The sequence below is a fragment of the Vicia villosa genome, linkage group LG6 (assembly GCF_029867415.1).
Source record: "Vicia villosa cultivar HV-30 ecotype Madison, WI linkage group LG6, Vvil1.0, whole genome shotgun sequence".
NCBI lineage: Eukaryota > Viridiplantae > Streptophyta > Magnoliopsida > Fabales > Fabaceae > Vicia > Vicia villosa.
Genome location: NC_081185.1, coordinates 83445790 through 83508111, shown reverse-complemented (window position 1 = coordinate 83508111; position 62322 = coordinate 83445790). Strand labels below are relative to the sequence as shown.

The following is a 62322-nucleotide window of genomic DNA, read 5'->3' as shown; positions in this document are numbered from 1 at the left end:
TAAAGCCCCTCGGTAATGGATTTGCGACCCCCTGTTTTGCTAGGGAAGCTGTCCCCTCGCAAATTGTGAATTTGTGAGGGGTTTTTTCCCTTAGTGAGGGGATTAACCCCTGGCAAACTGGAGGATTTCTTGTAGTGGGTATAATTGTGGAACCGACCAGCCGGTCCTTTGTAGTCACGGGACCTGTCTTCTTTTTTCTTTTCTCCTCCTCGAGGAGATGTCGAGGGGTCTTGAGATCTAGAGGACTTCGCGCTCTCTTGGTATCGAGAGTCTCGGACAGTGTTGGTCGCCTCCTTTTCCTTATATTGAATTTAAGTATGGGCCTTGAGGAGGAGGGCGTCCAGGGTTGCGGGATTCTCGATGCCAACTGCTTTGCCGAAGTCATTGCGAGGGCGCAGATTGCGTTCGTGGAGGTACTTCTTCATGTCGTCGATCGTAGAAACCTTGACTGCTTCCTTGTTGAACCTCTCGATGTATGCTCGTAGAGATTCATCCTTCCCCTGTATGATTGCTTCTAGCGATACCTCCGAATTCGAGTGACGAAGAGAAGTCGTGAAGTCTCTAGTGAAAGTTTTCCCCAACTGTCTCCAAGATGTGATGGATCATTCGGGAAGACTCTTGTACCAGACCATGGCCCCTTCCTCAAAGTGGTGGGGAATAGCCAGCACTTGATGTATCCCATGACGCCACGATAATCGAGCAGTGCGTCGATGTTTTCGATATGTTCGTTATGGTCGGTGGTACCGTCGTACGTGCCCAAAGGGGGAGGCTTCTTCAGCCTCTTGGGTAATCGGGTTGCCATGATGTCTAGGGATAACAAGCCTTAGGGCTCGTCGTCGTTGCTGGAACTGGGAGATTAGGTTGCTATGATGTCTAGGGACAACGGGCCTTAGGGCTCGTCGTCGTTGCTGGAACTGGGATAGCGGACAGGAGATGCGTGATGTCTACAATCTGGGCGGGGAGACGGGCTTCTTGATGATCTTTTGGAGGGTTTGCTGAGTCTCTACTCGTGGATTTTCTTTAGTTGGGGCTTCTTGCTCCCCTCAGTTTGATTCTGGCGAGGAGAGTTGCGAACACGCTTCTTCGCAGTTGGGGCTTCTTGCTCCCCTCAGTTTGAACGGCGCTCCCTGGGTCGTGGAGAGGGACTCCGGGAATGTCTTCGGTGTCTCAGTTTTGGGTTGGATCGTGGATCTGGGCCCAAAATGCGTGACTGTCAGAATTCTAGGAGTATATTTAGGAACTCTAGGAATCTGCTCGAAACTAGGCGTTGGTCTGGCAAAGATGTACTTTTGGGCGGTAGAGGTGCCCAGCGAGCAGAGGGGTACTTGTCCCCGACGGGAGAGTAGAGCGGATATCTTGCTGCTGGCACGGATGGAGGTCTGGCTGGGGACAACGATGTCGCATTCTAGTGGTTAAACGTTACTTGTTGCTCGTGTGTGGGGAGGCTGAAGCGTTTGTTTTTTTCGCATTGAAGTGGATAAAACATCGTTCGTTTATGGAAAGAGTATAGATATACAAAATAAAATTAAATCTCATTATAATTGTGAAAGAAATATAATTGTAGGAACAAAATATTGCATATTATCAATATTACTGTAATTTTGTATCCTTTTTCTGTTAAAAATATTTTTCTTTTACATTATTTTGCCTTAGTTTGTCACAATTAGTGAAAATAGGAAAGGTGGTGACCCATGGTGATGGGTCAGTGTCAAGTAGGGAAATTTCGCTGTGGTCCATGCATATATTGACTCGTAAAAGCTATATTGAGAACATCTAGAGAAAGAATTCAAGAAACTCACATGGTCATATTAAAGACTCCATCATGTTTAATAATCCTCGCTTCAATAAATATTCACTCATTGGTCAAAGAAAAGGGAGCAATATAAATACTTAGATGCAATTTTATAGATATGGTTTAAATTATTTTCTAATGAAAATATAACAAATGTATAATTTTCTCTTACACATATTTAACTTTCTCTTATTTTTACGTTTTAAATAATATTAGAGTACATTTATCATATTTTCATTGTCAAATAGCATAAACCACAATTAAAGAATTATAGGTAATTTTTCTCCATATACATACTCTCTCATCTCTTAAATATAAATAAAAGATCAAAATATATTTATTTCAATTTTAAATAAAATACATTTGAACTTTTTATTTATTTAAAATTAAGACAATATATTAAAAAAAGTTATAAAAAACAAAATAATTTACTCACGAAACGTTAATATCAAAATGACCTTCCTCATAGATCTAAGAACTTAAAATGAGAGCTTAATCCAAACAACATTAATAATATTAATAATGATGCAACATGATGAAGATAAAATATTTTGGTTGTGAAACTCAAAATCAGATTCAAACCCTTTTTTAAAAAAAATCTTAACATCAATATTAAATTCTAAAATTATATTATATTTTAGCTCAATATAAAATTATATATTTAGTTCAATTTTAAATTAAATATATTTTTTATTTTTTATTTATATTTAAAGTTGAGAAAATATATTTAAAAAGTCATAAAAAAAACAAAATAATTTACTCACATTTGATGTTCTGCACAGATCTCACAGCCTAAATTAATGGGGTTGGATTCCCTACCTTTGTTTTCTCCCACTTAAATAATTTATTTTATTCATTGATTCATATTCATTTTACACTAAAGGAATCAAAAAGTCCCAACTAGCAAAGGTAGTCAATCTTATCCCTAGGATGAGAGTATAATCCAAACAATAAGGATGTAAGATGATGAAGATAAAAATATTTCAGTTGAAAAATTCAAAATCCATTTTAAAAAGATTTTTCTTTACCCACCTCCCTATGGGGGTCACCCCCAGCGAAAACCCCATTTTATCCTGCTTCGGAAATGCATTTCCGAAATTTTTTTTTTCTAAATTTTTCCAGACTTCAGAAGTGCATTTTTGAAAAAATCCCAAAAATTGGAATTTTGACTAATTCGGAGATGCATCTCCGAAACAACAAAAAAAATCTAAAAAAATCCTAAAAATTAATTTTTAGGATATTAATTAATTCACATATCATAAATTTGATATAATTTATGAGTAATGAATAATAATAATTATATATTTTGATATAATTTATGAGTTATGAATAATAGCTATTATATATTTCTATCCTGATTTATATTTTAAAATTTAAAATAATTTTAATTAAAAAATTAAAATAATTTCACTTACAAAATAGGTTATAATTTTTTATTTATATATTTATAATAATTGTTATATATTTATAAAAAAAATGAGTGTTTTAATTTATATATTTATATAATAATTATAATAATTATTATAGATTTATAAAAATTATTATATATTTATATATTTATATAATAATTATTATATATTAATTATAAATATATTTATATATTTATATAATAATTATAAAAATTAAAAAAATGATGTTTTAATTTATAATAATTATTATATATTTATATATTTATATATTAATTATTATATATTTATATATTTATATATTAATTATTATATATTTATATATTATATATTTATATAAGTTAAAAATTATTTTTAACTTTAAAATTGTTTAGGAAATTTTGATTCACCTTGATTTTATTGATTAACCTTCATTTTATTGATTCACCTTGATTTTATACCTATTAATTTTAATTTTTTAATAATTATTGAATTCTTTCGGAAGTGTATATCCGAAACATTCCAAGACCAATTTGGTCTTGTAATATTTCGGATATGCATCTCCGAAGACACCCCCTCCCAAAAAAAGATGTTTTCGGAAATGCATCTCCGAAAACCCAAAAAAGGGGTGTTTTCGGAAATGCATCTCCGAAAACACCTTTTTTTCGTGTTTTCGGAAGTGCATTTCCGAAATAAGACAAATTTTGAAAAAAAAAGCGTTTCGGAAATGCATTTCCGAAGTAAGGGTATTTTGGGTTTTTCACCGGAGGTGATCTAGAAAAGAGGGAGGTAGGGAAAGAAATTTCCTTTAATATTCTTGTATAATTTTGGACAATATCGCGTAATTTTTAAAAAGAAATTACTTAGTATGCTATTCAAACGACGATTCGGATCAAAGTTTTTCGGTAAGGGGCTGTTTTGATTATATTAACAAAGTCCACGTTCTTTTCGGTCAAACAAATAAGTATGATAAAGCTCTTGTTTCGATTTGGAAAATGCATGTTTCTCACAAAATAAAAGTTTTTGGTTGGAGGTGTTTTATCAATAGGTTTTAAACTAGAGATTTACTTGCTACTCGAGGTATTTTTAACCAATCTAGTGATATCAGGTGTGTTCTTTGTAGAGGGGTTCTCGAATCATCGATTGACTCTCTATTATTGTGTCATATTTCTGGATTGGTGTGGAAGGAGATTGCCGAGTGGATTGATTTTGTGAATTTTGAGGTGGATAGTTTTTTGAGGTGGTGCATGTTTTGCAAGTCCAAAAAAGTTAAAAAAGGAATAGAAGGTTGTGTTTGGTTGGCAACTTCTTGAAGCTTATGGATCTCTAGAAATGGTATGGTTTTTAGGGAGAAAGATTATAACGTTTTGGATGTTGTTTGGAGTATCAAGACCTTACTTTGGAGATGGTCTTACATATGAAATATTACACATTTCAACTGTAACTTTTATAATTTTAGAAAGAAAAAAAAAACCCTCTGTTTTGTCTTTCTTAAATTGCAATAGGGGTGTAATCATTCTTTTCCAAATTTTGTCTCGTCTTTTTCGTAATTGGGTGGGATAATTTTGTTCTCTCTTTATTGAATCTCGCTTACAAACAAAAAAAGAAACATCCCAACCATTTAATATGTTTTCTTGATAAGCCAACAAAAATAACTAGACACGAGAACAATTTCCTCTTCATCTTAGATTAAACAAAAATAAATTTTTAATTTTATTTTATAAAAGAATTTGATTATAAATATCAACAATTTATTTTAAACATTTGTCAAATATTAAACCCTGAATTTGCAGGTTTCACCCTTTTAATTCAACTAACATTACCAGTTGAAATATGTCATCCAAAAAAAATTCTAAATTATTCAATCTAGACCTCTTTTTTTCATCTCAAATCCAAAAATTAATCAACCAAAATTTAGAAATTCATCGACTAGAAACTGTTTTATTTTGTTACAATTAAATTAGTAACTTATGTCGGCAAGCATAACTATAACTTTACATAGTAATAGAAATCTATACAATAACAAAAAAAGAAGGGATTACTATCACTTTGTCTCAGTGAATGTGTGGTGGAAAATGGGCACTATATACATGATTTTTGTCTATAAATTACAACATGTAAGAATGAACAAATGCAACACAACCCAATATAACACCAACCTACTAGCTACTATTTTCTATTCATTCAAGCATTATGGCTTATGCTAAGCTCTCTCTTTTGCCTCTCTTCCTGATCACCACATTAGGTATGTCTTTTATCTTAACTTTTTTTCTACATTCTATTAGTTATTGCTTTTCACATAGTTTGATTCACTGGTATTGAGAAAATTATCTTTGAAAACATCATTTGCAGTAATAATATTTCCGACGAAGAAGGTCCAAGCAGATTGTGACAAGCTTTGTAGTTTTCAAGAGTCGGAATGTGGTGATGGTTGTTTATGTTTAATCGGGATTGATTATTGCTTAAGCATATCATTAGTTATGAAGATGGTGAAGAAACATCCTAAATTATGTGAGTCTCATGCAGACTGCACAAGAAAAGGAAGTGGGAGCTTCTGTGCTTATTATCCAAATTCGGATATTAAATATGGCGTGTGTTTTGATTCTAGCTCTCATGCAGAAGCCTCATTCAAGAATGCTCTTAGCTCTGAATTCTCAAACTTGTTGAAGATGCCCTCAGAAGTTTCCACTTAATATGTACATCAAAAACCATCCATGCATGCATGCATGCATGATCTCTCTATCTACTTAAATAAAATTGTTTCATATGTCTTTGTTTCCAATTATGTTTGGATTTCTTAGACATTTTGATTTCAAAAATAATATATGCATGTGTGTAGAGTATGTACTTCTATGTCATTAGTTTATAAGTAATGCATAATTAAACTGTGATATTTATTTGTGTATTGGTTGGTGACTGTGTTTATCTTTCTCCTTTCATTTGTCAATTTTTAAATTAAACTACTAATTAAATCATATAGTTTTTAATAAGTTGAAGACTTTAATTTTTTTTTAATTAATAATAAATTTAAGTGTAGTACTTAAATTTAGTAAAAAGAATAACGTTAGATGATCAAGAACAAATACAATAAAGAAGATGGGAAAAAATAATAATAATAAACTACTAATTTTTTTAAAAGGAAATTTCTTAATAGAGAGTATATTTATAAAAAAAAAAAAAAAAACGCGCCCTAAGTCAAAGGGGGAAAAATTCTAGAAATACATCTTTGTATACATTAATACGAAGATTTATCTCCAGACACTATTTTTTCTGGTGAATTCTTATCTACCCAACTCAAAAAGTTGGGTAAGGTTACATCCTTTGTAAAATACTTTGAAAACAACCAACATTTGTAGTATTTTAATAAATAATTAAATGTGTTAAATTAGATGAAATTATGTGATTGGTTGGAGGTACACTACCCAACTTTTTATGATGGGTAGAGAAGTTGTCCCCATTTTTTCTAAAACGCACTAGAATCCCTTCTTCTTCCTCACTTCTAAAAAAACAACTTTAAACCACTAATTTTCTCAAATTTTTTTAAATCACATTGTAACACGGTGGGAGAACTGACTTTTTTGAAATGTCGCGGTAAGCAAGAGTCGCCACCGACTTTTATTTTATCCAATTAGGAAAGGCAAAAAGAACAGGAAAGACCTTTGAAAGATTTTGAGTTCGGGGGGTAAGTTATACAAAGGGAAGGTTTAAAGCACCCTTTGTATCCATGGTTATCCATGGGCTCTTAATTGCTTAGCTCACTTTTGAATTGTTTGAAATGTTTGAAGTGTCGTGTGTGTTTAGAAAAGATTTTTTGAATAAGGACTTTAGCTTGTAAATAAGCGTAGCCTTTTGGAAATCGTTTTGAAAAGAAGGTGTGAAAAGTAATTTGAATTTTAGAGCAAGCAATTAGTAGCAACTACCCTAAGTTTGTCTTTTTTGTTCTTTAAGTCCTTCGGGCGAAAGGGTCTATCCATACCATGAGAGGACAGGAAGTCTTTCAATTGGATGTGCGGGTCATCGAAGGGTCATCGAGAATATTCGTTCGCCACAAGACTGTCCCTACCATAAAGAGGGCAGGTAGTCTCGGGGAAGGACATAATAGTCATTAAGGCAACAGTAAGGATACCTTAGCAATCGAAGGGACTATCACCATTTAATCGAGGGACGAGATCATATTTATCGTAGGCAACTCGAAGGGACTATGATCTTTTATCGGAGGGACATGGTGATTTTGAATCAAGGCAGCAAGCTAAGGTATCCATATATTCGAAGGGACTTGACTATTTTATCGAGAGGGCAGCATAAGAGTGGTTACCTTAAAGGTGGGTGTGTGCAGCAATCACGTGGTTCGAATTCAGTTATGTTATCTTGATTTAGGTGAGCTATCGTTCAGTTAATTAGTCTTGTCACTCCCTATATTACTAACTACGCAGTTAATATATTGACAGAAAATAAATTGCGGAAATTAAATCCTACGCTATTACAGAGCTTCGGGATTAGGGGGTACATAACCAAAAATTGGGGGATGCGAAAAATAAAGTGCGAGAAAATAAAATCCTAATTACTATTACATCACAAAGATTGCAACCTATACACCTTCTAGAATTTAAATAACAGAAATTAAATAATATAAATTGCAGAATTTAAATGACAGAGATTAAAATAACAATTAAAACACGGATGCGACAATCATAGAGTGGAGATGAGAAGAAGAATCGCGAGAATTGAGTTGAGAAATCAAGTGAGGATAATCTTAATTTTACTAAATTAATTACTAAATAGAAATTGAATGAATTAACACCTAATCACTAAATTAAAATTAAATAGTTAATTAATTAAAGAATAAAAATGCTAATCTTAATTAAAATTATTAATCTAAAATTTAATTTTAAATTATTTATCTAAAACCTAATTTATAAAAAAAAGTATGTTATTTGTTAAAGAAAAGGAAAAAAGAAAAAAAACAGATTTAAGAAAAGGAAAAAGAAAAAAGAAAGAAAAGAGATTTCTAAAAATAAAATAAATAATAAAAGAAAATAAATGAAGAACCTGGCGCTATTATCTGGTGTGGCTGGACCTTGAAGGTCCATGGTGAGGAAGCATATCCTGGGCGTTTGATTTGTTGGTCGCTGGATCCAGTGGATGAGATTTGAGGGTGTACGATGGGCGTGCCTGCTCAGGAGTGTATTGGATCCTTGAAAAATAATTCACAAAATATCTGAAAGAAGCTGGGATCGAACCGGCCCACTCTTGGTGACACACTACTTGCATTTGCCAACTCCACTGCATATCTATTCATCTATTCAATAATAATACACATGTTTAATTAATATATGTGAAAAAACAATAAACCCAAAAATTCAAAAGACAAGTCAACGTGGGCCCCCCTGGGTATGTGCTGCAACCAATCACGTGTGGAGAGAGGATCCTGAAGAATTGACCGCCCAATGGAATGGGGCCACGCGCGTGGAGAGAGGAAGCGTTTGCTGACTGGCGAACCACAATTCAACACGTATGGGTCAACTGGTCAACACCACTGTTTGTCTTCTTCCTCGATTCTCCTGCGGAAATACCTGCAAAAATTGCCATGGATTTACCTGCGGATTTTTCCGCAGGTTCTTCTTCTTCAACCTTAACTATTTAAAACCTGCAAAAGACATAACGAAAACCAACAAAAACCACCCAGATCCCTTATTCGATATATTTTGAATCCATTAATGATGTCTTTTTGGGCTGATACGGCTTGGGAGCAAGAGAACGAAAAGCTCCATTCGTGGAGCCCTAGCCATGGAAACTCTTGATTCACACGTGAAAGCTCCAAACGAATGACTCAAATCCCTTCTAAAACATGCCAGCAACTTAAACACACAGCTATCTTGAATCGAAACATTGTATTATGCAATATAGGAAAATTAAAACACATATGAATATGAAGAACATGTGGTGTGCGTTTTAAGCATCATGGGACTTAGTTAGTGATTCATTCCTACCTTCTATTACCTTATGAACGGAAGGAGAGGATTGATTTGCCCTGGAACTCTCTTAAACTCTGCAATACGATTCTTCACTTTTCTTTAACATTTTGTATGCTTGAACCCTAGCTCTCCCTCTCCTAATTTTTTCGTCCCCTTATGCCTTGAATAATGTGAGTATATATAGAGAATGATTTCAGGGTTACAAGTTTGGAGAGAATCAAATAAAATCATGTGTTTTGATGGTGAGAAATTTGATTGAAATTTAATTGAAATTTTGCTATTTTTGGGTCCAATCTTGTTCAATAAATCTCCCACGAATTTATACTGATTTATTATGATTTTGAGACTCAATATTAGATGCCAAAATAATCTCCTCCATCCCTTTAATATTTCTCATCATTTTATTAGATTTAATTTGAATTTTAAATGAATAAAATCAAATATAAATGAAATAAAATCATGAAATAAATTTTATATGACCAATGGGCCTCTCTCAAGCTCAAAATCACGTGGAAATTCCAAGTCATAAGGCCCAATCCTCAAAAATATGAAATAAGCAACTTAGGGTTTCAAGTCTTTCTCAAAAATCGACCAACTTGTACCAAGCGTATCTCTCTCAATTTTTGTCATATGACCAAGTTCTAGGACTTTTTGAAAAGCTCAAGATGTCCCCTACAAGCCACTTTGGAAGTTTTTTTTCATTTGAAGATTTTATCTTCAAGATATGGCTCCTGGAAGAAAACAACTTTTTGCAAGTTTCTAGAAGGACCTGTAATGTTTTGGCTCATATCTCTTATGCGGATACATTTCTTGACCTTGGGCCCAACATCAAAGTTGTAAAGAATAAAATTTCCTTGAGAATAAGCTTTGGTTGAGGAATTTCTAAGAAAGTATGAGAGAGATACGATCAGTCAAAGTTGGTTTGACTTTTACTTAGAAACCCTAATTTAGCAACTTGTCCTTTTGTGAATTTTTGAACTTTTCTTGATGAATCATGATCAACCTTTGATCAAATGATGAATATTACTTCAAAATAAGGATGTTGACAAAAAATCAGGAGTTTTGACTGTGATTTGACCATAGTTGACTTTTAGGTCAAACTGGTCGACTGTTGACTTTCTGAGCTTTTGACTGAGTAATCTTATGATTCAGAGCTTGAAAATTGGCATGAGGACACTATGAGTAAAAGTTAATTTTCCTTTGAGAAAAGCAAAACCCTAGTCCAGAGGCACTTGTTTAGGAGATAGGTAGCTTTGAGCAATTGGAGATCTTTGAGCATTTGAAAGTCAGATGTACTTGAAATATGAAGGGAAAATTTTGGGATATGACACACATTCTCTCAATAATTCAAGCAACTTCAAAGCTTTTTTCATCAACACCAACATAGTAACAGAAGTCCCGAGGCCGAAAAAACTTTACTTTGACTTATTTCGACTTTGTTGTGTACTCTGAATTTATTACTTAGTCATTTTTTGCATATCGGTTGTATTATCTAATTCATCATAGTATACATTTACTATATCGTCAATTTCATCTGAGCATCACTAAAACAAACTTAAAATTTACTTTTTGGTGTGGTTACAGATATGCATATCTCTAGATTCTATCTAGTGTGTATTGGGAGATGCATCTCCGAAATAAATTTGGAAAAATATACTGGTTGTATATATTGGTTTTAATGTTTTGGGTGAAGAAAAATGTGTGTTCAGAGATGTATCTTTGGAATCCAAAGAGCATTTTTAAAATTTTATAGGGTGTTTTTCCATCACATAAGACTTATTGGAAGAACTCTAGTTCTTCGAGCTCTTTGGTTTATGCTAGCCACACCCTCTTCAACCTCGACTATGTCTGAAATGTCAGCAACTGCGTCGACTTCAACCTCACTGATTTCTTTGTCGATACCATAACTCATAAAAGGCTTGTTAATTGCATTACCAGAATTCCAATACCAGAATGAGTTTTCATCAATCACAATGTCTCAACTCATCACAATATTCTCATTAATAGAATTGAATATCATGTATTTTTCATAGGTTCATTTTTGTCATCAAACTTCCTTTTTCTCGCATGCTTATAACAAATATATCAAAACACCTTCAGATGACTCACTAATGGTCGTTTGTCACTCAATACTTCTTCAGGAACTTTATTGTTCAATTTCTTGGTAAGACACTTGTTCAGAATATAGAAGCTGTGGTGACTGCTCCACCCCATACAGATTTTGCCAATTCTTCTACTTCAGCATGTATCTCGTCATATCCAATATGATCCTATTTTTTCTTTCTGCTATTTCATTATATTGAGGCGTATGAGGAAAAGTCACCTCATAATCAATATTATGTTTTGTATAAAATTCTTCAAACATCTTTAATGCATATTCGCCACCTCTTCATGTTCGAAAACTTTAATCTTGCATTTAAATATATTTATTTTTACTGTATTATCGTAGAACTGTGTTGGCAAGCTTTTCCTTACGGTAGAAGAAATGATCTTATCCACAAAATCCAACTGACACAATTAATTTTTTGAAGCATATACATTAATTTGTAAATGTGTATGTGGCACAACATAGAAGATTATAAATCTTTTTCTTATATGTCTATAAATTATTACATGCAATAATGAACTAATTCAGCACAACACCAACCAAAATTTAAAACATGACAGTGCTATGAATCCAAAGAAGATAATTTAGCAATTGAATGTGTGGTGGAAAATGTGGCACAACACACAGAATTTATCTATAAATTAATATATGTAAGAACAAACAACACAACACCAACCTAGCTAGCTAGCTTTCTAATCATTCAAGCATTATGGCTTATGCTAAGCTCTCTCTTTTGTCCCTTTATTTGTTATCCACATTATGTATGTTTCCAATCAAGAAGGTAGAAGCAGGTGTTTGTGAAGGATTGTCTTGTGGCAGTGGCATCTTTGAGAGAACATGTAGTGGCACTTGTGCATGTATACCTCTGAGCTTTCCCATTATTGCTTGCCTAAATATACCAATGGTTAGGAAGATGGTGGAAGAACGCCCTAACATTTGTGAGTCTCATGCAGACTGCACAAGAAAGGGAAGTGGGAGTTTCTGCGTTTCTATCCAAATTCAGATATTAAATATGGTTCGTGTTTTGATTCTAACTCTCATGCACAAGCCTCATTCAAGAATGCTCTTGGCTATGAGTTCTCAAAATTGTTGAAAATGCCCTCAGCATTTTCCACTTAATATGTGCAACAAAAACCATCCATGCATGATGTGTCTACTTAAATAAAGTTGCTTCATATTTCTTTATTCCAACTATATGCTTGTATTTCTTAGTCACTAAGATTTTAGAAATAATATCTATGTCCATGTATGTGGATATGTACTGTTGATATCTATATCTCTTACTTTGAAAGTAATGGAATCTAATAACTCTATGTATGTTTTTATAAATCCTTCAACAAGTATTGGAGTATGGGAACAAAAGAATACTTATTTAAGTTCTCTCCTAACTATATTATATCCTTTTTGGTTTTTTGAATATGAATAGAATGGGACACTGCTAAAAATACATCAAGAAAGCTTTTAAAACAATCATTATTGAAAAACTAGGATAAAATTTAAAAAGTTAAAAAAAAAAAGTTAATTTTGTTTATATCGACATATTCTTCATAAAGTTAATATTAGAAAAACAAAGTAAATAAAAAATATTAATGTTCAAAATTCGTTTCAAACAAAACAAGACAGATAAATAAATTGTTTATTAAATTAGTTAATATTGGACAGTTGAATCGCTATTTTCAAGGAAGTCTTGGGTCATTTAATCACCTTAACTTTCTTTTTGCCCGAGGAACGTCTTATCTCACATTTTTCATGTAAGGGTTAGGAAAGACTACAAGGCAAGACGATACATTCCTTTGGATCACCTTGTATCGTCGCTTTTTCTAGGACGGTCCAAAAACATCGTCTTAGGCAATGTCTTTTATAAATATAAGACTACATTGTCTCTCGGACATCAAACCTATAATAAAAGACGAAATGTCTTTCCAAGTGGACATCTAGAGCACATCTTAAGCGTGACCTTTGAATTTTTTACAAATAGACCAGATCTAATGTGAGACTAGTGTCAATTTAGGGGGCAAAAATTTTGAGCCCTAACCCACTTAATGAGGGGGCTTAAAAAAAGAGGATATCTAAATCCATCCCTTGATACCCTTAGGCACCTAGCACAATTACATTAACGCCCTCTGCTTTCGGAGATACATATCAGGAAGCATCTTTTTTTGTTCATAATTTTTTTCTGAAGCTATATCTACAGAAGTAGTTTAAAATGGTAAACATTGTGAAAAATTGAACTTAATTCATTTTAGGGAAACTTCCGTAGATGTAGCTCTGGAACGTCTTAACGCCAAATTGTTCCGTAGATGAACCTACGCAATCTTCTGTTATATTTAAAATGAAGAATCAGGGAGGAGAAGAGACTCTGGCGCGAATTTATCAAAAATGGTTCTGGAGATACATTAAAGGAATTCCTCCGTAGATGCATCTACGGAGCAAACCAACATTGAGTAAAAAAATATGCGTTCGCATATACACCTCCGAGAGCAGAGGTATTTTTAAAAAACGCACATGTTGCCTAACAATCTGAAAGGACGAGGTAAAAAATTCCAAAAAAAAAAAATCTAAAAATAATGAGGCCCAAATATATAAGCCCCAAAATTTAAAATGGGACCAAGGCTCCTAATAAAAAAATTAATTCTTTAAAAAAATAACAACTTAATTTTGAAAAATAATATTCTCAAAAATAAAACATTAAAAATTTTTTTATAAAAAATTGTTTTTTTTATAAAAAAAAAAAAAAAAACCAATTTCCATAATTTCTCAAGTTAGTTTTCTATAACGAAAATTTCCATAATTTCTATAATGATGATGAAAATCCGAATGTTAAGAAGGGAGGAAAGACTTCGGTGTGGTGGGCGGATTTAATCACGTTGGGGAAAGATCTTCCGGAGAATTTTTTTACTAACCTGCATTTTCTTTTTCAGGTTGGAGACGGGTACTCGATTTGTTTTTGGAAATCCCATTGGTTGGAGGGCGGATCTTTAAAAGATCGTTTTCCGAATCTTTTTTATGATTCCGTGTTGCAAGACGTTTCGGTTGGCGCCATGGGTGGATGGAATAATGGAGAATGGCTTTGGGGAGACTTGGGAATCCCCATCGGGCATGCTCACAGTCAGCACATGGGGCTGAATGAAGTCTTGGAAAATGCTGTAGTTTCTGTTGCTAGTGCTCAGCATAATGAAGAAAACATGATCGGTGATGCAGCTGCTGGTTCTGCAACGGTTCAGCTTCCAAATGCTCCTCATGTTTCTTCGGCCAGCACTGTTTTTGGTCACAGGACTGCTCACGGACAGCAGCACCTTCAGAATCTGTTTTTCAGCTCTGTCTGCGGCTGAACTAACAGCTTCGAAACTGGATGTCGTTGTTTGGAAGCGGGCACCGGACGGTAGTTTTACGGTAGCATCATGTTATCTTTCTCTTTGCAAAGACTCGATTCCTCACGGCCCGGTGAATAGATATGATTCTGCTTTTAAGGACATTTGGAAGGTTGATGTACCTTTGAAAGTGAGGTTTTTTGGTTGGAGATGCTTCCTCAATAAAGTTCCAACAAAAGACTCACTTAGGCGCAAAGGTATTCTTTCTAATACTTCGAATCTTGTTTGTGTGTTCTGTGATAATTGCAACGAATCTACTCTTCACTCTTTCCTTTTCTGTCGGAATGCCGGGATTGTTTGGAGAGAAATTGCCGAGTGGATTGGGATACCGTTCAAGTTAGGAGTAGATTTAAAAGATAGCTTTTTGACTTGGAGTTCTTTTTGTCGGGCGAAGAGAGTCAAAAGTAGTAAAACAGGTACGGTGTGGTTAGCTACATTGTGGAATCTTTGGTTACGAAGGAACGACATTGTCTTTAACGAGGGTACTTGGAATTCGAGGGATGTCGTGTGGAGCTGTAAAGCGCTAGTTTGGAGATGGTCGTTCATAGGGAAAATTACTCATTCCAATTATAACTTTTATGAGTTTAGCAATAACCCATTGTTTTACTTATGCTAGGTTCCAATCGGTTTGTAATTTTCTTTTTCGGCCCTTTTGTGGGATGTAATCTTGAACCTTTTGATCTAATATATCTCTTGCTTTTTAAAAAAAAAAGAAAATGAATGATTTCCAACTATTCAATAGGATCAACAATAAACTTAACTAACCTTTTGCAATGTAAATGCTTATACATAAGTTCTTTTTATAAAAAAACAACTTAAACTGAAATTATATTTTTGATTTAAAAAATCAAACATTTTCCATACAAATAATTAAGTACTTTTTATAAGCTATTATAGAAATAAGCTAAAAGCACTTTATAAACCGTAACCCCTAAATCAATCTAACCAGCTCAGAGAGAAGGTAGAAGGTACGTGTAACAATGACTCTTAAGAATGAAACAGTTTCCGACAACTCATGACCAGTCTTCCCCTCCCATTTTTCGACAAGGAAGGGAACAACAATGCTCTGCAAATAAACACCAATAGCGGTGAACTTGACGAATTTGTCTTGAATTTGAAGGCCTCTCTCTCCTCCACCGACGAGGAATAAGTTGTTATCGGATCTGGAGGTTTGATGGTGGGAGGGAACCGACATTTCTCGATCTCCAAAGTTATTGCGAGATGATATACTTGAAATAGAATAAGACTCTCTCAATAGGGCCCAAAATAACATATTAATTAGGGGCCTAAAATTATGGAGCCTAAAAATTTGAGAAAATCTCAATCCACCCCTTGATACTCTTCTGCACCTAGCGCAATTTCATTTATGCCCCCCTAAATCTGGATATACATATCAAGAAGCACTCTTTTTTTAGCCAAAATTTGGTTTATTGGAGCTACAAATACAAAAGTATTTTAAATTGGTAAACGGTGCCAAAAAATCATAATAATTCAGTTCAGAGAATCTTCCGTAGCTACATCTACAGAACGTCTTAGTGCCATAATATTCCGTAGATATAGCTCCGAAATTTTCTACTATATTTTGAACATGCATGATCACTCTCCCATTGTTGTTTTTCTTCTTCAACACTCACCTTCACTAACCTATAAAACCCTACATCATTAATATCATTTTTCACTCAAAAGCTTCAACTTTTGGTGCAACAAATCAAAGGGAGCAAGAGAATACAGAATTTCAAGCAAAGATTCATCTTTGTCCATTACATTGCTCACATTAATCATGAAGCTTTTGTAAAGTAAAGGTAACGTTGCTTCTGTAGGTACAACTGCGGAACATGTTGAAGATGAACACATTCCGTAGGTACATCTCCGGAACATGTATGTGCTGTTGTTTTAGAGCAGTTTTATAATTTTGTGTTATTTTTTATATTATTTTCAAATAGGTATGGTGCACCTTGATAATATCTCAAAAGAATTAGTTTCAACATACGATGTTTCTCCGAATGTTCAAGGTTGTCGTAAAGGCGGTAGATGTCGGCGGTGACTTCAATAACAAGTTGATGATTGTGATAGCATGCTCACATGGCATCGTAAGACTGCAACTAGGCTTGGTTTTGGTGTGGTCATAGGAAGATCGGATAATAGTTCGGAAAGAAGAAACACTTTTGTAACAATGTTGTGCGAAAGAAGCGGAAAGTAACATACTCCTCTAAGGAAGTTTAAAATAGACGACACTGGTAGTAGAAAATGTGAGTGTCCTTTTAAAATTTATGGTTATATGTTGGCTACCAAGAAGTAGAAATTTAGTGTTATTTGTGGTTTGCATAACCATGATTTGTGTTCAAAGTTACAAGGTCGACCTAATGTATGTCGGCTCAAATCATAAGAGAATGCATGTATTAGTGACATGACTTTGAATCTTGTCCATATGGAACAAAATATCTAGGTTCCTTCCATGGATATAACTATGAAATATTGTGTGACAGAAAATGGGCGGTCCATGTTCACCTAGGTTTTCTATAAATTTGGAGTTTCTTACGTTTTCTTTCACACAAACACAAAAATTTCTCAATTTGATATCAACATCTGTTAGTATGTCACAAGTGTCTCCTACTCTAACGACAAAACACCCGGCAGATGTTCAAATTCAACGATTACACCTCGCTCGATGATATCATTGACCAAATCCACTATCGCTTACCTTACATAGATAAATGAAAGGTTATGAAGCCCGAGTATCGTTCACCTTAAATTGAAAACGAAAGGAACGTCGTTTACAGCAACTTTGAGCTCAAGAGCCGAGAGGATGTTTTGTCGATATGAGGAACGTATTTTGAGTTTGAAGAAAAATCCCGCTGGAGTTGGTAGAGACGGTACGAAGAACGGTCGAGCAAACCTTAGAGATGTGCAAGCGTCCGCCAAAATATTGAAATATAATATTTAATTTTCTGTTAAAATCATCAATGTAATGTCGATTTTAGTTTACGAATTTCGTTTTTGTTGTTGCAATATTGATTTTCTAGTTTTCTGTTTTGGGGTTTCTTCCGTAAATATACATACGGACATATTTCGTATATGCATCTACGAAAGTTTTTTACGTTAATTAAAAAAAAACGTGCGTCCAGAGATACATCTATGAAAACATGGATATTTTTTAAACGCAAATGGTTTCTAAGAACTCCAAGAGGTGGAATAAGATATTTCTAAAAATTTCTCAATAATAAGCGGCTTTATAAAGTGGGGCTTTAGTGAGATTAAAAAATAGGGGCTTTGAAAAATTAGACTTAACAGCTCCCAATGAGACTCTTTGCGGAAAGTCTACCTGTTTGTTTTTATTAAAAGAGAATATCTCATTACACCCCTTGATTTTCTTAGGCATTTGGTGAATTTTCAATTTTGCTCCCTGCTTCTGTAGATGCACATCCGGAAGCACATTTTTTTGTCAAAAATTTAATTTTTCCGTAGGTACATCTACGCAAGTATTTTAAACTAGCGTATGTTAGGAGAAATTGCAGATTAATTCTGTTCAGGGATTTTTCCGTAGGTACAACTACGGAATAACTTAGCGCGAGAATTTTCCGTAGATGTATCTACGGAAGTATCTAATATAGTTTGAACCACCATGATCACTCCCCCATTTTTACATTTCTTCTTCAACATTCACTCTCACCACCCTAAAAAACACTACACCATTAATATCATTTTCCACTTTAAAGCTCCAACTTTTTGGTGCAACAAATCAAAGTGAGCAAGAGAAGACAAAATTTCAGGTAAATATTCATCTTTATCCGTTGCATTGCTCATATTAGCAATCAAATTTCTTTAAAAAATTTAATGTTGCTTCCGTAGGTACATCTACGTAACGTGTTGAAGATGAACACGTTTCAGAGGTGCATCTACGGAACGTGTCTTTGCTGTTTTTTCCAACATTCTTGTGATTTTGTGTTATTAATGTTATTGTTTATAAATATGTATGGTGCACCCCAGCAATATCTCAAGAGAATTAGTTCCTTCCGCAATTGTTTCTGAAAATGTTGAAGGGGTAGTCGTAAAGACAGTAGATGTCGGCGGTAACTTTAATAACAAGCAAGAGTTTGATGATCGTGAAAGCATGCTCACTTGGATTCGTAGGAATGCAACAAACCTTGGTTTTGGTGTGGTAATAGGAAGATCGGATAATGGTATGGCAAGAAGAAACACTTTCGTAACAATGTTGTGCGAAAGAAGCGGGAAATACCATACTCCTCTAAGGAAGTTTAAAAGGGACGACACGGGTACTAAAAATTGTGAGTGTCCATTTAAACTATGTGGTTATATGTTGGCTACTAAAAAGTGGAAATTTAGTGTTATTTGTGGTTTGCATAACAATGATTTATGCTCAAAGTTACAAGGTCATCCTAGTCTCCGTCGCCTCAAAACGGAAGAGAAGACATGTATTAGTGACATATCTTTGAATCTTGTCCAACCGAAAAATATATTTTCCACATTGTAACGAAAGGAACCCGATAATGTATCAAATATAAGGCAAGTGTATAACATCCGATACCACATTAATAAGGAGAATATGGGAGATAGAAGTGAGATGCAACAATTGTTGAAATTGTTGGATGATAACAAATATGTGTCACGGTACCAAATTTACGACGATGGAGTTACGGTCCGAGACACTTTTTGGACTCATCCAGATTCAATAAAGTTGTTCAACACGTTTTCGACAGTGCTCATTCACGATTCTACCTACAAGACAAACAAGTATAGACTTCCATTATTTGAGATGGTTGGTGTAACATCCACCGAGAATACATACGCAGTTGGTTTTGCTTTTTTGGAGTGCGAAAAAGAAGATAATTTTACATGGGCATTAGAGGCGTTTCAGTAACTTTTGAAGGAACAAGTCGAGATGCCTAAGGAAATTGTTACGGACCGCGAATGCGGTGGCAAGGTATTTCCTTATTCTAACACATTACTTTGTCAATATCACATAACATGTAACGTGAGAAGTAAGGTTAAACCGGCGGTAGGGATGAAACATGTAGAGACCGAAGGTGGGAAATCAGTAAAGGCCGGTGTGGTTGTTGAATAAATAATGGACGCATGGAGTCGGATTGCAAATTCTTCGACAAAAGAATTATACGCCGATTCCGTCATTCAATTTCAGAAAGTGTTTGAAAAGTATCTTGATTTATTGACATATGTTAACAGCACCATTCTTGATAAGGTTAAGAAGAATTTTGTGTAATGTATGACACCTTGGGAATACAACCACCAACAAAGTTGAGTCGGCACATGCTAGTTTGAAAAATTGGTTGGCTAATAGCAAGGGTGACTTGTGTCGAGATTAGGACTCTGTAAATCTCATGATTAAAAAACAACACAATGAGATACAAACAACATTTGGTCAGAGCATTACGGTGTTGAAACATCGATTCAAGGACATCATACTTTATTCTCAATTGTCGGCAATGTATCTCGGGCCGAGTTGAACCATATTTTTCACGAGGCCAAACTAGGTGAAGTTGTAGGTTCTGATAGTGCAAATTATGGTTGTACTATTTCTAAAACGTACGGTCTCCCGTGTGTGTTTGTGTGTTATTGCTAAAAAGATAGAGCTAGGTGAGGCAATAAGAATGGACGAAGTTATCCCTCATTGGAAAAGACTTAGTTTTGATGATGATGGTTGCATCAAAGGGGAAGATCGCATATCTCTATTACTTCCGAATTGAAAGCGATATAAGAGAGGTTTTCAAAGGCCGATGACAACATGAACTTCACATCAAAGAACAATTGTGGAAGATTGGATATCCCGAAACAACCGACATGAAAACGCATTCTCAACCGGCTAAGACAAAGGGTACTCCGAAGAAATTCAAGCCTACACCGATTGACAACTCGACCACACGTGCTCCTTCGTATTGTGAGCACGTCGATGAACTTTTTCCTGACTCATTGACGTCTAAATCTCAAAAGTTTCAAACAAGTTCAAACAAAGGAGCTCACAGAAGCAAACCGCCTCCGACACCTATTCCGTCGAAATTTCCAATCATCGAAGAGATGCCTATTCCACCGAAAATTCCATTCATCAAAGAGATGTCGGTTTTTATGCACAGGTATATCAAACGAATCGATAATGTTACAGGAGACGGTGATTATGGTTACCCGGCCGTCTCGGGGTTGCTTGGTAATGGAGAGGATAGTCATACGCTTGTCTGTTACCAACTTATCCAAGAGTTAAAGACGCATAAAGACTCGTACACGCAATTATATGGAGAGGTAGTTAAATTTGAAGCGGTTAACAAAGCTCTTGTTCATTAGTTGGGCGCTTACACACCCGTGTCAAACTAGATGAGATTCCCAGAAATGGGACATCTTATTGCATGTGCGTATGATACGGTGTGCATTGACATGACGCGTTATAGTTTTTCGGAAAACTTTTCCCCCTTCGAACGACACCACCAACAAATCCAAATGATCGCATCATCTGTATTGGATGACTTTCAAAATCGAGTCATTTTGTGCAAGTTTACTTGAAACCGGGATGCCTCATGGCGCATGGACCTCTCCTATTGGACGGTCAAAAGATTCTGTTTCTCTCCCCTATTTTTATTGGATAACTGCGCCCAGATGGGGCCCCACCTTGGCTTTCCTTTAAATTTTCCATTTGATTACTTTTTGTATATTTATTTTATTTTGTTCAAAGCAATAACAAATTGAAGCGTGTATCAAGATTGGTAATCTCTGCAGGCATGTCACCAAGAGGACCTGGGTTCGATCCCCAGCGCTCCTCACCTATTTTTATTTTCTTTTCTTTTGAATGTTCATTCACAGATTGTATGCAGCCCAGTCTACGCACACCTATGATGCGCCATCATCCATCCACCATTGGATCAATATGAGGATGCATCTGACGGACCAGGATATGGCGTCCCATGGTACACCATCAAGATGCAACTACACTGAATCCAGCTAAGTGTTTCTTAAATTTTTTTTTATTATTATTGTTGTAGCGGCAAAGCGGCAAGCAACAAAAGTTTTGGAAATATTTATCCGGGAATTTATCGTGTCCATAGAGATTAGTGCTACTGAACTGCCGTTCGACGGATTCTTAGTTCTTGAGTTCGGGTTAAAATGGGTTTAGACGGTAAATGCGGAAATTTAACTTATGAACACAAAATAATTTCATTAGTCGGACAATAGAGACTCTCGAGATTTGAAACTCATATACCCGTTAAATACTTAAACTTACTACTCAGTTGAAATCAACCTAAACTACAAATCAACATCATCACGTATCGCTCACACGGAGGTTATGTCTAACGCAAAGTGAGACAACGACCGTATTACTCGCGTCGACGATCTCTCAGCACAATACGAGCAACACGGAAGCATTAAGAACCGACACTAAAGTGAATACCAAGTTCTAATCTATATCTAGAGTTAAAACCCAATAAATGTTCTTCCTAAACTCGGATTCAAATCATCCATGTCTGAAACAATCCAAACCCACATAGAGGAAGCAATCACTAATGAAGATTTGTAATGAAAGCATTAAACAACACCATGAGCAATAAATATACATATAGACAAAGCATACTTACAACAAAAACCCAACATAAATGGTTACAAAGAGAAGAGGAAGAGAAGAAAACCCAATTTCTCGCGGTGTCAAACATGATCCACTAAGCTCCCGACTCCAGATCATCCATGAGCAAGCCATAAATGTTGTTTTCTAAGCTCTAATGTACAAAAAATGAAGGTGATGTCTTTGGGAACAAATACCCCAAAACCATAAACTAAAAAATCTGTTTTTCACCTATTTATGCAATTTTTGGTTCTAGCACAGCGCGCGTCGCGCGCGGAAGCTTGCATCGCGCGCTGACTGCTGTCATGAAAAATCAACATTTAGTGTTTTGGCCATAACTTGAGAAGCGTAACTCCGATTTGCGCCTGGTTCGAAGCGTTGGAAAGCTTATTCAATTTCCTATCTAACAATGACAACATATCAACCAAATTGGTGATTTATTATTCTTTGGTTTTGAGCTTTATTTGCCGAATGAATTGATTCCGCCGCTCAAAATCGCGCGTTTGAAGCCGTGTCTTCGCCACGTTATTGCTCATGCTCCAAATACACCTCAATACCTACAAAATGAATAGAAAACTATCAAAAAGTATAAAAGTATATGAAAATTTATCTACTCACAAAGTATACGTATTTATACACAAAACGGGGTATTATTCGAACGGTATTAACAAAAAGTATCGATAAGTGCAACAAAACATATATACAAAATAACTACAATTTTGCACTTATCAATTATTTTATTTTTTTACACAAATATTTTTATTTTCTTATCTCTTTTTTTTAGTATAATTACTATTGTTATATTTTTTATTTTAATAAATTAGTTTCTTTCATAATAAAATTATACTTATTTATTTTATCAAAAGTTCGATTTTTCTTTAATTATATTAATAATTGTTTTTCCACCTTTTTTTATTATTAATCAAATAATTATTATTTAGTTAATATATATTAATCGAACTCTCGAATTTTTCTTAAAACCTTTAATGATAATTATTTTTATTCAATCAGTATTTGTAAGTTAAGATTTGTGGAACTACAATGCACTAAAATTTCTCTTCTTCATGCCTCATGCCTAACTTTCAGGGTTGATTAAAGTCCTTCGACTACGCGCCATGCCAATAAAAAAAAACTAAAGCTAAGTTCTAATCTTTTTTTTATTTAAATGATTTTAATTTTTGCCTTATAGGTTAAATGGGTTTGTTTTCAATGCCAAAGAATTCCTCTTACACTCACCCCATTATTTTTTGTTAATTCTCAGATGATCAGAGTCAATCAAGGGTCAAGGGTTCGAGGAAGATCAAGGCTCAAGATCAAGATGATAAAACTAATTATTGATTCCTCTTTTTCTTCCGCCTTTTAATTTCCCCATCCCCGCAGGTGTTTATTGTAATAGCTTAGGAAATTTTATTTCTGCTTTTATTTTGATTGCGTGGTTAGTAATATAGGGAGTGATAACCATGAATTGAACGTAGATCACCTAATTACAAGATAAATGTCATCGAAGTTAACCATATGATTGTGCACCCACACACCTTTAGGGTAATCCCTCTTGTTGCCTGTTGCCTTATAATTCTGTTGCCTCTAAGTATACTAAATAGTCAAGTCCCTCGATTCCGAGGATACCTAAAGCAATGTTGCATGTTACCTTCAAAGTTATTGAAACTCCCTCGAGGTTGCCTTATAAAGAATAATTGTCCCTATTGCTAAGGTATCCTCGCATGATGCTTAAAAAGACAAAATGACTATTATATCCTTCCCTTAGACTACCTGCCCTCTTTATGGCAAGGGACAGTCTTGTGGCGAACGATAATTTCTCGATGACCCTTCACATCCAATTGAAAGACTTCCTGCCCTCTCATGGTACGGATAGACCCTTTCGCCCGAAAAGCTAAAAGAACGATTTTCAAAACTTAGGGTAGTTGCTATTAATTGCTTGCTCTTTTTCAAATTCAAAATCTTTTCCCACTTCTTTTCAAAGAATATTTTCAAAAAGACTACGCTTATTTACAAGCTAAAGTTCTTCTTCGAAATCTTTTCTTATTCAAAAAATTTTCAAACAAACAATTCAAACAAAGTGAGCTAAGCAATTAAGAGCCCATGGATAACCATGGATGCAAAGGGTGCCTTACACCTTCCCTTTGTATAACTTACCCCCCGAACTCAAAATCTTTTTAAAAGGTTTTTTTCTGTTCTTTTAGCCTTTCTAATTGGATAAAATAAAAGTCGGTGGCGACTCTTGCTATCCGCACATTTCAAATAAGGTCAGTTCACCGTATTACACACACTATATGGTATATTACTCGCAATGAGCGTTTTCACTAAAATTTGAACAAAAATTTGATTGAGTAATTTTATCGAACACTTGGTGATCGATATTTTAATTAACCTTAGTTTTTGTTCAACAATGGAAATAGACGAAAACAAAGGAAAACAAGATAAAGTAAAAATGATAAGGAACACGATATTTGTTTAGGAAGTTCCTCTATCGTCCTCGCAGGAGTACGTCTGCCCCTAATTTCAAATGAAATTAGGAAAGTTTTATTAGATTGAAAAATGTTTAACAAGGATAGAAAGTACCAATCACCAACTACACACATGCAGTAAAATTGAATACAATTCGATCCTCCCCTTGATTCAAGTTGAATCAAGTCATTGTCTATGATCTTCACCGATCAAGACCTAGATCATTCCTTTCTCAATCCTCCGGTTGTAGCAAGTTTGTTGAGCGGATCTTCAATCCCTCAATCCCTTATGCACGGTTGAATTGATTACCAAAGCGAATCGATTGTCAAAAACCTTCGAGCAAAATCTTTGATGAAGAAGGAAAAACCCTAAGGTTTTATACAAGAAACACCCTCAACAATCTTCACTCGAACAAGATGAATGTCTACCGTCGAATCTCGAACAAGACAAATATCTACCGTCGAACCTTATCAACACACGTTCCTTACTTTGATCGAGAAAGATGATTATGTGTGATTCTCGATCAATAAGCGAAAGGTTGAAGATGAGAAGAAGCTGAGTCTATCTTTCACGTTTCTTGTTGAAATGCTTGAGAATGATCACTTGAGTATTTATACCACATACAATGCATAGGCCAAAATGAAAACAGCAGAAAACCAAATTTATTAGCGACAGGTCGACCTGCTCTCTGCATAGGTCGACCTATTGAATGTATTGCACCTGAAAATGAGCCATGTGTGACACTTGCGTCGACCTGAAGGGTCGGCGTGCGCATTCCCGTGGGTTCCCCAAAATGATATGCGTCGACCTAGTCACTCAATGCGTAGACGCATTTTGCTTTTTCATTTGAATTTCAAAGAGTGGATGCGTCGACCTGAAGAGTGAGCGTGCGCATACCCGAGATAACACAAAGTTCCATGCGTCGACCTATTCATGTGATGCGTCGACGCATTCAGCCCTTACATAGAATTTTTCAGAAGCAGCTTGAAGTAGGTCGACCTGTTGTATCTATGAGTCGACCTATTAGTGTCTTGTAGCAAAAAATACTTGTCTTGGTTGCATTTTCTCGGTTTCTAAGTTTCCACTTAAGTTGTAGTTGATTCACAATGTTTTGACATCATGAAAACTACACCTTGCCCTCACAGATTGCATATCCTCTTTCAGCCCCAAATCAAAAATTGTTGAGAATCAGAGGAGACAGGGGGCGATGGAGAACTCTAATGAAGATGGAACGGCATGTTCCAGTGTTTTTGCGACTGATTCATATGTGGCAAGATGTATTAGAAGAATGCTTGGGTGCCTTAATTCTGATGTGGCGGCGGTGGTGTGGAATAAAGCTCGAGCTCTTGGTATCATAGGTGGGGGATCGGTTTCACATCAAATTGAAGCTATTAGGAAATTGGATGAAGCAGCTCATAGAGTCAGAGCCTCAAAGGATGCATCTAATAATTTGGTGTCCCAATGATTGTTCTTTCCTACAATTTGAGGGGGTGTGGGAGTGCAGCCAAGAGGAAGTGCCTTCGTGATCTCATTCGTTCTGTTCAGGTTGATATTTGCTTTATTCAAGAATCTAAATTGTGTAACTTTGATTCTGTGAATGTTCAATCCTTGTGGGGGGAGAGTGATATGGAGTGGAGTGCTAATTGGGCTGTGGGGAGGTTTGGAGGTATTATCACGATGTGGAAGGTTGGTTTATTTAAAGTGCTCTATAGCTTCACTGGTGATGGTTTCTTGGGGATTGCGGTGAATTGGAAAGGGAAGCGTGTGTACGTGGTTAATGTTTATGCTCCGCGCACCCTTGATAAGAAGAAGGAGATGTGGAAGAGTATGAGGGAGATGCGATATAGATTTCAAGAGGGAGAGTGGTACTGTTTTAGGGGTGATTTCAACGTCGTGAGTAATAGAGGGGAGCGATTAGGCATTGGTGTTCAGATTAATGGTGGAGAAATTCTGGGTTTCAATGAGTTCATTTCCGCCATGGAGCTTATTGACCTTCCGGTTCTAGGCAATCGCTTCACTTGGTTCAATTTGGCTGGAACTGCTTGTAGTAGGATCGATAGGTTCTTGGTTAGTGAGGGGCTTTTGGAGCTTTAGGGGATTGATAGGCAGGTTGTGGGGGAGAGAAGCGTTTCTGATCACTGTCCTATCTGGCTTAATGGGGTGGTGAAGAACTGGGGTCCCAAGCCTTTCAAGCCGTTTAAATGCTAGCTCAATCATGAATGTTTTAAACCGTTTCTGAAGGACAGTTGGAAGTCTTTGTCCAATATTCATGGCAGACCCGGGTATATCTTAAAGGAGAAGTTGTCTAAGCAGAAGAATATGATCAGGACTTGGAACAAGGAGGTGTTTGGTATTTTAGATTTAGATGTCAACAAAGCTATTAGTAGTCTGAATAAGCTGGATTCAATGGTGGCTGACATGGAGAGGAGCACTTGTGTTGACGTGAGTGAAGCCAGGGGTGTAGCCTCTAAAGCTATGTGAGAAGCGGTTAACTTTAGAGAGAGTATTTTAAGGCAGAAATCGAGATGCAAATGGTTAGCTGAAGGTGATGCGAATTCCAAGTACTTCCACAGGGTTATGAAAGGTAGACGGAGGAGGAATAACATAGTTGGGCTGAGTTCTGCAAGGGGTGATTTGTCGGAGGTGGAGGATATTAGATCTAAAATTATGAATCACTTTGCGAATAGATTCGTGGAGAGTGAAGAGATTCGTCCGTTGCTTGATGGTGTGTCTTTCAATTGTTTAACTGCCGAGGATTGTGTCTATTTGGAGGCTCTGTTTTCTCTTGAGGAGATTAAGGATGCAGTGTGGCTCAGGGATTGCGAGAAAAGCCCAGGACCTGACAGTTTTCCATTGAGCTTCCTGAAATTCTGTTGGAGTTTCGTAGGCCAAGAAGTTATGAGGTTTGTCCAAGACTTCCATAGAAGAGGTAAATTGCCCAAGGCAATTACGGCTTCGTTCTTGGCGTTAACTCCAAAAATTAATAATCCTCAAAGGGTGGAAGAATTCAAGCCCATATGCCTCATTGGTTGCCTTTATCGTTTGCTGTCTAAATTATTGGCTGGAAGGCTGAATAAGGTGATGGGGAAACTGGTCTCTCCAACTCAAACGACGTTTATCGAAGGTAGGCAAATGATGGATGGAGTTGTTGTGTTGAATGAGATTGCTGATTTTGCGAGGAGGAATAGAAGAGAATGCTTGATTCTGAAAAACGATTTTGAAAAAGCATACGATTGTGTCTCTTGGAGTTATCTAAAATACATGTTCAAGCGAATGGGGTTTGGGAGCAAATGGTGTGGGTGGATGGAAGCGATGGTTTTCTCAAGTAATATCTCTGTGCTCGTGAATGGCTGTCCAACAGCGGAATTTGCAGCTTCTCGTGGTCTCCGGCAGGGGGATCCCATGTCCCCGTTTCTTTTCCTTCTTGCCACTGAGGGTCTGTCTGGTTTAATGTGGAACGCAAGAGAGGTTGGGGGTTTCCAGGGGTTTCATTTCAACCAACAGATTTACGTTGAGCTGTTGCAATTCGCGGATGATACGGTAATGCTGTGTTGGGAATGTAGATAATCTGCGGTGTATCAAAGCAGTTTTAAGGGGTTTCGAACGTGTGTCCGGTTTGAGCGTTAATTTCAACAAATGTAGGCTATACGGTATCAATGTTGGGGATGATGCTTTACTTGCAGCTGCTAATTTCCTTCCTTGCGCGATTGGCAGCATGCCGTTTCTGTTTCTGGGCCTTCATGTAGGTGCTAATCATAGGAGAAAAGATACTTGGAAGCCGGTTTACAACAATTTGAAAAAAAGGGTAGCTTCTTGGCAGGGCAAGCATATCTCTCTCGGTGGCAAGGTAACACTTTTAAATTTGGTCCTTAACAATATTCCGATTTTCTAGTTATCTTTCTTCAAAGCTCCTAGGGTGGTGTGGGAGGAAATCATTAGAATTCAACGCTCGTTTCTGTGGGGTAAACCGAAGGAAGACAAAAGGAGGATGGCGTGGGTTAATTGGGACAAAGTTTGTTTGTCCAAAGAAAATTGAGGTTTGGGTGTGAAGAATATTGAATTGTTCAATATTGCTTTAATCAGTAAGTGGGGCTGGCGTTGTATTGCAGACAGGCAGTGTGTGTGGTCTGATATTATGACGTTTACACATGGCAATAGTGAGCATTGTATCCACGACGAGATTTCGAATTATAGTTTGAAAAAAACTTCTCTCTGGTGGCGCGATATTAGAGCTGTTTGTAGGAGTCAAAGAAATGATCAATTTTGGTTTTTAGATGCTGTGTCTCGTAATGATGATGGTTCGGTTGAGTGGGGCAGCGGCAACGAGGAATTTTCAGTCAAAGACGCGTATAAAAGATTGTATGCAACGCTGAGTGGGGTTAATAGTTTGGGGGAGTTCAAGGTGCATGCTATTCATAATGTGTGGAGGGCAAAGGTTCCTGAGAATATCAAATGCTTCGAATGGCGGTTTATTCTTAATAGTATGCCTACTAGAGATGAATTACGGCGAAGAGGTGTTCTTCATGGAGGGGATCAAGTGTTATGTCCTTTATGTAACAGTGCTACTGAACATAAAGAGCACCTGTTCCTTATGTGTGTTGAGTCCGACAAGGTTTGGAAGATGGTGCTCCGATGGCTGCTAGGAGAAGACATGGATATTGGAATAGGAAACTTGGAGCTTGATGTTGTAGAGCGTTTTGATGATTGTTTGGAGGTGTGTGTGCGTGCGCCGTTTGTCTACTTTTTCTGGTTGTTAATTTCTTGAAATATTTGGAGAGCTAGGAATGATTTGATTTTTTCCAATAAGGCGTGGGATGTGTCGGGGGTGGTGAATTGTATTAAATCAATGGGATGGGAATGGTTTTCGTTTATTGCTAACAAAGGTCTTGAGTGTGATCGGGGCATTTGGTTGGCTAACCCGTCTAGCTTGGTGGGCTTTTAGTTGGGTTTGCTTTGGGTTGTTGTGTGTTTTTCTTTTGTATTGGGTTGACACCCCTTGTGCTTTTTAATATAAAGTTGTTTATAAAAAAAAAGATAGAAAACGATTATCATATTTATAGGCAGGGTCGGAGCCAGAGATTTTGAGTTGTGAGGGTAATATATTTATGTAGTGTAATAAAAGAGTGTTTATTTTTTAAAGCTTAAATATATATCATATGTATATTTTTTTATGAGATTTAATTTTAAAAAATATTTAATAATTTTGTAATTTTATTTGTGTAATTTTCTCAATGTTATTATAAACAAAATTATTTATCTATCTATCTCTTTTTATATATAAATATAAATAATAATGATATGAATAGTTGTTTGCCATCTTTGATGATAATGTTGTAATGACATAATCTTATTTTTGAAATTTTAATTAAGAATTATTTTGAATTTAAGCATAAAACCAACTCGTCTCTATTTTAGGAGGACATATATGATTTTTAAAATAAAAAACTTACTATCATTTAGAATGAAACCTTAAATAATTATTCATATACCATATGAATTTATATTTATAACAAAAATACTCTTTTAATTAGTTAATGAGTTATTTTATTTTAATTAAATGTTTTTTTATCAATGGTTTGATTAGTGTATGTATATAATAGCACTCATATATTTTTTAGAAAACATATATAGTAGGGGCAAGTGACCACATTCCAATGCATCTAGCTCCGTCCCTGTTTTATAGGTAAAAAAATGAAATTAAAGACAAATATAAGAAAATGAATAATATTAATAATTTTATATATAATAATTAAGATTAAGGATAATTTTGAAATAAAGTATGAAGACATTGACATAAAAAAGACAACAACTTTATTATAATTATTATTACACAAAGTTATAGAAAATAATTTTGCATTTTGGGCAATGAAACACAATTGTTAAGTTTTAAATATTCAAAAGTAAAATAATAAAAACTGCTGAACTATAACATTCTGGTTTATAAAACCACGCTCTTGTTGCATTTCAAGTTACTTTTTTCCAATAAATATGTAGTAATATTATTTGGTTCATGGTGCGGATTCTCCTTATTAAAACCAGTATAATTACAATTTAGAAATAAAGGTATTGCTGCATCTTCTAATAGTACATAATTTTACATAATAAGGTATATGATCCATGTTTCACAATTTTAACATGACATGGAATGTTAGTAAATTTCACCACATTAGAAATTAGAAGCAGGAAGTAGAATTTGGAAGAAAATGAAAAAGTAAATCAAGCAATTTTATTTGAGATACTTGCTATAGTTTAAAAACATACCAGTTACAACTTACTATTATTGGCAAAATGAGAGCCCATTATGTAGTGCAATTATTATTTTTAATTCATTTTGTTTTGTTATTTATTTGAAAAGTGGAGGGTAAAATATACTTAAAAAAGGTAATTCTAAAATAATCTATTCTCTTTATCTCTTTATCTATAGTTAGATATAATGGAAAATAGATTTAAACGTATGTAGAGAGAACATTTGTAAATTTTATTGTCGAAATAGTTGATAAGATGGAGAGTAGACACATAATTAAAGATAGAGAAAGATCTAGAAAAAATATTAAAGAAACTATAATTAAAGATTTCGAGATTAGTGAATTTGGGGAATTTGATTCTAATCAATCTCAATGACTGAAATAAGAGTCAGTTGTTGTTGTCTTCTTCGTCCTATGTTATTAACATATTTTTCTAATTTAATTAATAAATAAGTTTAATTTTTGAGGCAAATCATCATATTTTAAACATATTGTCAAACAAGTATGTTATTCATACACTCATATTGTATGCCTACACCCAATTCACTGTTCACAAATATCGTGAATACTGATATGAAGAGTGAATAGTGATATGGATAGTAACGTGAACAGTGGTCGTAAATAGTAATATGAACAGTGCATAAATAGTGGTAACACAAAATTGGTTAATTGAGTGTAAAAAGTTGGTTAATATAGTTTATTGTTTGGTTAATAACGGTCCAGATATTAAAATTAATTTTTTAATAGTAAAACAAAGTTGATTAATGATGTAAAACGTTGGTTAATAAAAGGATGAAGTTGGTTAATAAACGCTCAGATATTAAAAATAATTTAGTTAAATAAATTTGGTTAATAAAGTGAAAAATATTGGTTACTGTAGTCATGAAGTTGGTTAATGTAAAATGTTAGATATTAAAATATTTTTTAATAGTAAAATAAAATTGGTTAATAAAATGTAGAATGTTGGTTAATCAAGTGATGAAGTTGGTTAATCACATCGTTTTTATATCAGTCTTCTTTAATTCAAAAAGAATATTAAATTTTTTTTTAATAAATACGGTATAGTGTATGTTCCTTATGGACCTTTAAATCGTAATGATCATGTCTTTTCTTCGATTTGGAAGGGCGACGTTCCTTTAAAAGTGAAAGCTTTTAGTTGAAGGTGCTTTCTAAATAGGATCCCAACAAAGGATATGCTAGCTCATTGGGGAATTCTTTCTTCTTCTTCTTTCTCAAATCTTGATTGTGTGATTTGTGAAGTTTTTCCCGAATCTCTGGCGCATGCTATTTTAGGTTGTCATAAGGTGGACGCGGTTTGGAAGGAAATGGCTAGGTGGTTGGGAATGCTTTTTGTTCCGTCGTTAGATTTAAAAGAAAGTTTCGAGAATTGGTGTTCTTCTTGTCGTCAATTGAATATCAAAAATAGTAAGGTAGGAAGTGTGTGGCTTGTTATAGTTTGGAGCATTTGGTTGTGTAGAAGCAGTATCATTTTTAATGATGATGTTTGGAATGCGAGGGACGTCGTTTGGGGTTGCAAAGCCTTGATTTTGAGGTGGTATTTTATCGGGAAAATTACTCAATCCAATCGTAACTTCTATGAATTTAGGAAAAACCTTTTGCTATATTTAACCTAGGATTCATTTGGCGGGTAATTTTTTCTTTCGTTTCCAGCTTGTTCTAGCATTGCTTTGTAATCTTAGTTATTGAACTTTTGTTCACATTCAATATATTTCTTGATAACAAAAAAAATAAACACTTAGTTTTTATGATTATGTTGGATTTTCCATGTTCTTAAAACAATATCCAAACAATGCACTGCTTACATCTTTTTTATGATTGTAGATAAATTTTAAAAATCCTAAGGTCAATATTAAATCTCAAAATTATAATTATATTCTAGCATGATGAATGTCTTGTTGTCTAAAATTTTAAATATAGTGGCCCATAGGCTATTCAAGTTTTTCCATTGTATCAATGACATTGAAATACACCTATATTAGAGTACAAGATGTTGTTCACATAAAATAGGAATGTTTTTTCCGTAAAGCTTTATAATAGCTATAATGGACAAACAGATAAAGAATATGACAGTCTCACATGCATGGTTGAGATGGATCCATTGGAATCTAACGGAGTAAGGGACTGTCTAGAGATTGTGTGGTGGAAAATGTGGCACTATGCACATGATCTGTCTATAAATTACTATGTGTAACAATGAACTAATGCAACACAACACACCATAATATTAACCTAGCTAGCTTTCAATTCATTCAAGCATTATGGCTTATGTTAAGCTCTCTCTTTTGCCTCTCTTCTTGCTTGCCACATTAGGTATGTCTTCGATCTCTATTTTTTTTCTATATTCTATTAGTTATTGGAAAAAGAAAGATAGAATATATATATATATATATATATATATATATATATATATATATATATATATATATATATATATATATATATATATATATATATATATATATATATGTGGTAGTGCATCCGTGTAAATTAATTTTGCATCATCATTCAATAGAATTATAACATTTAGTCTATATCATAAGTATTTTAAAATTAAAAAAAAAAAAAAGTGATTTAGTGGAATACACGTCGTATACTCTTTTTTCTCGTATATGTATTGTGTATATATTAATTGATTGACAGTGTAAAAATACTTTAGACTATCACTGTCACTGCATACTCTTTTTTCTCGTATATGTATTGTGTATATATTAATTATATTTTCAAATTATCTTTGACATCACCATTTGCAGTAATAATGTTTCCGATGAAGAAGGTAGAGGCAGATTGTAATGACAAGATTTGTAGTTTTCAACGGTCAACATGTGGTGCTGGTTGTTTATGTTTACCCGGGATTGATTATTGCATGAACCTATCATTAGTTATGAAGATAGTGAAGAAACACCCTAAATTATGTGAGTCTCATGCAGACTGCACAAGAAAGGGAAGTGGGAACTTCTGTGCTTATTATCCAAATTCGGATGTTAAATATGGCGTGTGTTTTGACTCTAACTCTCATGCAGAAGCCTCATTCAAGAATGCCCTTAGCTCTGAATTCTCAAACTTGTTGAAGATGCCCTCAGAAGTTTCCACTTAATATGTACATCAAAAACCATCCATGCATGCATGGTCTCTCTATCTACTTAAATAAAATTGTTTCATATGTCTTTGTTTCCAAGTATGGTTGGATTTCTTAGACATTTTGAGTTCAAAAATAATATATGCATGTGTATGGGGTATGTACTTCTATGTTATTAGTTTGTAAGTAATGCATAATTAAACTCTGATATTTATTTGTGTATTGGTTGGTCACTCGGTGTATGTTCAAATATTAAGTCTAAATAAAATTTGTGTATTTGTTGGCGTTTGTCGGAGAAATCGGACCCCTGCTTGGCGAAATTCCGAGTTGGTTCACTCGGAAAGAATCTTCTCTCGTGACGCGACCAGAGGGGTGTAATTGTGGAACCTACCAGCCGGTCCTTTGTAGTCACGGAACCTGTCTTCTTTTTTCTTTTCTCCTCCCCAAGGAGATGTCGAGGGGTCTTCAGATCTAAAGGACTTCGCGCTCTCTTGGTATCGAGAATCTCAGACATTGTTCGCCGCCTCCTTTTCCTTATATTGAATGTAAGTCTGGGCCTTGAGGAGGAGGGCGTCCAGGGTTGCGGGATTCTCGATGCCATCTGCTTTGCCGAAGTCGTTGCAAGGGCGTAGACTGCGTTCGTGGAGGTACTTCTTCATGTCGTCGATCGTAGAAACCTAGACTGCTTCCTTGTTGAACCTCTCGATGTATGCTCGTAGAGATTCATCCTTCCCCTGTATGATTGCTTCTAACGATACCTCCGAATTCAGGTGACGACGAGAAGTCGTGAAGTCTCTAGTGAAAGTTTTCCCCAACTGTCTCCAAGATGTGATGGATCAGTCGGGCAGACTCTTGTACCAGACCATGGCCCCTTCCTCAATGTGGTGGGGAATAGCTAGCACTTGATGGATCCCATGACGCCACAATAATCGAGTAGTGCGTCGATGTTTTTGATATGTTCGTTAGGGTCGGTGGTACCGTCGTACGTGCCCAAAGGGGGAGGCTTCTCCAGCCCCTTGGGTAGTCGGGTTGCCATGATGTCTAGGGATAACAAGCCTTAGGGTTCGTCGTCGTTGCTGGAATTGGGAGATCAGGTTGCCATGATGTCTAGGGACAACGGGCCTTAGGGCTCGCCGTCGTTGCTGGAACTGGGATAGCGGACAGGAGGTGCGCGATGTCTATGATCTGGGCGGGGAGACGGGCTTTTTGATGATCTTTTGGAGGGTTTGCTGAGTCTCTACTCGTGGATTTTCTTTAGGTTTCTTGGACGTGGGGGAGAGCTGATTCTGGCGAGGAGAGTTGCGAACACGCTTCTTCGTAATTGGGGCTTCTTGCTCCCCTCAGTTTGAACGGCGCTCCCTGGGTCGTGGAGAGGGACTCCGGGAATGTCTTCGGTGTCTTAGTTTTGGGCTGGATCGTGGATCTGGGCCCAAAATACGTGACTGTCAGGATTCTAGGAGTATATTTAGGAACTCTAGGAATCTGCTCGAAACTAGGCGTTGGTCTGGCAAAGATGTACTTTTGGGCGGTAGAAGTGCCCAGCGAGCAGAGGGGTACTTGTCCCCGACGGGAGAGTAGAGCGGATGTCTTGCTACTGGCACAGATGGAGGTATGGCTGGAGACAACGATGGTATACTGTCCTCATCCCATATAAAGGCGTGTCCTTGATAGATGGGCGGGAGAAAAAGGGTCTTCTTTTGCCTTCAGTTGGTTGGCCCAAGGCCATTGGGTCGTTCTGGGTGTAGAAGTGGATTGAGCCATGCCTAGCCATTGGGCCAGTCCGGAACAATTTCGAAATAGGAGGCACCTCCTTTATAATAGTCAAATAGCCAATTCCTCAAGTGACAAATGGAAGGTTTTGATACATAGTCATTATCAACCATTAAGGCACCGTCTCGATCGATTGTAGGCTTCATAAGGTGAAACCAATCGATTATGTAGTAGAAAAATGCCTATAGTTGATCAGACAATTCTTGGTTTAATTGGCTATGAAAACTACTTATCACCACGAATGGGAGAAGAATTTAACCACGGTTTGTGAGGGAAAGTCTATACATTTCACTACGGTAAGAATGTTCAATCGTATTGAAAAGTGGAATAGTAATGGATTAAAGATAGTTTAGGGAGGTTTTTCCAAGATTTGACATGTAGTGGTGTGTACTAAATGATTGGTGCGTAATAATAAGTTGTTTACCGGATCGTCAACAAATGTGAAAGAGGTGGTTAATAAGAGTATTCACTGCCACAATTTTAACCTATAAATGCACCAATCTAATAGCGCTTTTTATTAAAGTTGTCGATGCACAAAAAATACTCAAGTGAATGAATGCTCGAAATTACAACAAGAGTCGCCACCGAAGTTTTTTTTTAATAGGGAAAACATCGATAAAACTCTAAAAGAACAAAAATATTTCATCGCAACCAAATTCAGGTTCGGGACTCGATTATGCACGGGAAGGATATTATAACCCCTCATATCCGTTGTACTCAACGGAAACCATTTACTTAGTTTTGCGAATAAGAGTGTTAACTTACGTTATTTGATTTCTTCTAATTATTGCGGGATATTTATAAAAAAAAAGGTAAAAAATAAGTTTTCTTATTAGGGTGTTTGACGAGACATTGAATCTCGCTCCTACGTATCCCGAAGTGCAGTGTGGATCTCAAAGCGACGTAGTTGTTAGTAGCAAATGAGTGTTGTTTTCTTGATTTTAGTGAACGATGTTTAGGTCGCATTCTAGTGGTTAAACGTTACTTCTTGCTCGCGTGTGGGAAGACTGAAGCGTTTGTTTTGATTCGCGTTGAAGTGGATAAAACATCTTTCGTTTATTGAAAAGTATAGATAAACAAAATATAATTAAATCTCATGATAATTGTGAAGAAATATAAATGTAGGAACAAAATATTGCATAATATCAATATTACTGTAATTTTGTATCCTTTTTCTGTTAAAAGTATTTTCTCTTACATTATTTTGCCTATGAGTTTGTCACAATTAGTGAAAATAGGAAAGGTGGACCCATGGTGATGGGTCAGTGTCTAGTAAGGGAAATTTCGCTGTGGTCCATGTATATATTGATTCGTAAAAGCTAATATTGAGAACATCTAGAGAAAGAATTCAAGAAACTCACATGGTCATGTTAAAGACTCCAGCATGTTTAATAATCCTTGCTTCAATAAATATTCACTCATTGGTCAAAGAAAAGGCAGCAATATACAATACTTAGATATAATTTTATAGATATGATTTGTATTATTTTTCAATGGAAATATGACAAATGTATAATTTTTTTTAAAATATATATAATTTTCTTCTATTTTGACATTTTAAATAATATTAAAATACAGTTATCATATTTTCATTGACAAATAGCATAAACCACGGCTAAAAGAGTTATAGGTAAATTTTCTCCATTTACATACTCTCTCATCTTTTAAATATAAATAAAAGATCAAAATATATTTATTTCAATTTTAAATAAAATACATTTGAACTTTTTATTTATTTAAAATTAAGACAATATATCAAAAAAAGTCATAAAAAACAATAATTTACTCACGAAACTTTAATCTAAATAGCTCATGCCAATAGAGGACAACATCTTTTTGGCCTCATACGTTCGATTGGGAAGAACATTATCATCTGGTAGCATATCTTTCATAAGGGCTAATAACTCTGTGAAACTTTTATCCGACCATCCATTGTCCGCCTTTAAGTTGTACAACTTTAACACCGCAGACAATCTTGTGAATTTTGTACAACCATCATACAACGGTTTCTCTGCATCGCTTACCAACCTCTCGAACATTTTGGGACAATCCTCAAGATCTTCTTCAAACGCTTCTGCAATCTCTTCGACTCGATCATAATCATATGTGTCTGTGCAATCGTCGTTTGAAGCATACTTCGTATTACACCTCGACTGAACATTCCCGTTACTTTTCTCACCATGCAATGTCCAACATGTATAACTTCTATCAATTCCAAACCGTAGTAAATGCGATGCCAACTGATTCCCGTCAACCTTACCCCCATAACAGCAACCCAAGCAAGGACACGCCATTCGAATCAGGTCTTCGGCGTGCGCAACCGCAAACTTAACAAATTCCCATACCCCTTTCTCGTACTCTTTCAACAATCGGTTTGAATTCATCCATGTCTTATCCATGTCTTAATTAAGCTAAACAAAAACGATGAAACTTTCACTCTTCACAAGTAACCCCTATAGCGAATTCAATTCATAAAGTTAGTAAGTGCATCACTTAACGATTAACGAAACTGACATCAAGAATATTCCACATGTCGGAATAATGAGTATTACTTAATATAATCTAAAAATCAACTATTAGTATTCAGTCCCCTTCTACTTTTTAAGGTATTCATGGTCATTTTGGAAAATTTAAATTTTGGGATCGACCGCTATGCATCACTATCCCCCACTTTTGGGATCAGACGCTATGCATAACTATTCGGGAATGATTACTATAATTCAAACTCTAGAAACATGCCAATATGAAATATATCTAAATCGGTAAATTCTCACACGTGTGGAAACATACCTTTTGACGAGGTCCTACACGCCGAAAATGTATCCCTCTTGGACTATCTTGTTAGCAATAATCTGTCAAATGAAGAGGAACTAATTAAAGTGCGACTAATTAAAGTGGAGAAGTAAGCAACTAATTAAGCGCAAACGATCCATCATAGCAGTTCATTCAAATCACAACTAATTACTTTGACGAAAGAGATTCAGAAACTATAGCAAAAGAATAACTAATTACCTTTAAAGAAACTATAGCAAACGAATAACTAATTACCTTTAGAGAAATTCAGAAACTTCTGGAACCACACACCGTAAGCTAATCTGATGTCTCTAGTGATGTTCTTTTAAAAAATCTTTAATATCCCCTGAAAAATAAAATTTAGAACAATTAGCCTTATATACATCCTGCGAATATGTATAATTGATTACGAGCCTCTTTTATACAATGAATCCAAATGGGACAGCACTACGGGAACAAAATGAATGACATAACATGACTAAGAAAATGATCTGAAACCAAACTAATCATCACCCAGATGTTATAGCAAATCTAGATACATAGTACCGCAAGGTAAATCAAAGCTTAACACCTACTTAGAAACCGGGGCAGCAACTACGCATGTCAAAACATCGTCGTGAAAACGACCACAAATCATAGTCGAGGTATACAAATGGAGAAATCAAGGTGGAGCAATTATATCTCATGAGAAAACAACAATTTAGCATGTATTTTCATAACGGGCAGCATTAATGTCTAACGAGAAAGCACACAAAAAGTTGTCGCAAAAGCGAGCAAATACGATACCATCACACTAGCATTAAAGGCTTTAGGTGTTAAAACAATGTCAATGGTCAATATAAATATGATCAAGATAAAAGCTTCATGAACATATTAATATGACAGTAGAGAAGTCAAGTATGCATTAAGTTGAAATTAAGTCACATTGTACGAGCAAAACAAAATACGGGACATCATCGAATTTACACAGGGAATGCTCGAAAGGTCGAGCCAAAATCGCACGAACATGCTACAATACTCACCAATTATCAACACAACCACATATAAAATGGGCATCAACTAAATCGTGATTTACATTCCGAAAATGTGGAAATAACATAAACATTCATACAATTACACAATTACGAGTAAGTTTTGAATAATTATTCCATGCTTGTATTCACCTTAACTTGTCAGTAGGCATTGTACTTTGAAATGAACATTCAAAATCAGATGTACAAATTTAGTGTGCACATTTGTTTTTCCTTTTACTAATATCAGAAAACTTAGAAAAATTATAGAAACAATATGGTGGATAAAACTCAGTAGCAAGGTTTGGTTTAAATCAGTGGGAGAAATATGAATGAAATGAAAACTAAAAAAGTGGGAAGACTTTACCTGAACAAGTAAACCCTACAATCCCAATTCTGTGTAAGCAGAAGCACAGAACGGCGTAACAGCGGCGGCGGCTAGTTGGTTTGGGAGTGAGAGAGACGACGACGGAGGGTTTGAGACCACGACGGAGGGAGTGAGGGCGAAGAAGCGCAGAGAGTACGTGAGCGAGAGGAAGAAGAAGATGTACGGAGGGAGTTTTGTGTTTCTGCAAAAATAGCGTTCACGTGTTCACTTTTATGAAATATAAATTTTAAAAAGGGCTACCAGAGCGCTTTTCAAAAGCGCTTTCATACACCCCCCCTATACCAACGCTTTAATACCAAAAGCGCTTTCGTAACACCCCCTATAAGAGCGCTTTCAAAAGCGCTTTTGTAACATTACCTATAAGAGCGCTTCAAATAAACGCTTTCATAACACACCCTTTAAAAGCGCTTTTAAAAAGCGCTTTCTTTTCCCCCTATAAGAGCGCTTTTCTAACGTGATTTTTAATTTTGTTTTTAGCCAAACCTACGAAAACGCTTTTGGGTAAAAGCGCTTTAGTAGGTGTGCTGCTAAAATTCAAATTTGGCGTAGTGTATATCTAACACCTTAAAATGAGAGCCTAATCCAAACAACAATAATGATGCAAGATGATGAAGATGGAAATATTTTGGTTGAGAAACTCAAAATCAGATTCAAACTTTTTAAAAAATAAATCTTAACATCAATATTAAATTCTAAAATTATATTATATTTTAGCTCAATATAAAAATATATATTTAGTTTTTTTTTTTTAATAAGACCTCATATATTGCAAAAGAAACAAAGTCCGGATAAAAAAAAAAAACATAGAACACAATCCTAAAAAAAAAGGAGTGACAAAACCAACTCCCTTAATAGGATGTGAACCTGTAACAAGTATAACAACACAAATCTAGTCTATTACTTACAAAATCTTTCTTTAATCCTAAAGGAATGGACTCAAAAATGGTTAGAGAAGACATGTTAATTCCTAAGTTAGCTAAAAAAGCTGCACAGGTGTTGCCTTCACAGAAAATATATATTTAGTTCAATTTTAAATTAACTATATTTTTAATTTTCAAGTTATATTTAAAGTTGAGAAAATATATTTAAAAAGTCATAAAAAAACAAAATAATTAATTTACCCAGATTTGATGTTCTGCACAGATCTCACAGCCTAAATTAAGGGAGTTGGATTCCCTACCTTTGTTTTCTCCCACTCAAATAATTTATTTTATTCATTGATTCATATTCATTTTACACTAAAGGAATAAAAAAGTCCCAACTAGCAAAGGTAGTCAATCTTATCCCTAGGATGAGAGTATAATCCAAACAATAAGGATGTAAGATGATGAAGATAAAAATATTTCAGTTGAAAAATTCAACAAAATTCAAAATCCTTTTTAAAAAAATCCTAAGGCTAATATTTTTAAAAAGAATTTTTTTTTTTAATAAGCAATTGAATATAAAATATCGCACTAGGGGTGCAACCCTTACAACGAGAACACATTAGATAGATTTGTTATAAAGTAATGGCAATTTATACCAATCAAAAAAATTTATCCTACTTGGAAGTTCCTTGTTACTTGCCTATCTCGATGAAAAATACATGATGTTTGATATCACCTCATCGAAGCTAAAGATACCGTCATCAAAAATCATTGTGTTTCTCATATTCCAAGTACACCAAATTAAAGCTATCCATATTGTATTTAGATTAACTTTAATGTTAGTGTTTTTCACCTTTTCTTGAATGCTCCCAAAACTCTTGAACTCCTCTAGAGAAAAATTCAAATCATTCCCCAACCACATATAAATTCTATTCCACACCGCCTTTGTGACATAGCATTGGTGAAAAAAGATGATCCAAAGTTTCCGAGTGGTTTGAACAAAAAAGGCAATCTATGGAAGTAAGAATAGGCACACCTCTATTGACGAGTTGGTCTTTTAGCGGGAGCCTATTGATGAGGAATCTCCACACAAAAATCTTGATCTTTGCATTGATGAGAAATTACTTAGTATGCTATTCAAACGACAATTCGGATCAAGGTTTTTCGATAAGGGGCTGTTTCGATTATATTAACAAAGCCCATGTTTTTTTCGGTCTGACGAATAAGTTTGATAAAGCTCTTGTTTCAATTTGGAAGATGGATGTTCCTCACAAAATAAAAGTTTTTGGTTGGAGGTGTTTTATCAATAGGCTTTAAACTAGAGATTTACTTGCTACTCGAGGTATTTTTAACCAATCTAGTGATATCAGGTGCGTTCTTTGTAGAGGTGTTCTCAAATCTTCGATTGACTCTCTATTATTGTGTCGTATTTCTGGATTGGTGTGGAAGGAGATTGCCGAGTTGATTGATTTTGTGAATTTTGAGGTAGATGGTTTCAAGGGTAGTTTTTTGAGGTGATGCTTGTTGTGCAAGTCCAAAAACGTTAAAAAAGGAAAAGAAGGTTGTGTTTGGTTGGCAACTTCTTGAAGCTTATGGATTCTTAGAAATAGTATCAATTTTAGAGAGAAAGATTGAAACGTTTTGGATGTCGTTTGAAGTATCAAAATCTTACTTTAGAGATGGTCTTACATAGAAAATATTACACATTCCAATTGTAACTTTTATGATTTTAAATTAAAAAAAAAAAACATATGTTTTGTCTTTCTTAAATTGCAATAGGGGTGTAATCATTCTTTTCCAAATTTTGTCTCATCTTTTTGTAATTTGGTTGAAAAACCTTTGTTCTCTCTTTATTGAGTCTTGCTTACAAACAAAAAATGAAGCATCCCAACCATTTAATATGTTTTTTTGATAAGCCAACAAAAATAATTAGACACGAGAACAATTTCCTCTTCATCTTAGAGTAAACAAAAATAAATTTTTAATTCTATTCTATAAAAGAATTTGATTATAAATATTAACAATTTATTTTAAACATAAATAATTTATATTAAACCCTGAATTTGCAGGTTTCATCCTTTTAATTCAACTAACAATACCAGTTGATATATCTCATCCAAAAAAAATTCTAAATTATTCAATCTAGATCTCTTTTTTCATCTCAAATCCAAAAATTCATCAACCAAAATTTAGAAATTCATCGACTAGAAACTGTTTTATTTTGTTACTATTAAATTAGTAACCTATGTCGGCAAGCATAACTTTACATAGTAAGAGAAATCTATACAATAACAAAAAAGAAGGGATTACTATCATTTTGTCTCAGTGCATGTGTGGTGGAAAATGGGCACTATATACATGATTTTTGTGTATAAATTACAACATGTAACACCCATCTACTAGCTACTACTTTCTATTCATTCAAGCATTATGGCTTATGCTAAGCTATCTCTTTTGCCTCTCTTCCTGATCACCACATTAGGTATATCTTTTATCTTAACTTTTTTTCTACATTCTATTAGTTATTAATTTTTTTTTTGGTTTATTACTACCGGTTTAGTCCAGTTCGGAAGTCAGTTGTATAAAATTATCTTTGAAAACATTATTTGCAGTAATAATGTTTCCGACGAAGAAGGTAGAAGCAGATTGTGACAAGCTTTGTAGTTTTCAAGAGTCAGAATGTGGTGATGGTTGTTTATGTTTAATCGGGATTGATTATTGCTTAAGCATATCATTAGTTATGAAGACGGTGAAGAAACATCCTAAATTATGTGAGTCTCATGCAGACTGCACAAGAAAGGGAAGTGGGAACTTCTGTGCTTATTATCCAAATTCAGATATTAAATATGGCGTGTGTTTTGACTCTAGCTCTCATGCAGAAGCCTCATTCAAGAATGCTCTTAGCTCTGAATTCTCAAACTTGTTGAAGATGCCCTATAAAGTTTCCATTTAATATGTACATCAAAAACCATTCATGCATGCATGCATGCATGATCTCTCTACTTAAATAAAATTGTTTCATATGTCTTTGTTTCCAATTATGGTTGGATTTCTTAGACATTTTGAGTTCAAAAATAATATATGCATGTGTATGGGATATGTATTTTTATGTTATTAGTTTGTAAGTAATGCATAATTAAACTGTGATGTTTATTTGTGTATTGGTTGGTGATTGTGTTTATCTTTCTCTTTTCTTTGTCAACTTTTAAATTAGAGTCTTAAATAATAAATGGGTTTGGACCGTAGAAAATTAAACTACTAAATCATATAATTTTTAATAAGTTCAAGCCTTTTTTAAAAATTAACAATAAATTTAAGTATGGTACTTAAATTTAGTAAAAAGAAAAACGTTAGATGATCAAGAACAAATACAATAAAGAAGATGTGTAAGACATTATTAACACTTTTAAAAAATAATAATAAACTACTAATTTTTTTTCAAAAGGAATTTCTTAATAGAGAGTACATTTATAAAAAAAAAAAAAAAACGCGCCCTAAGTCAAAGGAGAAAAAATTTTTAGAAATACATATGTATACATTAATCTAAAGATTTATCTCCAAATTTTTTCAAAAACGCACAAGAATTCCTTCTTCTTCACTTCTAAAATCACAACTCTAAACCATTATATTTCTCAAATTTTTTCAAATCACATTCTCTCAATAATTCAAGCAACTTCAAACCTTTTTCCATCAACACCAACGTAGTAACAGGAAGTCCCGAGGCCGAAAAAACTTTATTTAGACTTATTTTGACTTTGTTGTGTACTCTGAATTTATTACTTAGTCATTTTTTGCATATCAGTTGTATTATCTAATTCATCATAGTATACATTTACTATATTGTCAATTTTATCTGAGCATCACTAAAACAAACTTAAAATTTACTTTTTAGAGTGGTTACAGATATGCATATCTCTAGATTCTATCTAGTGTGTATTGGGAGATGCATCTTCGAAATAAATTTGAAAAAATATACTGGTTGTATATATTGGTTTTAATGTTTTGGGTGAAGAAAAATGTGTGTTCTGAAATGTATCTTTGGAATCCGAGGGGCAATTTTAAAGTTTTATAGTGTTTTTCAATCACATAGGAAGTATTAACAAATTCCATTTTGAAATAATATATATATATATTATTTAAAAATATAAAAACATATTTAATAAATAACGGTCTGACATAGGTTGAACCTCAATTCGATCTTTAAATCTCAAACTCTTAAGTATATCAGGTTTAATAACTGGTTGATTAGAATTGTTATATCGCAATGCACGTTGGAGAGAGAAAGAATGAGAGAGAGAGAGAGAGAGAGAGAGAGAGAGAGAGAGAGAGAGAGAGAGAGAGAGAGAGAGAGAGAGAGAGAGAGAGAGAGAGAGAGAGAGAGAGAGAGATGAAAAGCAAAACAATAGAACTGTTATTATTAAAGAGATATGTGAAACTGATGTAAAGTAAAATGAACTAATTCTCCATCTGTTGTGACTTCATCATCACCAACCACTTCACAATCTTAAAGCCTTGTTGAAAGAACTCTAGTTCTTCGAGGTCTTTGGCTTATGCTAGCCACACCCTCTTCAACCTCGACTATGTCCGAAATGTCAGCAACTGCGTCGACTTCGACCTCATCGGTTTCTTTGTCGATGCCATAACTCATCAAAGGCTTGTTAATTGCATTACCAGAATTTCAATACCAGAATGAGTTGTCATCAATCACAATGTCTCAACTCATCACAATAGTCTCATTAATAGGATTGAATATCATGTCTTTTTCATAGGTTCATTTTTGTCATCAAGCTTCCTTTTTCTCGCATGCTTATAACAAATATATCAAAACACCTTCAGATGACTCACTAATGGTTGTTTGTCACTCAATACTTCTCCAAGAACTTTATTATTCATTTTCTTGGTAAGACACTTGTTCAGAATATAGAAGTTGTGGCGACTGCTCCACTCCATACGGATTTTGACAAAATCTTCTACTTCAGCATGTATTTCGCCATATCCAATATGATCCTATTTCTTCTTTCTGCTATTCCATTATATTGAGGCGTATAAGGAACAATCACCTCATAATCAATACTAAATTTGTATAGAATTCTTCAAACATCTTTAATGCAGATTCGCCACCTCTACCTGTTCGAAAACTTTAATCTTGTATTTAAATATATTTATTTTTACTGTATTATCTTAGAACTGTGACGGCAAGCTTTTCCTTACGGTAGAAGAAATGATCTTATCCACAAAATCCAACTGGCACAACTAATTTTTTTGAAGCATATACATTAATTTGTAAATGTGTATGTGGCAAAACATAGAAGATTATAAAATCTTTTTCTTATATATCTATGAATCTTTTTCTTTGATAGTCAAAAGGTTTCGGATAGAAAATTGGATTTAGTTTGGCTAGCTTTAACATGGTGTCTTTGGTTGGTTAGAAACGGTGTGTGTTTTCGTAAGGAGGCGTGGAGTGTGAATAACATCATTTGGAATATCAAGACTTTAATTTAGAGATGGTCTTTTTGTGGAAAAATTATCCATCCCAATTACTCTTATTACGAGTTTTGTAAGGATCCGGTGTATTTTCTCTCGTAATGTAATTGGTTGGTAATTTTTTCTTTTTAGGGCGAGTTTCCGCTCTTGTATACGGGTTGGAGAACCCTTAGTTCTCAAAAAAACATATTGCTTTCTAAAAAAAACATGCAATAATGAACTAATTTAGCACAACACCAACCAAAATTTAAGACATGACAGTGCTATGAATCCAAAGAAGATGATTTAGCAATTGAATGTGTGGTGGAAAATGTGGCACAACACACAGAATTTGTTTATAAATTAATATATGCAAGAACAAACCACACAACACCAACCTAGCTAGCTTTCTAATCATTCAAGCATATATTATGGCTTATGCTAAGCTCTCTCTTTTGTCTCTCTTTTTGTTTGCCATATTATGTATGTTTCCAATCAAGAAGGTAGAAGCAGGTGTTTGTGAAGGATTGTCTTGTGGCAGTGGCATCTTTGAGAGAAAATGTTGTGGCAATTGTGCATGTATACCCCTGAGCAAGATTGTTAAAATCTCGATTTAAAACCTAAACTCTATAGATTTGACGTTTTTAGGTCAGCATTTCGTGTTAAATCGCAGGTAAAAACCTTTTTATGTAAAATCGTGTTCCGAAACAATTTTAAGTGATTTAAATCATTTTGAAATCTGTAAAATCATGTAAAATCGTTGGATTTTACTCTTTGACCTGGTTTTACTCTTTGCCCCATAAAATTTTCTCTATAGATTTTTAATTTTATTCACATTCATATCTTGGTTATAATATTAAAGAATCTTTAACATTAATTTGGAGATGAATTTAATCAAGTCAAATATGAATGTTCTAATGAAGATGATGTTGTAGAAGGATTGAACTTTTGATTAAGTTGAAGATGAAGATGAAAAGATTTGTTTTTTTGAACTTGAAAAACTTATGAAACTATTGTTTTTGGTTTTTTCTTTACCCACCTCCCTATGGGGGTCACCCCCAGCGAAAACTCCACTTTACCCCTGCTTCGGAAATGCATTTCCGAAGTTTTTTTTTAAAATTTTCTCAGACTTCGGAAGTGAATCTCCGAAAACACCTCATGGGGGGTGTTTTCGGAGATGCACTTCCGAAAACACCTTTTTTCAGATTTCAGTGTAATTCAGAAGTGCATTTCCGAATTATGCAGAAGTATTTATTTCTTTTATGCTTTTTCTAATAGTCCCGTACGAAAGATATACAAAACGTCAAATATATACAAAACGGAAAAATCGAACAAAACAAACGACATATCAACGTAAAATACTAATATAATCAATAAAATTCAAATAATATATACAGACCGAGTCATAATGTGCGAAATATATAATTCGAAAACAAAAATAATAAACTCGGACCCCTACTGGGTATGTCTAACCCTCTCTCCCGGGGACCTCCTCTACCGCCTGTATGCCGCTGCACGGCCTGCATCAGTGACAATCATCTCAATCACGGCGACTGCCTCTGGACCGTCCAAATGAACGACACCTCAATCCAATGCGTCCCGGCCAAGCATCTCTATCCGCTGGCAGATCGGCAGGACATCAATGGCGTGGTCATCCCCGGCCTGCTGGTTCTCCAGGATCTCCTCGTGTGCTGGCCTAGGAGCGTCGGGAGCGTCGGGTCTCATCAGACGATGTGACACCCGATAGAACCATGTGACATACCCCTCCACATTGTGCCAGTCCTGGGTGACCCGTATGCAACGATACTCCTCCGGGACCACATGACGCTCCCAATCCTCAAATATGCCAGTGAGCTGCACTCGGGTCACTGTGTCGGGAGCAGCCTCAAAAGGTGACCTGGGTATCATCTGCACATATCCAAACTGCCGCATGCACCGCTCAGGGAGATACCGCACCATGGTGTTGGTCCCGCATGTCAACCAGCCAGAATATAACGATATGCCGTCAAAGGGGAAACATGAGTGTAGTCCCTGAATGGCCTCCAAGTGACGTCATCGTGCATCGTGCGGTCGAGGTACCCACGGTATGGTCCCACTGCATTGTTCCCCCTCTGAAGAACGTATCTGGCGGCCCTGGGCATGGCGTCATCGTACGCAGGATCAACGCGGAAGCCGTGGATGCGGGAGAAGTAAGAGATGATCCAGCTCTGAAACACAAACACGATAATGTATTAAAAATAAATATGAACCATAAATAAATGTGAAACAATTAAAATGAAACGTACCGTAAGTAGTGTGCAGGATCCGGTCAACTGCCTGGTCCTCTAGTTGGAGGCCTCATTCAGCTTCTGGTATAGGTATGCCAGAACAGCTGACCCCCAGTTCCACTGGTGAACGGTAGTCAAGTCCATGAAATAGCGGAGGTATGTCATGTCGACGTACCTTGCACTCTTGTCCACAAAGAGTGCAGCGCCTACCACAAACATGTACCAGCACCGGAGAGCGCAGCCACGGTGATACTGTGTAAATAGGGCGTCATCCGCCTCCTCGGATTCGGCTGCCGCCACCAGGTGGTGCTCGAAATAAGCGCTCAGTGTGGTGAACCGGATATGAGGCCCATTTGTCGTCATGCACTCAAAGTCAGCAACTTCGGGCTCCATACCCAAATAGAGCGCCATCCACTCACTGGCTTCGATCCTCTGGATCCGGGAGTGGTCCAACAGCGTCCCCCTGATCGGAAAGTGGAGAAGACACTGCACATCATGCATGGTGATCATCATCTCCCCAACCGGTAAGTGGAAAGAAGACGTCTCTCTGTGCCACCTCTCCACAAAGGCCCCCTGCATGTCGTGGCTGATGGTGGTATACCCCGTCATGCAGAGCCCACTAAGCCCTGAAGCTCTCACTGCGTCGTTAAACCACTCAGCATTCGGTTTAAACAGATTGAAAACCTTCCGGGAGTGGTTCACCATTTTCAATGTCTCTCTCTCCTGTTACAACAAAAACAAATAAAAAAGTATGTTAATTTGACCGTTAAGAAAATATTGAATAAACGGCTAAATTATAAACGGTTTAGTAATATAGTCGGGCAAATTATAAAAAATACCTCTCCCTCCCAGATACACCGAGTGACGTGCTCGTGGTAGGTAATCAGCACGGTAGTGTCACTGGTCCCTCCCGGGTAGCCCTCCTCCTGCTCCTCCTCCTCCCCGTTTGGAGGTCAACATCCTGTACCTCCTCCGCCTCGTGGTATGTCACTGCCTCCTCCTCCTCCTCCTTCTCTCGCTGGCGGGAAGAAGATACCCGAGCTAGACGACTCCTCGATCCAGATGTAGAGGTACCCTCGTCCATCTGCACCGGAACTCGCACATGTCCCCTGCCCTGCCCCCGTCCCTGCATCGACGCCAGCTGCACCGCGCGCTCGCGTCTAGCCGACGCGGTCTGGGTCTCTCTATCCTGTCTGATGCGTGCTTGGTTGCCTGCCATGTTCTTGAAAACAATTGAAATCAATAAATATGCGAGACAACAGAAAAAACTAAAAAAAATTTCATTTCTGATACACTTCGGAAGTTCATTTCCGAAACTGGGAATGGAGGTGTTTTCAGAAATGAACTTCCGAAACACCCCAGCGAAGAAGTTTTCTGCAACTTCCATGGCAGACCCCAAAATCCAACTTCAAAACTATGTTTAATCATTCTAAACAACCTAAATAGCAGTACCAACCTACCCCAATATGATTTTTGCTATTTCTAAACACCCTAATAGAAATTTTAATCATAGATCTAAAAATCGAAAAGCTTACCGATTGAAGAGATTGGAGGGCTTTTGAATGTAGTATAGCAAGGTTATTGGAGCCTTTGATGTAGCCTTGGAAGTGGTTTGAACAAAATCTCTTTGGGGTTGAGTTTGAAGTTGAATTAGGGTAAATGAATTGGGGGGGGGGGGGGGGGGGGGGGGGGGGGGGCTGTTTTGCTAAATCTGCAAAACGCGCAGTATTTCGGAAATGCACTTCCGAAATGCTGTTTTCGGAAATGCATTTCCGAAATAAGACAAATTTTAAATAAAAAAAAGCGCTTTCGGAGATGCATTTCCGAAAACACCTTTTTCTTGCATTTCCGAAGTCAGGGGTATATATGGTTTTTCACCAAAGGTGACCTAGAAGGTTGGGAGGTGGGCAAAGAAAAATCCTTGTTTTTTAATAACCTTTTGGATGTTACTTTTTATGATTTGGTTGATAATTGATGTAGTTTGATACAAATTTGTGAATATTCCACTTTATTATAATGATATAGTATATTTTTGTTTTATAATTAATTTATAATTTTAAATAATTAATGCATTTAGAATATTATATATATATATATATATATATATATATATATATATATATATATATATATATATATATATATATATATGTCGTATATATAAATTTAATATTAGGTAAACTCTATGACTTTACGTTTCGATTTTACCTAGGTAAAACGAATCAGAGTAAAAACTCGATTCTGACAACCTTGCCCCTGAGCTTTCCCATTATTGCTTGCCTAAAAATACCAATGGTTAAGAAGATGGTGGAAGAACGTCCTAACATTTGTGAGTCTCATGAAGACTGCACAAAAAAGGGAAGTGGGAGTTTCTGCGGTTTCTATCCAAATTCAGATATTAAATATGGTTGGTGTTTTGATTCTAACTCTCAAGCACAAGCCTCATTCAAGACTGCTCTTGGCTCTGAATTCTCTAAATTGTTGAAAATGCCCTCAGCATTTTCCACTTAATATGTACAACAAAAACCATCCATGCATGATGCATGATGTGTCTACTTAAATAAAGTTGCTTCATATTTCTTTAATTCCAACTATATGTTTGGATTTCTTAGTCACTAGATTTTAGAAATAATATACATATCCATGTGTGTGGGTATGTACTGCTGATATCTACGTCTTTTACTTTGAAAGTAATGGAATCTAATAACTTTATGTTTTTAATAAAGGTGAATTCTTATCTACCCAACTCAAAAAATTGGATAAGGTTACCTTCTTTGTAAAATGTTTTGAAAGCAACAAATTATTGGAGTATTTAATAAATAATTTAGTAAATAATTTAATAAATAATTAGATGGTATCATGTGATTGGTTGGAGGTACACAACCCAACTTTTTGTGATGGGTAGAGAAGTTGTCCCATAAATAAATCCTTGAACAAGTATTGGAGTATGGGAACAAAAGAATACTTATTTAAGGTCTCTCCTAACTATATTATATCCTTTTTGGTTTTTTGAATATGAATAGAATGGGACTCTGCTAAAAATACATCAAGAAAGATTTTAACACAATTATACGAAGGGTTCTTCAATCCGATTATACGAAGAAATGGAAAATCCCGACAAAAAAAAATTACATACCAATTATAATTACGAGAGAAAAGACATTGGTTTCTTACAAAACTCGTAAAAGAAGTAATTGGGGTAAGTAATTTTTCCGCAAAAAGACCACTTCCAAACTAACAACCTTGATGTGTCATACGGTATTGCTAATGTTCCACTTATCCTTCTGAAAACACACTCCATTCCTTAGCAAGGGTCAAAATAGTAGCAAGCCACACAACACCTGTTTTCCTATCATTCACCTTATTACGACAGGAGAAATAGTGTCACACCATAAAGTTTGACAAACACTCTTCCATCCTCAAAACAATCCCCTTTACCAACCCAAAAAGCAATCTCACTCCACACCTTCTTCACCACCCGACAACTAAAAAAGAAATGCTTACTATTTTCCAAACAACTACCACACAAAATGCAATTTAAATTATCTAAGGATAAAGAAATACCTCTAAGCAACAAGAGATTCTTAGTTGGAAGCCTATCATGAAGAAGTCTCCACCCAAATTCCTTGATTTTAAAAGGCACTTCCATTTTCCATAAAAGCCCAAAACCTTCGTCAAACTTATTTGGAGGATCGTGAGGAATACAAAATCTCTCATAAAAAGCATAGCAAGATGCAACCGAAAATTCCAAATCAGAATTTTCATGCCAAACCACATGATCCTTACCTTCCGCCACCAATCATAGTCTTCCACCAGCCCCTTCAAAAGACCGAAATTTTCCTGGATAACGGGATCTTCCAAGCAAGCCTCGGATAAACCGAATTGGCCGCATTGCCACACACCTTAACCACCCATCCCTGCCACCGAAACCTTCTTCAAACAAGACTCCTTGAATAACTCCGGAAATTCCACTTTCAAAGATAAACCACCTTCCAACCAAATAGATTCCCAAAATGGAGTATTAAAGCCATTATGGATGGAAAATTTACTACATTCAATAATAGGATCATTTAAAGATGAAGAACCAACCTTTAAAATATCCTTCCACCAAAACGAAAAAGAGGAGGAAACTTTAAAATCTCTTTCAACACAAAACACGTTAGAAGATAAATCTCCATAACACGTTTCAAAATATTATACCACAAAGCATTTTGACCTTGAAGAATTATCCACCTCCACTTTTTGAGAAGAGCCAAATTAAACAAAGAAATATTCTTTACTCCTAACCCTCTTTTCTCAAAAGACAAGTTGACATCATCCCACTTCAACCAATGAATTCTCTTCTTTTCCTCCACACCTCCCCATAAGAACCTAGTTTGAATGTTAGTAAATTTTTTCACCACTTTCCTCGGCATCTTGTTAAAAGACACAGTGAAAATGGTTAACGAACTAAGAACGGACTTCAAAAGAGTAATTCTACCTCCCAAATTCAAGAATCGATTCGTCCACCCTTCCAACCGATTCTTCATCTTGAGCACAAGAAGATTCCAAGTAGCTTCCTTTCTAAGATTGAAACCTATAGGAATACCAAGAAAATAAAAGTTACTCTCTTCTTTTTTACAATAAAGGAAGTGAGAAGCCGCATCCAAAAAAAATTGTTAGTATTAACACTACAAGAAAATTGCCTCCTAGCCACGTGAAATAGTGACGTGATTTTCACGTGTGTAAAATAAAGCAGTTGTGACGTGAAAATCACGTCGCAACATGTTTATATAATTTAAAAATAAAAAGTAACGTTAATCAAGGGGGGGAGTCAGAAAAATTAAAAAAAAAATGTTGTGACGTGTAAATCACGTCGCAACTAAAAAAAATAAAATAAAAAACAATTGGAGTCAGAAATGCACAGGGGGGGAAGTTTGAATTTTTCAAAATTCAGTTGTGACGTGTAAATCACGTCGCAACTAATTTTTACAAAAACCAAAAAACTTTAATGCCAGAGTTGACTGACAAGGAGCACGTGGGTTGGGAATCTTCATTTGTTGCGACGTGATTTTCATTTCGCAACGTGGCGATGTGAAAATCACGTCGCTAAACTCTTAATACCTTTTCCCAAAACGCTTCTCCCTCTCCCTTCGTTCCAGAACCCTATTTTCTTCTTCTTTCCCCCTTTCTTTTTCTTTCCCCATTTCTTCTTCCTCTCTTCTTCCCCATTTTCTCCCAAATTTTTCTTCACACATTCTCTCAAATTTCATTTCAATTGCAAAATATTCAAGGCATGTATCAATTTATTTTTACTCTTCTGTATTTTATTTATTATTTTCGTTTTAATTTGTATAAATGATTTGTTTGTGTTATAATTTTTTTTAGGTGTAATATTTGTGATTGGAGGAGCATTTCAAGAAGACATTTGAAGATTGAGGTAATATTTGACATTTTATTTAGGTGTAATATTTGACATTTTATAAATGTTAGTTTTGTAAATGTTAGTTTTGTGTTATAAATGATTTGTTTGTGTTATAATTTTTTTTAGGTGTAATATTTGACATTTTATTTTTTTTAGGTTTTTTTTATTGATGAATTAGATTGTAGAAAATTAGGTTTGTAGAAAATTAGATTGAAGTTTAAAATTGATGAATGTTAGTTTTGTAGTAAATTAGGTTTGTAAAAAATTAGAGTTGGAAATTAGATTGTAAGTTAGAGTAAAAAAATTGATGATTAGAGTTGAAAGTAGATTGTCAAAATAGATTGAATATTGAATTTAATTTGATGATTAGAAATGATGAAAAATTGATAAAATATATTAGGTATAATAAATTTGTATATTTGGTATAATTGAATTTTGATGATTATAGATCATAAAAATTGATGAACAAAATAGAAATGAAATGTTATTAGAAATGAAATATATTAGGTATATATTTAAAATAAAATACAATGGAGTAAAATTATATTTTATATTTCTTAAAAGGAACAATAAGTTTGTTAAAAACAAAATAGTGTGAATTAGTATTTTTTAAACAACATTTTAAAAGAAGGTTACTACATAGTTATTAAAAAATAATATATTATTTTGTTTTAAAAATATTTATTATAGTGTGAAGTATATTATTTTGTTTTAAAAAATAATATATATAATAATATTTTGTTTATAGTTGATATAAGTAAATATTTAATTATTTACTTATAGTTGGTAAGTGTTTAATTATTTATTTATAGTTGATATAAGTAAATGTTTAATTATTGTTACTAAAAAAGAGAATGATTGGATATATGTGCAGTATGGAATATTATTTGTATTATCGTAGTTGGATGTACGATAGAGTGGAACCAGGAAGACGTGCACTTAAACCCAATTTTATAGAAGGAGTTAACGGGTTTATCACGTGGGCGTTTGCTCAAGAATATTGTCGAAGCGAAGGAGGAGTTAGGTGTCCCTGTCTTAAATGTGAATGTAGACCTATAATTAGTGACCCAGATGAAGTGGTCAGGCATTTGTATAGAAGGGGTTTCATGGAAAATTATTGGGTCTGGACGTATAATGGTGAAAAATTGCCGAGTAACGTACCAGACACTAGCAGTAAGCATGCTTCAAGTAGTCGTCCGTCAATGGAATATGAGGAAAGACCGCCTATTGAATATGAGGAAAACTTTAATCAGATCGGTGACATGGTTGAGGATGCTTTTGGTGTGAATGTGACCTATGATCAACCTGAAGATTGTGATGGGGAAGAGATGCCGAACGAAGAAGCGCAGAGATTTTATCAATTGTTGAATGAGATGAATACGCCGTTGTTTGACGGTTCGTCTGACTCCAAGTTATCAATGTGTGTGAGATTATTGGCTGCCAAGTCAAATTGGAATGTTCCTGATCAGTGTTTGGAATTCTTTGTAAAAATGATGTTGGACTCAACTGAAATGAAAGACAAATTACCTACAACATTTTATGAAGCAAAGAAGTTGGTGTCGAAGTTGGGCTTAAGAGTAAGAAAGATTGATTGTTGCATTAATGGTTGTATGTTGTTTTATGACAATGAGTTTGGTACTCAAGATGGATTGTTGGAGGAATGCAAATTTTGTATGAGTCCAAGATATAAAGTTCGCAGTAGAGCCATTAACACTAATCAAGACCGTGTAGCAGAAAAGTCCATGTTTTATCTTCCGATAATTCCAAGGTTAAAAAGAATGTTTGCTTCAATGCACAGTGCAAGTCAGATGACATGGCATCATACAAACAAAACAAGTCCAGACACTATGCGGCATCCATCTGATGGCGAGGCATGGAAACACTTTGATCGAATACATCCTGATTTTGCCGCAGAACCTAGAAATGTCAGGCTTGGATTATGCTCAGATGGTTTTGCTCCTTATGTTCAAGCGTCGGGAAGTGCGTATTCTTGTTGGCCAGTTATTGTAACCCCTTACAACCTTCCTCCCGAGATGTGCATGACAAAACCATATATGTTTTTGACGTGCGTCATTCCAGGACCTTCGAGTCCAAAAGCCGGAATTGATGTGTATTTACAACCTTTAATTGATGATTTGAAGAGGTTGTGGATTGGTGGAGAATGGACTTATGATATATCACGTAAACAAAATTTTACTATGCGAGCTGCCTTGATGTGGACCATCAACGACTTTCCAGCATATGGCATGTTGTCTGGTTGGGGTACACATGGCAGAATGGGTTGCCCGCATTCTATGAAAGAGACGAAGGCGTTTACGTTGGATAAAGGGGGGAAAAGCTCGTGGTTTGACTGTCACCGCAGATTTCTACCAAAAAATCATCCGTATAGAAAGAACAAGACAAATTTCATAAAAGACAAACAGGTAACAGATATGCCTCCGCCCCGATTGTCACCAGGTGCTGTATGGGACAAAGTTTGTGGGCTACCAAAAATTACAGATACTGGAAAGGCATGTAGAATTGAAGGATATGGGGTCGATCACAATTGGACAAAGAGAAGTATATTTTGGGATCTTCCATATTGGAAAGATAATTTGTTGCGCCATAATCTAGATGTTATGCATATTGAGAAGAATTTTTTTGATAATGTATTTAACACTGTGATGGATGTTAAAGACAAGACGAAAGATAATGAGAAGGCTAGACATGACATGGAAAAATGGTGCAATCGAAAAGAGTTGGAGTTGAAGCCTCAACCAAATGGGAAATTATTGAAACCGAAGACTTGTTTCAGTCTGACCTCCCAAGAAGGTAAAGCGGTTTGTCGATGGTTAAAAGAATTGAGAATGCCCGACGGCTATTCTTCAAATTTATCAAGGTGTGCTGACGCCAACACTGGGAGGTTGCATGGTATGAAAAGTCATGATTGCCATGTTTTTATGGAACAATTGCTACCAATTGCATTTGGTTCTCTACCTAAACATGTGCTTAATCCACTGACTGAAATTAGTCAATTTTTCAGAGATATTTGTGCTTCAGCTTTAAAAGTAGATGACGTCATTAAGTTGGATCGAAATATTCCAGTCATTCTATGCAAGTTGGAACAAGTATTTCCGCCTGGTTTTTTTGACTCCATGGAACATTTACCTGTGCATCTCGCCTATGAAGCTTATCTTGGAGGACCTGTTCAATATAGGTGGATGTATCCGTTTGAAAGGTTCATGGATGATTCAAAGCGATCAGTGAAAAATAAGGCTAGAGTTGAAGGATCGATATGTGCACATTACTTGCATCGAGAAATGCAATCTGCCCATGTTCATGTCTTGATCAACTGCGTTGAAGTTATACCATTTCTTGAGTAAGTATACATACCCCTAACTTTTAATTTTCTTTACAATCATAAAACTCATTACTCTGAAACTTATAATGTGTTTCTTTTTAGGGAATTCAACAACACCTATTTTCATACTACCGGTGTACAATCAACATCTGGTGTCATCCATGCTCAATTCCCAGCATGGTTTAAGGAGAGAATGTATAGCATTGTTGCACCGACTCCCGAAATACTCCATTTGAGAAACTTGTCTCAAGGCCCTATTCAAAGCGCAAATGAATGGCACACATACTTCGTGAATGGATATAAATTTCACACTCATACATGGACTGAAGGGAAAAAGACCATAAACAGTGGTGTTTTTGTGAAAGGAGTTACAGATGGTGGTGAAGATGACTTCTATGGTTTTGTCAAACATATCTATGAGTTGGTGTACACTTACTTGGACTCGGAAAATAAAGTTGTCTTGTTTTATTGTGAATTGTATGATCCAACTAGAGGCACAAAAATAGATAGGATATATGGTACTGTTGAGATTCAAATGGACCGGAGGTACAAAGAGTATGACCCTTTCATAATGTCACATATTGTTAGGCAAGTTTACTATGTTCCTTATCCTTCATTTGTGCCACGTAAACGAGGGTGGTGTGTTGTCATAAAAACAAAACCAATGGGTCATATTGAATCTGACGATCTAGTGGAAGAAGATCTTGCTTTCCAAGTTGATGAAGTGGAACAAATTAATGATGTGGTTGCAGATGAACAAACTACAAGTTTGTCTGATACAATGGTTGAGGGGCATCTAGTTGATTCGTCTATATTGGATGAAGAGCATGAAGATATTGCATCTGAGGACAATATCACATCAAATGATGAGAATGATGTGGATGACGAGCACGAAGATTTAGAATAATGAATATGTGTTGTTGAAAATGTATTTTTATAATTTCACTTAATGAACTATGTATTGAATGTGTTAATGACAACCAGTTGTTGAGATTATATTTTTATAATTTTACTTAGTGAACCATTTGCTGAATATATTTATATTAATTGTGTAATCTCTATAAATAGGTAAAATGCCACCCCGACTTAATAAAGGTAAGGGTGTAGCTGATGATAGTGGTAAGAAGAAGCACCAACGCCCACGATTAGTAGTATGTCAGTCACCTCAGTTGGCCACGTGTCCTCCCCCGCGGAGTCAGGTTAATCGTATGTCCATGGCCAGTACTCAGGGTTTTCTGCCACTACTCTCCTCTCAGTATCCATATGACAGTCCGTCTTTTATTACCCCACCACCACCTGGTTACCCATCCTTCCAGCAGACACAGATGCCCCCATCCTTCCAGCAGACACAGATGCCCCCATCCTTCCAGGAGACACAGATGCCCCCATCCTTCCAGCAGACACATGTGCCCCCATCCTTCCAGCAGACACATGTGCCCCCATCCTTCTGGCAGACCGGAGGATCTAGTTTTCCACCTCCCACACAGACTGGTCCCTCATCTTTCTAGCAGACTGGAGGATCTAGTTTTCCACCTCCCACACAGACTAGTCCCACCCCACATCCCCCACATGTGCCCCCACAGGATGATGATCAGGCGGAGGATGAGACTGCGGAGGATGAGACTGCGGATGATCAGTTGGATGGGAGTGATCTTCGAGGGGATGATGATCCGAGTCAGATTCATATCATTGACGGGAGATTTTTTATTAGGCCCGAAGGAAGCTCGTAAGTTTCTTATTTATCAATTTTTATTTAAGTATACATTTCCATTTTTTATAACTTTATAATTAATGTTAATTCAATTAATGTTGTTTAGATTCACGCCGAGTCGGACTGCTGCCAAAGTTATAAGTTATATAATTCAGCAGAATTATAAAAAGCTTATAAAGACTTTTAAAGATGTTAAGGGCGATGATAGAGATCATTGGTTTGCGAAATTTCAGGTATACTTAATTTATTGTTTAAGTTATTGTTATTTAAATAACTTTTTCACTACAATTATCTAACTTTTATTTTATCTACTTTTAATGCAGGAAAAATGTGTGTGGGAACCAATGAAAGAGAGACAGATTAAAAAAAATTATTATGGCAGAACTGCAAGACGACTTTCTGACATGCTACGACGTGTTAGAAAGCGTTGGGAACTTCATGGCATCCGTCCTAGTTGGATAGGAGAAGAAATCTTTCGGGAACTTCTTAAATATTGGGAGAGTGATGAGTTTGCGGCCAAATCTGAAAATGCAAAGAAGATGAGAGCATCTGAAAAGGGTGGTTGCCTTAATGCTGTTGGAAGTATAAGCACTGCTGAGCATGTTCGTCGCATGGTAATTATTATTACCACTTCTCAAAGTTATAATTTCAATTAATAATTGATATTATTAATTATAGTTTATTTTGTTATTTAGACTAAGGAATTAAATAGACCTCCACTTATGACCGAGCTGGTTGCGAGGACTCGGAAAAAGAAAACAGGAGCTTTTGTTGACAGTCGTACACAAAAAGCTATGGTAAGTTATTTAAGCTATCGGTATTATTTTTTTAAGTTATCTGTATTATTTGGTTAAGCTATCGGTATTATATTTGGTTAAGTTATCGGTATTATTTGGTTAAGTTGGGTATTATATTTGGTTAAGTTGGGTATTATATTTGGTTAAGTTATCGGTATTATATTTGGTTAAGCTATCGGTATTATTTGGTTAAGTTGAGTATTATATTTGGTTAAGCTATCCGTATTATATTTGGTTAAGCTATCGGTATTATTTGGTTAAAGTTGAGTATTATATTTGGTTAAGCTATCCGTATTATATTTGGTTAAGCTATCGGTATTTCTTTAAGCGATGAATTGTGATGTATTTGGTGGTGATTGTGAAGTGCCGATAAAGTGTTGATATATATGAATCAAATTGGTGATCAAAGTTAGAATGTATGTGTTATAATGTATGAGTTAAATCGGGATTATTATTCTGATTTATTAATTAATTCCGACAGGTAGAATGTATGTGTTATAATGTATGAATTAAATCGGTATTATTATTCTGATTTATTAATTAATTCTGACAGGTAGAATGTATGTGTTATAATTTTCATGTGGCATGTGACATGTTGTGGCGTGAAAATCATGTGGCAACTAAATTTGTGGCGTGAAATTCATGTGGCAACTAAATTATATTTAACTTTTTTTTGTATGTGTAGGATGATTATCAGGCATTGCTTGTACAATTTCTGACTGCTAATCCTAAGTATACTCCAAGACCGGGAGAGCCGCTTCATCCAGATGTAGATTTTTATCTTTGGAGTAAAGTCATTGGCGGCAAGGGGCCTAACGGGTGTTTTTTTGGTGGTGGAAATTTGGCAGGCACCTTGAGATCTGATGATAGAACTCTATATCAAAGAGTTCTCGACGGGGAAGGAGGTTCACGTCCTGTAACTTTAACAGATGAACAGAGAGACACTGTAAGACAATTGGCGATAAATGAGGTGAGGCGTGAGGCGGCGAAACGTGAAGCGACACTGAAAGCCCAAATGGAGACCCAAATGGAGGCCCAAATGAGGGCAATGCGGAGTGAGCATCAGCGGGAAATGGAGGTCATGGCTAAAAGACAATCGGATATGGAGGCACAAATGCGACAATTTATGCAATCCTTTGGTGGAAACCAAAATATGGGGAGTTCTGCGCCGACTGATCAGGAAAATCTAAATGAGGATGAGTTTCCCGACCCGGATTGATTGTTGATTTAGTTTAGTTTTTATTTTGTTGTTATAACTTTTAATTTTGAATTTGTGTAAACTATTAATTAAATTATAATTACATTATTTAGTAATATTAGATTTATAATTTTACTTTCTTAATTTTAATATTAGATTTATATTTAGTTTATTGAATTAATTTATAAATTTTAATATATTTAGTTTATTAATTTAATTATATATATATATATATATATATATATATATATATATATATATTTGGTTTTTAAAAAAAAAAAATATTAGTGACGTGATTTCCATGTCACTAAGTAGTGACATGAAAATCACGTCGCAACATTAGACATTAAATGCGCATTTCAGTTGACTCCTAGGCAAATTTAGTGACGTGATTGCCGTGTCACTAAATAGTGACATGTAAATCACGTCGCAACTAAAGTTGCTTTTCTGACCCAAACGCTGCTACGCCTGCTCTGACTGAAAATGCATTAATCTCTGACCCAAATTTTGCGACGTGATTTTCACTTCACTAAATAGCGAAGTGAAAATCACGTCACTAAAAGTTGCCACCTTGCCTCCTGCGATGTGAATTTTCACTTCGCAAATATTGGTTTGTGATGTGATTTTTTGATTAGTGGCGTGATATTCACGTCACTACTGAGGCTTTTTTTGTAGTGTAATGCCAATCAATTTACTATTATGATAATTGATTCCAAGACTCGAGACAAGTTCATAAGCCCGAAGCATCGCCTTAATCGCCCAAACATGTAATAATAGTCAATTTAAATTATTTAAAAAAAAATACTAATCATATTGTTCCAAGGAACCAAAATACACAAAAATATTTGTAAGGATGGAAAAGATAAATTAAACATATTAGATATGATGTAAAACTTACGAAGCCAAAAATTAATTATTGAGGCAGTTACATGCTTATCCTTAGATAGATGGTTGCAAAAATCAAATCACATGCTACTACATACAATCAATTATCTTAAATTAATAATAGCCATGTACCTTTCTAGTTCTCACAGGAAAATGTCTTCTCCCCATAATCAATAAATAATGTATTGTACCTCTTAGATTCTAATGCAATTTCAGATCCACCCAACAGAATTAAGCTTAATTTCTTCATCCACTAAATCAAAAATCTATCCAGCATCAAAATTTGAATTAGAAATATGTTTTGATTACTCTAACTCTCCAGCTTTCTGATTCAACATCAGCATCAATATCTTGGTATCTTGCAAGTTCCACTACAACGGTCAAGGGCTACTAAAGCGCTTTTTTTGGGCTAC

General features: G+C 35.4%; 6 protein-coding genes across 6 annotated transcripts; all 6 read left to right on the top strand.

The window, feature by feature from the left end:
* Nucleotides 1-5303: 5303 nt before the first annotated feature.
* Nucleotides 5304-6069, top strand: LOC131611779 (albumin-1-like). Its single transcript, XM_058883662.1, has 2 exons — nucleotides 5304-5422; nucleotides 5530-6069. The coding sequence occupies exons 1-2, from the start codon at nucleotides 5371-5373 to the stop codon at nucleotides 5868-5870; spliced, it is 393 nt and encodes a 130-aa protein (XP_058739645.1). The 5' UTR covers nucleotides 5304-5370; the 3' UTR covers nucleotides 5871-6069.
* Nucleotides 6070-20447: 14378 nt separating this feature from the next.
* LOC131614007 (uncharacterized) lies at nucleotides 20448-20942 on the top strand. Its single transcript, XM_058885638.1, has one exon. The coding sequence runs from the start codon at nucleotides 20448-20450 to the stop codon at nucleotides 20940-20942; it is 495 nt and encodes a 164-aa protein (XP_058741621.1).
* A 5194-nt stretch (nucleotides 20943-26136) lies between these two features.
* LOC131614006 (uncharacterized) lies at nucleotides 26137-29440 on the top strand. Its single transcript, XM_058885636.1, has 6 exons — nucleotides 26137-26742; nucleotides 26917-27152; nucleotides 27249-28223; nucleotides 28318-28522; nucleotides 28568-28691; nucleotides 28785-29440. The coding sequence occupies exons 1-6, from the start codon at nucleotides 26137-26139 to the stop codon at nucleotides 29438-29440; spliced, it is 2802 nt and encodes a 933-aa protein (XP_058741619.1).
* A 3670-nt stretch (nucleotides 29441-33110) lies between these two features.
* Nucleotides 33111-34328, top strand: LOC131611777 (albumin-1-like). Its single transcript, XM_058883661.1, has 2 exons — nucleotides 33111-33251; nucleotides 33692-34328. The coding sequence occupies exons 1-2, from the start codon at nucleotides 33200-33202 to the stop codon at nucleotides 34033-34035; spliced, it is 396 nt and encodes a 131-aa protein (XP_058739644.1). The 5' UTR covers nucleotides 33111-33199; the 3' UTR covers nucleotides 34036-34328.
* An 8905-nt stretch (nucleotides 34329-43233) lies between these two features.
* On the top strand, nucleotides 43234-44009 carry LOC131611776 (albumin-1-like). The gene is made up of 2 exons (XM_058883660.1): nucleotides 43234-43326; nucleotides 43457-44009. Exons 1-2 carry the CDS (start codon nucleotides 43275-43277, stop codon nucleotides 43795-43797), a joined length of 393 nt encoding a protein of 130 aa, XP_058739643.1. The 5' UTR covers nucleotides 43234-43274; the 3' UTR covers nucleotides 43798-44009.
* Nucleotides 44010-56254: 12245 nt separating this feature from the next.
* LOC131614005 (uncharacterized) lies at nucleotides 56255-61704 on the top strand. Its single transcript, XM_058885635.1, has 8 exons — nucleotides 56255-56537; nucleotides 58387-58517; nucleotides 58827-59044; nucleotides 59136-59262; nucleotides 59353-59643; nucleotides 59725-59826; nucleotides 60512-60904; nucleotides 61660-61704. Exons 1-8 carry the CDS (start codon nucleotides 56255-56257, stop codon nucleotides 61702-61704), a joined length of 1590 nt encoding a protein of 529 aa, XP_058741618.1.
* The last annotated feature ends 618 nt before the right edge of the window (nucleotides 61705-62322 follow it).

Bases quoted from the DNA above. Each gene is read 5' to 3' on its own strand.
- LOC131614006 (XM_058885636.1), top strand. From the start codon at position 26,137: ATGATTGTTCTTTCCTACAATTTGAGGGGGTGTGGGAGTGCAGCCAAG. The intron at 26,743-26,916 runs GTTAGTGAGGGG...CCGTTTCTGAAG, and splicing joins GTAGGATCGATAGGTTCTTG to GACAGTTGGAAGTCTTTGTC. The intron at 28,523-28,567 runs GTAACACTTTTA...CCGATTTTCTAG, and splicing joins ATATCTCTCTCGGTGGCAAG to TTATCTTTCTTCAAAGCTCC.
- LOC131614007 (XM_058885638.1), top strand. From the start codon at position 20,448: ATGAAAACGCATTCTCAACCGGCTAAGACAAAGGGTACTCCGAAGAAA.
- LOC131611776 (XM_058883660.1), top strand. From the start codon at position 43,275: ATGGCTTATGCTAAGCTATCTCTTTTGCCTCTCTTCCTGATCACCACA. The intron at 43,327-43,456 runs GTATATCTTTTA...CATTATTTGCAG, and splicing joins CTTCCTGATCACCACATTAG to TAATAATGTTTCCGACGAAG.
- LOC131614005 (XM_058885635.1), top strand. From the start codon at position 56,255: ATGGGTTGCCCGCATTCTATGAAAGAGACGAAGGCGTTTACGTTGGAT. The intron at 56,538-58,386 runs GTATATTTTGGG...CTCTATAAATAG, and splicing joins TCACAATTGGACAAAGAGAA to GTAAAATGCCACCCCGACTT. The intron at 59,045-59,135 runs GTAAGTTTCTTA...AATGTTGTTTAG, and splicing joins ATTAGGCCCGAAGGAAGCTC to ATTCACGCCGAGTCGGACTG.
- LOC131611777 (XM_058883661.1), top strand. From the start codon at position 33,200: ATGGCTTATGTTAAGCTCTCTCTTTTGCCTCTCTTCTTGCTTGCCACA. The intron at 33,252-33,691 runs GTATGTCTTCGA...CACCATTTGCAG, and splicing joins CTTCTTGCTTGCCACATTAG to TAATAATGTTTCCGATGAAG.
- LOC131611779 (XM_058883662.1), top strand. From the start codon at position 5,371: ATGGCTTATGCTAAGCTCTCTCTTTTGCCTCTCTTCCTGATCACCACA. The intron at 5,423-5,529 runs GTATGTCTTTTA...CATCATTTGCAG, and splicing joins CTTCCTGATCACCACATTAG to TAATAATATTTCCGACGAAG.